Source organism: Bubalus bubalis, chromosome 3 (assembly GCF_019923935.1).
Source record: "Bubalus bubalis isolate 160015118507 breed Murrah chromosome 3, NDDB_SH_1, whole genome shotgun sequence".
Lineage (NCBI taxonomy): Eukaryota > Metazoa > Chordata > Mammalia > Artiodactyla > Bovidae > Bubalus > Bubalus bubalis.
In genome coordinates this window covers 163,076,461-163,148,549 of record NC_059159.1, presented here as the reverse complement: position 1 = coordinate 163,148,549, position 72,089 = coordinate 163,076,461, and the positions used below count along the sequence as shown (strand labels likewise).

At 40.6% G+C, this 72,089-nt stretch overlaps 1 protein-coding gene across 2 annotated transcripts; it reads right to left on the bottom strand.

Annotated features, from left to right (window-relative positions):
- Nucleotides 1-32,976: 32,976 nt before the first annotated feature.
- UGCG (UDP-glucose ceramide glucosyltransferase) lies at nt 32,977-71,717 on the bottom strand. 2 transcript variants are annotated; one of them, XM_006047020.4, is made up of 9 exons: nt 71,207-71,716; nt 53,255-53,396; nt 45,432-45,534; nt 44,630-44,731; nt 42,994-43,106; nt 39,489-39,667; nt 37,037-37,123; nt 36,345-36,534; nt 32,977-35,539 (listed from the first exon to the last, which is right to left on the bottom strand). In XM_006047020.4, the coding sequence occupies exons 1-9, from the start codon at nt 71,302-71,304 to the stop codon at nt 35,369-35,371; spliced, it is 1,185 nt and encodes a 394-aa protein (XP_006047082.1). In that variant the 5' UTR covers nt 71,305-71,716; the 3' UTR covers nt 32,977-35,368. The 2 variants fall into 2 exon arrangements, with proteins under 2 accessions (XP_006047082.1, XP_025138011.1); XM_025282226.3 differs by lacking the exon at nt 37,037-37,123 and having other exon boundaries at nt 71,207-71,717.
- Between the last annotated feature and the right edge of the window lie 372 nt (nt 71,718-72,089).

Here is a 72,089-nt window from a genome sequence, read left to right as displayed (position 1 = left end):
TGAGCCACCAGGGAAGCCTAAGTAAGACACTACTCCTCAGAAATGTTTCCTATGGAATGAACTTGCTCTGCGTAAGTGCAACTTTTGAGGCCCTCACTAAAAGGAAGTGAGGAAATGTCAAAGCCAACCTTGAATTCAGATCAAGAAGATACAGTCATGTGACATCTTAGACAGATTTGAGTTTGATCATTCTTTCAAAAGGAGACTTCCATGGGGTCGCTGTGTTTAAGACTCCACACTCCCAAAGCAGGGGTCCCAGGTTCAATCCCTGTTCAGGGAGCTAGATAGCACATGCGACAACGAAAGATCCCACATGTCTTGACTAAGACTCAGCGCAGCCAGATAAGTAAATGTTGAGGGCTTCCCAGGAGGCATAACTAGTAAAGAACATGCCTGCCAATGCAGGAGATGTAAGAGATGAGGGTTTGATCCCTGGCTTGGGAAGATCCCCTGGAAAAGGAAATCGCAACCCATTCCAGTATTCTTGCCTAGAGGATTCCATGGACAGAGGAGCCATACAGTCCAGCAGGTTGCACAGAATTGGACATGACTGAGCAGCTGTGCACAAGTACATTCTTTCAAATACCAGAAAAAAAATGATTAGCAGTGACTTTTCATAGATTAAAAGTAATTAGAAAGCCTTGTGAGTTCTTTGCCCACAGTCAAGCTGGGAATGATATTGAGATCCACCTCTGCTCTCCTGGATCTAGATCCCTGCTCTAGCCTAAGCCTCAGTGTCTCCACCTAAAATAGAGTGAAGGTCTCTTCATTTACCTGGTCTTGGCCTTAACAGAACTCATCTCAAGTCCTTCCTTCAAACAGCTTCCCTACTGTTGCCAGTTCAGTTCTCCCAGTGTAATTATATCTGTTCCCTGCTCAGAAACCTGAGCCAGCTCCATAATCACACTTCCTAGATTTGCCTTCATTTTCTTCTTTTCATGTGTCCTTCAGCCCTTTCAATGCAACTGGTACCTAGATGAATCAGGCAGAGTCATCAGTTGCAAGAGAAAGAAACTGTATCTGGATATTGGGCACTTTGTAGATTAATTGACAAGACCAGAGAACAAGTCACCGCTCTGCATTTCCAGGGACCCAAAACCGTGACTCAGAACTCAATTTATGAGAAAATCACCCAAGTTCTTCCCCTGAACACTAACCAAATACTGTGGGTTCTCTGCTGTCACTTCTATGTCAGAAATTCTATTTTATTGCAAACAAAACAGCAGCTAATATCTGTGGCATCTCTTAATCAAGAACTCAGCCTTGAGGGCTCTGAGAGTCAGATACTAGTTACTTTCAGTTCAGTTCAGTCACTCAGTCGTGTCCAACTCTTTGCGACCCAAAGAATCACAGCACGCCAGGGCCCCCGTCCATCACCAACTCCCGGAGTTTACTCAAACTGATGTCGTGTTGCCATCCAGCCATTTCATCCTCTGTCGTCCCCTTCTCCTCCTGCCCCCAATCCCTTTTCCAATGAGTCAACTCTTCGCATGAGGTGGCCAAAGTACTGGAGTTTCAGCTTTAGCATCTTTCCTTCCAAAGAAATCCCAGGGCTGATCTCCTTCAGAATGGACTGGTTGGATCTCCTTGTAGTCCAAGGGACTCTCAAGAGTCTTCTCCAACACCACAGTTCAAAAGCATCAATTCTTCGGTGCTCAGCTTTCTTCATAGTCCAACTCTCACATCCATACATGACTACTGGAAAAACTATAGCCTTGACTAGACGGACCTTTGTTGGCAAAGTAATGTCTCTGTTTTTCAATATTCTATCTAGGTTGGTCATAACTTTCCTTCCAAGGAGTAAGCATCTTTTAATTTCATGGCTGCAATCACCATCTGCAGTGATTTTGGAACCCCCAAAAATAAAGTCTGACACTGTTTCCACTGTTTCCCCATCTATTTCCCATGAAGTGATGCGACCAGATGCCATAATCTTCGTTTTCTGAATGTTGAGCCTTAAGCCAACTTTTTCACTCTCCACTTTCACTTTCATCAAGAGGCTTTTGAGTTCCTCTTCACTTTCTGCCATAAGGGTGGTGTCATCTGCATATCTGAGGTTATTGATATTTCTCCCGGCAATCTTGATTCCAGTTTGTGCTTCTTCCAGCCCAGGGTTTCTCATGTACTCTGAGTATAAGTTAAATAAGCAGGATGACAATATACAGCCTTGACATACTCCTTTTCCTATTTGGAACCAGTCTGTTGTTCCATGTCCAGTTCTAACTGTTGCTTCCTGGCCTACATATAGGTTTCTCAAGAGGCAGGTCAGGTGGTCTGGTATTCCCATCTCTTTCAGAATTGTCTACAGTTTATTGTGATCCACACAGTTAAAGGCTTTGGCATAGTCAATAAAGCAGAAATAGATGTTTTTCTGGAACTCTCTTGCTTTTTCCATGATCCAGCGGATGCTGGCAATTTGATCTCTGGTTCCTCTGCCTTTTCTAAAACCAGCTTGAACATCTGGAAGTTCACAGTTCACTTATTGCTGAAGCCTGACTTGGAGAATGTTGAGCATTACTTTACTAGCGTGTGAGAAGAGTGCAATTGTGTGGTAGTTTGAGCATTCTTTGGCATTGCCTTTCTTTAGGATTGGAATGAAAACTGACCTTTTCCAGACCTGTGGCCACTGCTGAGTTTTCCAAATTTGCTGGCATATTGAGTGCAGCACTTTCACAGCCTCATCTTTCAGGATTTGGAATAGCTCAACTGGAATTCCATCACCTTCCCTAGCTTTGTTCGTAGTGATGCTTTCTAAGACCCACTTGACTTCACATTCCAGGATGTCTGGCTCTAGGTGAGTGATCACACCATTGTGATTATCAGGGTCATGAAGCTCTTTTTTGTACAGTTCTTCTGTGTATTCTTGCCACCTCTTCTTAGTATCTTCTGCTTCTGTTAGGTCCATACCATTTCTGTCTTTTTTCGAGCCCATCTTTGCATGAAATGTTCCCTTGGTATCTCTAATTTTCTTGAAGAGATCTCTAGTCTTTCCCATTCTGTTGTTTTCCTCTATTTCTTTGCATTGATCACTGAGGAAGGCTTTCTTATCTCTCCTTGCTATTCTTTGGAACTCTGCATTCAGATGCTTATATCTTTCCTTTTCACCTTTGCTTTTCACTTCTCTTCTTTGCTTTTTGCTTCTCTTCTTTTCACAGCTATTTGTAAGGCCTCCTCAGACAGCCATTTTGCTTCTTTGCATTTCTTTTCCATGGGGATGGTCTTGATCCCTATCTCCTGTACAATGTCACGAACCTCTGTCCATAGTTCATCAGGCACTCTATCAGATCTAGTCCCTTAAATCTATTTCTCACTTCCACTGTATAATCATAAGGGATTTGATTTAGGTCATACCTGAATGGTTTAGTGGTTTTCCCTACTTTCTTCAATTTAAGTCTGAATTTGGCAATAAGGAGTTCATGGTCTGAGCCACAGTCAGCTCCTGGTCTTGTTTTTACTGACTGTATAGAGCTTCTCCATCTTTGGCTGCAAAGAATATAATCAATCTGATTTCGGTGTTGACCATCTGGTGATGTCCATGTGTAGAGTCTTCTCTTGTGTTGTTGGAAGAGGGTGTTTGCTATGACCAGTGCATTCTCTTGGCAAAAGTCTATTAGCCTTTGCCGTGCTTCATTCCGTACTCCAAGGCCAAATTTGCCTGTTACTCCAGGTGTTTCTTGACTTCCTACTTTTGCATTCCAGTCCCCTATAATGAAAAGGACATCTTTTTTGGGTGTTAGTTCTAAAAGGTCTTGTTACTTTGCTGAGAAAGAGAGAAAAAAAAAACCAAACATGCACTACTACATCCTTATATTGGGCACTTTGAAATCAATATCTCCATGGATAAGCCTACTTGGTAGAGTTTGGGTTATGTGTGTCCGACTTTTTGTGACTATACAGTCCATGGAATTCTCTAGGCCAGAATACTGGAGTGGGTAACCTTTCTCTTCTCCAGGGGATCTTCCCAGCTCAGGGATCGAACCCAGGTCTCCTGCATTGTAGGTGGATTCTTTACCAGCTGAGCTATCAAGGAAGCCCTCTTTATGCCACAGTTGCCAGAAAAGCTGCGGCAGAGGGCCTTTGGGGCTTTCATCTTAGGGGTAGGGAGTGGAACTTATAAGGTGTTTTTTATTCTTATTGATTAGTTGCTCAGTCTTGTCTGACTCTTTGTGACCCTTGGACTGTAGCCCTCCAGACTCCTCTGTCCATGGGATTTTCAGTGGAGAATACTGGAGTGGGTTGCCATGTCTTCCTTCTGGGGATATTCCTGACCCAGGGATCGAACCTGCGTCTCTTGCACGTTTCTCCTGCATTGCAGGAGGATTCTTTTACCCCTGAGTCACCAGACAAGCCCTATAAGGTAGTAAATTTCTAAAATATACCAAGGCTGCTCAAAAATTTACTGGGCAGCTACAAAACTTGACAAAATATCTACAGCATAGTCAATCCTTTGTTTGCCCACCATCAGCACAGACCATCTATTATTCTTAAGCTTACCAATAAAAACTTTCCTGCCAGAGATAATCCAACTACTCCTCAACTAAAAACAGGTATATACACTGTCCAGAAAAGGAGACAAGTCAAGGTCTCGTTAGTTAGTGCATGCAGTTTCAAGCCCAGGATTTATGGGTGATGTACATCCTTTTGCTAGCTCTATCTGTGTTCTGTCTCATATCCTATAACCTACAGACTACATTGTAAAGATAGCCGCAGCACCATACCCCTCCATATAAGTTAGTAAGAGAGGGGGAAAGAGGGGAAAGGTTAATTAGTTATGACACATCAAGGAAAAAATATAAGTACACGTTATAGCCTCCTCCCCACCACAGGCTTTCCAGGTGGCTCAGTTGGTAAAGAATTCTCCTCCAATGCAGGAGACTGCCTGCAGTGCAGGAGACCTGAGTTAGATCCTTGGGTGGGGAAGATCCCCCGGAGAAGGAAATGGCAACTCATTCCAGTATGCTTGCCTGGGAAATCCCATGGACAGAGGAGTCTGGCAGGCTACAGTCCATTGTGGCCCAAGAGATGGAAATGACTTTGCAACTAAACCACTACTGCCTCCCCACCAGAATTGGTCAAATGGTCAGAATTGATATTTATATGTCTTCTTTCCTCCGTCATCTACCCCAGGCTCCTTTGCCCTCAGTTAGCATATTGACTGATTGCTTCTATACTTGCTGTGGTGATCTAAATCTTTATTTGTGTGTATTTTGATTTCTGTGGTTTTTCACTCAAAACTGCAGCTTAAACGAGGCTGACTGGTTATTAAAAAAAAAACCCCAAAACTCTGTATGAGATCATAGGTATGTGTCAAGGAAGAGGTGGCAGTGAGACAGAGGCACATTGAGAATTTGAGCTATCTGCATCTGTAATTTGTTCGAGCCTTTGGGACATTTTGATGAGGTGTTCTTAAGTATGCTTGACTTTCTGACTTGGTGGGTCAGGTAACATCCAGTCCACAAGAGATGGTGCATGTTTCATGAATTCTTGCTATCCACTGACAGGAATCCTATCACTATGTAGCAATAACAAGCCCAGACTGCCTCTCAAAAGGAAGATAGTTACATGCCAAAAAGTACGTGGCTTTTCTTCGAAACCCAGGGGACTCCATTGCACTTCTTCACTGAGGTTTGCCACAGATGCCATACAGCATTTTGGACCTACAGATTTACATCAGACACCACTGGATCTACAGGAATCCTAAGTGTAAAGTGTTAAAAACTGTCAGGAAGCATTTAACAGGAGGCTTCCTGTGTGCTGTTTTGGATCTGTCAGGAATTCTGTTCCTTATTAATTCCTGAATATTCAGGAATTAAGAGGAGAGGCAAGCCTCTCCCGGGGGTTGAGGGATCCAGGCATTTCCTTCATTAGCTTTTCTATACGGTGGTAAGTACCCTCTTCCTTCTTGTGAACCATACGGTAAAAGTGATTGTTTACAACTCTCTCTCTCTCTCTTTAATATGGATCGCCTATGTTTTGTAAGTCTGGAATTTTAATCTTTATCTTTGCTGAGAATAACTACAGTATATATGCCCACACCATGTTGATTAAAACACCTTTGCTCCATCAGAGCTCTGGTCCCCGTGTCTTTCTCTCTCTCCCTCTTTCTCTTTTTCAGGCTGATCCCCTGGAGCTCAGAGGCTCTGAGTTCACTTTCCTGCCCGGGCTTCTAAGACCCTCTCAAGAAGGCTCTGCACCTTCACCCCATCGAGAGGGTGCCTGAGGCCTCCATGAACAGAGCAAGCCCCGTGCCAGGGGCTTTATTGGCTTTCTGCGTAAACCAAGGAATATCAACCTCTTTCTCTCTCCTTTACTTTCTTATCGGTCAACTCCAGACCACCAGGTTCTGGTCCATTAAAAGACCTCAACAAGTGGCACCAGAACAGGAGCTTGGTACTCGTAGGCAAATTCGGATGGAGTGACCTCAGGGCCTATTGAGGCTGGTAAGTTCTAAGACATGGGTAAAAAGGCTGGAAAGCCGCATCACTTTTCTACTTTACTTCATCACTTATTTAAAGTTCAGGGATCTAATGAAACGTATGCTGATTTTCTAGCTAGATTAGAAACTACTATTCCCCGTACTGTAATTGGAGAAGCCAAAAGGCAACTAGAGAAATTACTTGCTTATGAAAATGCAAATCAGGAATGTCAAAAAGCTATAGCTCCAATTCGTGAAACAGGGACTATTATTGATTATTTGAAGGGTTGTCGCAATCTAAGATTAGCAAATGCTAGATTAGCAAATGCTAGCTGAAACAATGGTTGCTGCCTTAAGAAAGGGAAATGAGGGATGCTTTACATATGGAAATAAGAACCATTTAAAAAGGGACTGCCCTAAGAAAGCTTAAAAAAAAAAAGAAGAAGAAAAAAAGAAAAATAAAAAACCTCCGAAAATCTGCCCTCGCTGCCGTAGAGAAATGCATTGGGCCAAAGATTGTAAGTCTAAATTTGACACTGAAGGAAAACCTATTCCAGGAAACTCCTAGCAGGGGACCCCCCAGGTCCCCTTCATCAAAAACCAGGGGCAAATTCCATCTTTTCCCTCAAATCCTCAACACCTGGCAGTGCTGCCATTGATATACCAGCTTTGTTTTTAGATATGAAGTTAATGAGCTCTATTTAAATTCAAATTCACATAAACTGAAAAATATTAAATATAATGTTTATTTAAATATGAATATAATTTAAATATAATTGTTTGCTAATCTAATTAAGACATGTCTTAAGTCATCAACATTATATAATACTTTTATTATGCCTAGATTTAAGGTAAACTAATTTGTCAACAAAACTTTTAGATAAACTCTATTAAAAATAATTATATTTTAATAGAATAATCTATTATTATAATCTAAAATAATCTCTTAAGATTGAGATAACTTAAATTTCTAGAGTTGTACTAAACTAAATAATAAAAGTTTATTAAATAGCTAGGTCATTTCCAAATAAAATAAGATTTTAAAACATTAATTACTAAACATTAACTTCCTCTTACAAAAAGTTTTTCTTACAGAAAAACTAAAGAGATTTTAAACTATTAATAAATATATTATACAATGTATAATATATTGATATATATAAATATATAGCTATACTAAATATATATACTATGGTATAATAAATATATTCATCAATCTATAAAATGCTAATATACAAGACACTTCATAGTTGCTAAAAAAAAAGGTAAGATATATGCTTTTAATTAAAAGATATAAGATGACAAACTCAGATATACATTCCACATTTTTCCTAGGGGCCACTGCTCATTTAACAAACAATACAATTATTAAAATAACTTGGAAGAATGACGAGCCCATTTGGACAGAGCAGTGGCCCCTCATGAAAGAGAAATTACAGGTGGCTAAGAAACTTATAAATACACAACTAGAGTTAAAGCATAGTGAAGAATCTTGTTCACCTTGGAACTCTCCTATTTTTGTTATAAAAAAGAAATCTAAAAAATGGCATCTCCTAACAGACCTTAGAAAAGTTAATGCATCTATGAAACCTATGGGTGCATTACAACCAGGAATCCCATCAAGTACCACTATTCCTCAAAATTGGCATATCTGGAATATTTTGGAGAAATTTCATTTCATTATCCTTCTGGTAAGCTGTGGAATTTCTTCAAAAATACTGAATTTATTATTTCTTGCATTATCAGCTCACAGCCTATACCACAGGCCGAGGTTTTTTATATAGATGGGACTAAAAACGCCAAAGCTTCATTCTGGTCTCTTAAGGAATATAAAGTCTTTTATACTAAATTTCATTCTGCTCAACAAAATGAATTATATGCTCTTATTTAAGTTATTTGCCTACATCCTTACCCCATTAATATAGTCTCTGGCTCTATATATTCTGTTTTTGTGTTAAAAAATATAGAAACCTCCACCATAAACTCCAATCAACCTATTATTCAACAACTCTTTTTCAAACTACAATCTGTTGTTAGAAACCGCAGTTCTCCCATTTATATTACACATACTCAAACACATTCTTGTCTTCTGGGCCCCATGACTTATGATAATGAACAAGCTGATAAACTGGTTTCCTTTGCTACTCCAGAGGAACAGCATGCTCTGTTGCATAACAATGCTGGCTCCCTACACCAGCTATGGAAAATCCCATACCGCCAGGCTAAAGAAATTATTAGTAATTGCTCTACTTGTAGACCCCTACATCTTCAACCCATCGCACAAGATATTAATCCTTGCGGCTTGCAACCTAATGAACTATGGCAAATGGATGTAACTCATTGCCCTGAACTTCCTCCATTTTCTTTCCTACACGTCTGTATAGACACAAATTCCTCTTTTATCTGGGCCATACGTCTTCGCGGCGAGGCTATACAACGTGTTATACCCTGCCTATATTTCTAGACACTTTAAACAATGTTTACAATATTTTTCTATTTAACATATTACAGGTATTCCTTATAACCCACAGACACAAGACATAGTCAAACAAACACATCACACACTAAAGTTACAAATAAAAAAAATTTAAAAAGGGGAAATACACAAGGTACACTACTGTCTTCCTTATCTAAAGCAGACTTTACTAGATTCCAACATAAGATATTTTCTAAATCTGTAACTATTGTTGTTGCTGCTGCTAAGTCGCTTCAGTCGTGTCTGACTCTGTGCGACCCCATAGACAGCAGCCCATTAGGCTCCTCCATCCCTGGGATTCTCCAGGCAAGAATACTGGAGTGGGTTGCCATTTCCTTCTCCAATGAATGAAAGTAAAAAGTGAAAGTGAAGTTGCTCAGTCATGTCCGACTCTTAGTGACCCCATGGACTGCAGCCTACCAGGCTCCTCCATCCAAGGATTTTCCAGGCAAGAGTACTGGAGTGGGGTGCCATTGCCTTCTCTGATAACTATTGTTAATACAGTTTTATTTGTTTTAAATTTTTTTTTAACCTCTTTGGAAGATTCGACCCAAGGGGGCCCCCGGCATTCAAAATGGAGATGAAACAACAAGAACCCCAGGAAGAAGAAATTCCAATACGGGCTATGTTCGCTATAAAGATCTTCAGAAAGCACCGCCCTCAGCGGCATCACCTTTATGATCTCCCCACTTGGGGACAAATAAAAACCCTTACTAATTGAGCTGAAAATTTGGTCTGTCAACAGGGATTGCCCAGGAGTCCTGAATACACTCTCCTGGCAATGCTGTCTTTTGGCCTGTACCTCCCCCTGCTCGAGCTCGACTAATACCCAACTCCCCTCTATTACAGGTGCTGGAATGGACAGAGAGAGGACCAATCATTTCAACTAATGACTCTATACACATGTCCCCTTCCTAGAATGTGAAGGAGCCATCACACCCTGGGGAGGAAGGAAAACTTATTAACATTTCTTTAGGCTATGAAGTCCTTCCATTGTGCCTGGGCCCAGAGAAATTATGCATAAACATGGAGAAGGCAATGGCAACCCACTCCAGTACTCTTGCCTGGAAAATCCCATGGATGGAGGGACCTGGTAGGCTGCAGTCCATGGGGTCGCTAGGAGTCGGATACGACTGAGTGACTTCACTTTTACTTTTCACTTTCATGCATTGGAGAAGGAAATGGCAACCCACTCCAGTCCTCTTGCCTGGAGAATCCCAGGGACAGGGAGCCTGGTGGGCTGCCATCTATGGGGTCGCACAGAGTCAGATACAACTGAAGCGACCTAGCAGCAGCAGCATCAACTGACAAACTTGGGCTTTTGTCCTGCCTCCAAAAGAAGAGTTTTGGACATTGCTTGGATTATTTACTACCCTTTCTTTGTCTGTAAACCATGTTTATACTACTGAGACTTTAGGGAAAGAGTTAGGGAAAGAAGAAAAAATAAAAAACAAAAAACATTGTACAAAGGGTTTACTTATAAAAACTTTACTTATATTCCTGTTCGTTGGGACAAATGTCAAACCAAATAAAAAAAATCAGTGTTTGTGGCTAATCATACAATTGTTGATTGGGGACCCCATGGTATGTGGTTATCTGACTGCTCAGATGATATTAACAACACTGTGTGTGATATGGAAGGTCACTGACACCACGATGGAACATTACTATGACAAAGGACTTCTTGAGTGGTTTGATGGTGGATTAGCCCCACCTCATCCTAGGATCGTCCTCAATAAACAGAGTGGGCCTGAACAATGGGACATTTGGAAACTTGCTGCGAACACCAGAAGACGGAAGAACTTAAAACTTGGACCAGGCATTTCATAGGGACCAGTCGTGGTCATAGTAACTATTTCTTTCGCTACAATCAGTCATATTTTATACAGGCCTGTGTCCCACTTCCTTTTGTTATAGCCATAGAATATTTACAATTTAATAAGACTTTTACATTCTGTAACTATTAATTGCAAACTATATACTTGTCTTAACCCCTCTATTTCTTTAAGCTACTCAGTTTTGTGTTGCTGCTGCTGCTAAGTCACTTCAGTTGTGTCCGACGCTGAGCGACCCCATGGACTGCAGCCTACCAGGCTCTTCCATCCACGGGATTTTCCAGGCAAGAGTACTGGAGTGGGGTGCCATTGCCTTCTCCGCAATTTTGTGTTACTCCTGTTCAATCCAATCATAGTGCTACAACTGGGAACAAATCAAATTTCATTTACAAAATATACATGATAATGCTTCTCTGAATGTACAATTACTAAAAAAAAAAAAAAAAAATCTTTAAAACTTTTTCTAAAAATCTGCCCTCTTCCCCTAATTTGGAAACTTTAGCTGAACAAAGTATCCGGGCTAGGCCCACAAAGATGGTTTCAAAGTATTACCCACAGTATCAGGTCTGGAACTGTAACTTTGGTGATTGTCTTGATAATTTATTTGTTGTTTACCGTCACCTTTCTATAAGGTTGGTTAATACTAACCGAACTCATTTGGTCAGGATCTTTTTTTTAACAAATATAATAAAATAGGGGGAATTGTCAAGAAACATTTAACAGGGGGCTTCCTGTGTGCTGTTTTGGATCTGTCAGAATTCTCTGTTCCTTGTTAATTCCTGAATATTCAGGAATTAAGAGGAGAGGCAAGCCTCTCCAGGGGGTTGAGGGATCCAGGCATTTCCTTCATTAGTTTTTCTATATGGTGATAAGTACCTTCTTCCTTCTTGTGAACCATACGGTAAAAGTGATTGTTTGCAACCCTCTCTCTCTCTTTAATGTGGATTGCCTATGTTTTGTAAGTCTGGAATTTTAATCTTTATCTTTGCTGAGAATAACTACAGTATATATGCCCACACCATGTTGATTAAAACACCTTTGCTCCATCAGAGCTCTGGTCCCCGTGTCTTGCTTTCTCTTTCTCTTTCTCTCTCTTTCTTTCTTTTTCAGGCTGATCCCCTGGAGTGCAGAGGCTCTCTGAGTTCATTTTCCTGCCCAGGCTTCTAAGACCCTCTAGAGAAGGCACTCTGTGCTTTCACCCCATCGAGAGGGTGCCTGAGGCCTCCGTGAACAGAGCAAGCCTCGTGCCAGGGGCTTTATTGGCTTTCCACATAAACCAAGGAATATCAGCCTCTCTCCTTTACTTTCTTATCGGTCGACTCCAGACCATTAGTTCCAGTACATTAAAAGACCTCAACAAAAAACAGCTGGGGAGTATTCTCTTTACTCTGAGTCTAGCTCAATCCCGAAAGCCTTTTGGGTCATGCAGTAAAAGGATATAGCATGTTTAAATGTAGAACATAGCACCTCTAAAATCTAAAGAAGTAATGTGTTTCTTTTTTTTTTTTAACTGAAGTATAGTGGTTCAGACGGTAAAGAATTTGCCTGCAATGCAGGAGACTCAGGTTCTGTCCCTGGGTGGGAAAGATCCCCTGGAGAAGGGAATGAGTACCCACTCCAGTACTCTTGCCTGGAAAACTTCATGGACAGAGAAGCCTGGCAGGTTATAGTCCATGGGATCTCAAAGTGTCTGACACGACTGAGCATGCACATTTATCTTTAGAGTTGATTGGTGTTTCAGGTGTACAGCAAAGTGAGTCAGTTATCTATTGGTCATCTCTTTTTTAGGTTCTTTTCTATTATAGGTTATTGCAAGACATTGAATATAGTTCCCTGTTCTGTAAGTCAGTCCTTTTTGTTTATCTAATTCTATATATAGTGTGTATCTGTTAATCCCAAGTTCCTAATTTATCCCTACACTACTGCCCTCCTGCCTGTACTTCTTTCTTAATAGTATAAGTTACAAGATACACTCAACTTTTCCTTTGAGAGTAATATTCCAATTTCTGAACTTTATGAGGAATTTATACTTTAATCAGGTGGCAGCCCCCTGACTTTTCAGTGGCTACATCTCTCACTTTTGGAGAAGGAAATGGAAACCCACTCTAGCATTCTTGCTAGAATCCCATGGACAGAGGAGCCTGACAGGCTACAGTCCATGGGATTGCAAAGAGTCAGACACGACTTGGTGACTAAGCAACAACAACTACAGACTCTCACTTTAGATACTAGTCAAAGTATCTAGAGCATCTGCTACACGCTGGCTTCCAAGTCTTGTTAGTTTGATGTCATCAACATAAGAAGCCAACATCATGTCATGTGAAATAGGGAGTAAGTCAAGCATGGACTAAATTGTGGCCCAGATGCAGAGTTGACATAATTCCAAGGCAAGACAGTGGAGATGGACAGCTCTTCCTGCCATGTGAAAACAAATTGCAACTAACACTTTCTTCCTGTTTGAATAGACGGAATAGTTACTACATCCAAAGTTGAAAGTGAAAGTCGCTCAGTCGTGTCTGACTCTTTGAGACCCCATGGACTGTCCATGGAATTCTCTAGGCCAGAATACTGGAGAGGGTGGCCTTTCCCTTCTCCAGGGGATCTTCCTAACCCAGGGATCGAACCCTGGTCTTCTGCATTGCAGGTGGATTCTTTACCAGCTGAGCCACAAGGGAAGCCCAAGAATACTGGAGTGGGTGGCTTATCCCGTCTCCAGGGGATCTTCCTGACCCAGGAATCAAACTGGGGTCTCCTGCATTGAAGGCAGATTCTTTACCAACTGAGCTATCAGGGAAGTCCCAAAGTTGCATACCAGATGTTAGGAACTGTACTGGTTTACTCTAGTAAAGAGGCCACATCTGGGACAGCAGGTGCAATTTGAGTCATTAGCTAATTAAGGTTTTAATAATCCTCTGTCACCAAGGTTATTTTGTAACAGTTGTGCTGCTGGAGAAGACTCTTGAGAGTCCCTTGGACAGCAAAGAGATCAAACCAGTCAATTGGAAATCAACCCTTAAGATTCACTGGAAGAACTGGGGCTGAAGCTGAAGCTCCAATACTTTGGCTAACTGATGTGAAGAGCCAACTCATTGGAAAAGACCCTGATGCTGGGAAAGATTGAGGGCAGAAGAAGAGGGCGACAGAGGATGAGAGGGTTGGGTGGCATCAATGACTCAATGGACATGAGTTTGAGCAAATTCTGGGAGATAGTGAAGGACAGGGAAGCCTGGTGTGCTGTAGTCCATGGGGCAAAGAGTTGGACACAACCGAGCGACTGAACAACAATAAGGGAAAGAATCTGAAAAAACTAGATATTTATGTATTCCCTGATAGCTCAGTCAGCAAAGAATCCGCCTGTGATGCAGGAGACCCTGGTTTGATTCCTGGGTCAGGAAGATCTGCTAGAGAAGGGATAGGCTACCCACTCCCGTATTCTTGGGCTTCCCTTGTGCCTCAGCTGGTAAAGAATCCATGTGCAATCCAGGAGACTTGGGTTCAATCCCTGGGTTGGGAAGATCCCCTGGAGAAGGGAAAAGCTACCCACTCCAGTATTCTGGCCTGGAGAATTCCATGGAATGTATAGTCCATGGGGTCACAGAGAGTTGGACATGACTGAGCGACTTGCACTTGCATAATTAAATCACTTTGCTGTACACCTGAAACTCACACATTTTAAATCAACTAGACTTCAATTTTAAACAAGTCACAATAAAAAATAATCCTCTGTATTTCTTCAAGATCTATCTGATAGTTGCATAGACAAAATAGATATGTTAAAAAGGATATAATAAAAACCATAATCCCCACAACTCTCAGTCCTTTTTTGATTTCATTGCACATGCATTTCTGAGACTCTTCCAGGAATAAGGCACTGTTTTGGGGTTATTCTTGCAGTGGGGAGGGGAAGCTCTGAAGCTGTGCTAACACATAGCTACTAGCCACATGAGCACTTGAAATGTGGTTAGTCTATAATGAAGTATTCTATAAGTGTAAAAAAAATATGCATCACATTTTGAAGACTTGTTGACGCCCTTTAATGGACCAGAACCTGGTCGTCTGGAGTCAACTGATAAGAAAGTAAAGGAGAGAGAAAGAGGCTGATAGTCCTTGGTTTACTCAGAAAGCCAATAAAGCCCCTGGCACAAGGCTTGCTCTGTTCACGGAGGCCTCAGGCGCCCTCTCGGTGGGGTGAAGGCACAGAGCGCCTTCTCGAGAGTGTCTTAGAAGCCTGGGCAGGAAAATGAACTCAGAGAGCCTCTGCGCTCCAGGGGATCAGCCTGAAAAAGAGAGAGAGAGAGAGAAAGCAAGACACGGGGACCAGAGCTCTGATGGAGCAAAGGTGTTTTATTCAACATTGTGTAGGTATTCATACTGTCTTACAAGATAGCTATTTTCAGCAGAGATAAAATCAAAACTTACAAGGAAACATGAGGTCATCCATATGAAAGACAGAGGGTTGTAAATAATCACTTTTACCGTATGGTTCACAAGAAGGAAGCATTCACCGTATAGAAAAACTAATGAAGGAAATGCCTGGATCCCTCAACCCCCGGGAGAGGCTTGCCTCTCCTCTTAATTTCTGAATATTCAGGAATTAATAAGGAACAGAGAATTCCTGACAGATACAAAACAGCACACAGGAAGCCTCCTGTTAAATGCTTCCTAACAAAGACTTAGTACAAAAACAGGTATATTAAGAAGTTTTGTATTAATTGTATATTGCAATGATAGTATTTTGGATATATCATGTGAAATAAAATATCCTATTAAAGTTAATGCCATGTCACTCGTTTCTTCTTGTCTTTTAAAAATATGGCCACTAGAAAAGTTAAAATTAGATTTATGTCTCACTTTATATATCCAGGTAGCAACTACTTGAAGGCTTCAATTGCTTTTCTTACCATAATAGCTTTCATGACAGAGGAAATTGGAAATTAGGCCAGTGATTGAATTTATCTATTCCAGCTACATGCATAACCTCAAGATGAGTTTGGGATCTTGTAGTGTCCATGGTAAAGCTTATTAAAACTAATGCATTTATAATTCAAACACCATAGCCTGCAATTGACTTGTAAGCCATAGTGACATTCTAGCTTACCTTTATTTCAAAGCCAAAGGTTGAGGTTTTTTTTCCCCTAAATGTGCATTTACCCTGATAAATAGCTGTCTCTTTGGAGAAGGGGAAGAGTAAGAGGCACAGTACAAACCTGTCACATTATCAGAGTCTTTTGTCAGGGGTATGCAACCTTCCTTTCATTTAAGGGGTTCAGAGTTTCTGAAATAAATCAGGCTTGGGGATTGAGGAAGGAAGTGGCGTTCTGTATAGTAGCAGCTCAAGTAAGGTCTCTTTCCAGCAGACTTTTTTCTTTCCCCAGGGGCTTGTGATGGTGGTGGTTCATAAATCAAGAAAAACCTTGTGGTTGGCTGTCTTTGTTTCACTTCTGGATCTTCTGTTTAGGTAATTGGATACCATAGTACTTTTTCCAGTTATGATAATTATCCATACCATGTCTCAGAGGGTTAAGTCTGATGCTTGGCCTTGCTTAAGTGTCCTGCCCTTTCCTTATTACCATTGTTGGAAATCAAAGAGATGATTTCAGGACAGCTAGTTCCTCCCATCTGCATTCCTGGCCTGTATGTGCTTTTCAAAGTTTCTAGCCCTTCTAAACTGATGTATTTTTGAATGGTACTGTGATATGAGCACAGATCAGATCAGATCAAATCAGTGGCTCAGTCGTGTCCGACTCTTTGCGACCCTGTAAATCGCAGCATGCCAGGCCTCCCTGTCCATCACCAACTCCCGGAGTTCACTCAGACTCACGTCCATCGAGTCAGTGATGCCATCCAGCCATCTCATCCTCAGTCGTCCCCTTCTCCTCTTGCCCCCAATCCCTCCCAGCATCAGAGTCTTTTCCAATGAGTCAACTCTTCGCATGAGGTGGCCAAAGTACTGGAGTTTCAGCTTTAGCATCATTCCTTCCAAAGAAATCCCAGGGCTGATCTCCTTCAGAATGGACTGGTTGTATCTCCTTGCAGTCCAAGGGACTCTCAAGAGTCTTCTCCAACACCACAGTTCAAAAGCATCAATTCTTCGGCACTCAGCCTTCTTCACAGTGCAACTCTCACATCCATACATGACCACAGGAAAAACCATAGCCTTGACTAGACGAACCTTTGTTGGCAAAGTAATGTCTCTGCTTTTGAATATGCTATCTAGGTTGGTCATAACTTTCCTTCCAAGGAGTAAGCGTCTTTTAATTTCATGGCTGCAGTTACCATCTGCAGTGATATGGGCACAGTGGGCTCCATATATGGGTTCAACATCCAGGGATACAGAGGGCCAACTGTGTACTATGCCATTTTATATAAGAAATTTGAGCATCTGTGGATTTTGGTATCACCAAGGCCTGAGGAGTGGGGATGAGGGTGTCCGGGAACCAGTTCCCTGCAGATCCTGAGGAATCGCTATATTCTTGATCTCTACTGGGAAGAAGACTGAATCACCTATGATAAATCCACTCCTAAATCCCTATCTTCCTACGTCTTTCTATTTGTTCCTCTCTATTAAACCCTGGAATTTCTGACTTCTTGGCTTATTTGATGTGGTCCATCTTTGAGTCAGTTCTCAGTCTGCCAGCTGAGAAAAACAATTAGATTCACTCCAGCTGCTGGAGCTATCTTTTCATCCAACATCTCTGGAAAGAATACCAGATCGAAAAATAGAGTCTAATCTTTATTTATGTCTTTCTTTCCTTAGCCAAGCCCTTAATCTCACATACATTCTCCAAGGTTTTGCTGATAAATTAGGAAAGACTTAAAGTCTTTTTATGTCTTAAACTTATTCCTGGTTCTGGGTCCCTGGGGACATGCTAGGCTATAATTCTCATTATAAGTCTGAAGTCAATCAGAGATGATAAGGATCTGGAGAGAATTGGCTCCCTCTTGCAAAGTAAATATCTATAGCAAGATAACTGTAGGTTCCCAGACAGGAGAGGAGGAGAAAGAGGAGGGGGAGGAGGGAGAAGGGAGGGGAAGGTATTAGGGGAAAGGAGGAACTGAATCTGCTGCCAAGAGAGGCTCAGTGGGGATTTGGGATACTCTGAGTCACATGAATTCCCCCAAGTCAGTTCTTGGCACCCGCTTCTTTCTGGTCAATGCCATAACTTTTGCAATAGACTTGATGAAGCTCTGAATTTAACTAAGGTTTGAATTTAATATGCTTCAGAATCAAACTTTGAATGTTAGGAAGCATCAGGGAATGCAAGCTGGCCATCACATGCCAGAATGTGAAGGAGACCAGACAGGAAGAGAAAGTCAGTAGCACTGAGAGCAGCCAGCCATACAATGGAAGCAACTAGAGAATGATGCCCTGGATTGCTCTGGTAAAGCTGGGGAGTCAGATGAAGTGGCTGTGATCCTGACATGGACTTTTCTTGGCTGTCAGCCTTCTGGGATCTTAGGGGGTCAGACCCTCTAAAGGCAGACTTGCGGGGACTTCCCTGGTGGTTCAATGGTTAAGAATCTGCTTTGCAATGCAGGGGACACAGGTTCAATCCCTGAATGGGGGACTAAGACCCCACGTGCTGTGGGTCTATGGAGCCCAAGCACCACTACGAAAGATACCACGTGACACAGGAAGACCAAATGAAGCCAAAGAAGTAAAATAAAGAGCAAAAAAAAAAGGGGGGGGGGGAGACTGGGTTTTTATGATACAAAAAAGCATTCTCATTGTAGAAAGTTAGCAGCTTATAAGTGATACATTCCCATCTGACCCGTACAAAAGGAAAAAAAGAAAAGCTTCTATCCACACTTGGGTCACAGGGCTGTATAGGGTTTCTGTAAATAAATAAAATTCCTCAATGGGATTAGAGAAGCAACTTCCCTGCTAGCTTCTCTGCCTTCAAGTTCATCCTGTCTACAAGCTCATTCATCTCCAGACAGCAGCCAGGGATATCTTTCAAACACATGAAACAGCTCCCCACTGCCTTCAGAAAAAAGCCCAAGCTCTTTAACCAGGCTCTCAAACCTCTGCACGCTCCACTCTGCTGACGTCTCCAGCGTCATCTCATTGTCCCCATCTCCATGCTTATCCCTATTCTCAACCCTATAGCTTTTCACTGAAAGATGACACACGTTCTTTTTTTCCTTAATTAATTAATTAATTTTGGGGTCTTTGTTGCTGTGTGCAGGCTTTCTCTAGCTGCAAAGAGATGGGGCTACTCTTCATTGTGGTGCATAGGTTTCTCATTGCAGTGACTTCTCTTGCTGTGGATCACAGACTCTATTAGGTCCACGGGTTTCAGTAATTGTGGTGCACTGGCTTAGTTTCCGGTTGACGTGTGGAATCTTCCCCGACCAGGGATCAAACCCATGTTCCCTACAGTGGCAGGCGGATGCTTATCCACTGTACAACCAGGGAAGTCCCTGATACAACTTCTTACAAGACTCTGGAGCTGATGGGGAGAAATGTTCTTCAAAAAGACACAGCCTTCTAATGAGGGTGGTTGCTGTCCAAAGGAAGATCATAATCACAAATTTTCTGCTAGGCTTTTTTATGACTAAAGGATAAATTGTTCCTTTTGTTCAGCTATCCTGGTGGACTTTGGATGGGCAGAGGTGAGTGTGGAGTTAAGTTTGAAATCTATAGTTAATTTGGCCTATGTAAAGACTGGGATGAAGATGGGAAGGGACAAAAAATGATGAAGAGCTCAGAAGGTAAAGAAAGGAGACAGCTAGATTAAAGAGAGAAAAGAGAGAGAGAGTGAGACTACTGCCAGTAAGAAATCCTCGGTGAAAGAACAAAGGGCTTTTCATGTCTAAGGAACAAGTTTAGGTTATTTTTTTGTCACTGTAGCCCCTCCTTCAAGACAAAAACCTCATCAAAGCTTGGAACAGCTTTTACTTCCCCAATTTCTTCTTTCACACTCCTACTGCAAGGTTTTGAGATAACTTAGAATTTTAGCTAAGGCTATTGAAATTTCTCCTAAAGTAGCTCTTATCTGATTAAAAAATTCTTTGTATTCCACATCATGCTAGCAATGTCCATTCAGATTATAACCAATACAAGGTTCATTAATCACCATCTTTTTTTTTTTTTTTTTTTGGTACTCTTTGTCATTTTCCATGCAGAGATTTTTGTTTGGGATTGTTTTCTTTGGAACTTTGTTAACTATTTTCCTCAGAGTACATGGGTGCAGACTTTCTAAGCCACTATGCATTTCCAAAATGCCTTCTTTTTGTCCTTATATAATAATATTTTGACTGGATATAAGATTTTCAGATCATAATCCATTATCCCCCCAATAGCCTATTGATATCATCCTTTTGTCTCTCAAGAGCTTCCAGTATTGTTGATAGTCCAATGACGTCCTCTGTCTCTCTTTTTTTTCCTTAATAATTTGCTCTTTCCAGTTGATCAGAGTTAAATTAATCCTTGAAGCTGAGCACTGGAGTGTGTCATTTCATTAAACACTAAACAATGTTTCATTTCATTGTTAAATCTAAACAATCAAGCCTTCTTGAAAAACAAATATTGTATATTAATGCATATATGTGCAATCTAGAAAAATGGAATTGTTGTGGTTCAGTTGCTAAGTCATGTCTGACTCTTTGTGACCCTATGGACTGTGGCATACCAGGCTTTCCTGTCCTTCATTGTCTCCCAGAGTTTGCTCAAGTTCATGTCCATTAAGTCTGTGATGCCATCCAAGCATCTCATTCTCTCTCGCCTGCTTCTCCTTTTGCCTTCAGCCTTTCCCAGCATCAGGGCCTTTTTCAGTGAGCTGGCTCTTGATATAGATCATCTTATGTGCAAAGCAGAAATAGAGACACAGACATAGAGAACAAACACATGGATATCAAGGGGGAAGAGGTGGTGGGATGAACTGGGAGGTTGGGATTGACATATATACCCTATTGATACTATGTATAAAACAGATAAATAATGAGAACATGCTGCATAGCACAAGGAACTCTACTCAATTCCCGGTAGTGACCTAAACGGGAAGGAAATCCACAAAAGAGGGAATATATGTAAACACATAGCTGATTCATTTTTCTGTACAACAGAAAGTAATACAAAATTGTAAAGCAACTGCTGCTACTGCTGCTGCTAAGACGCTTCAGTTGTGTCCGACTCTGTGCGACCCCATAGACGGCAGCCCACCAGGCTCCCCTGTCCCTGGGATTCTCCTGGCAAGGACACTGGAGTGGGTTGCCATTTCCTTCTCCAAAAAAGCAACTATATGCCAATAAAAATAAATCAATAAATAAAATCAAGTTTTCCTTTAATTTTCTTCTATCTTCTCCTTCTGGAACTCTTATTAGACTACTAAGTCTCCACCTGATTGGTCCTTTATGTCTTGTATCTGTGCATTTTTCTTAGTAGTTAGTATGCTTTACTTTCTTTTGTATTGGGTTATTGGGACAACCCCACCCCCCCCAACACCAAATACTAATTTAGTTTTCATAAGTTATGATTCTCTGTAACATCTACACTGAAGTTCTCAATTTGGCAATCATGCTGTTTAGTTGCATAATTTCATTTTTTTATGCTCTAATTCTATCTTCTTAAAAGTTCTTGTTATGATTCTTCCCTCATTATGTTCTAATTGAATTTTGCTTCTGTGTCACCCATGAATTTTGCCTCTACTTGTCCCCATCTCCTGGCCATTCAGTTTGGACTCTTTCCTAAAAATGACATGTTCCCTTTGTCTGTAATCTCTCTCGCTTGATAATTTGGCAACTCAGCAGTTGGAATCTCTCAAGCAGAGTGGATTGATTGCCACTGTAACATGGGCCAGCAGTACTGGGACAGGAAGTCGGAAGTCTTCAGTTGAGTAGGTTGTGGCTTGGGGTGAGATCATTGTTCTCACACACAAAAAGCTAGACCTGCTTTCTAGTCCTTGGTCTCAGTTTTCCCCAGAGGTGATCACAGCAGGGAAGAGAAGGTAAGGCAGACAGATCTGGATCCTTACCCCTAGATGTTAAATAAGGAACTTTTAGCTCTTTCTGATAGTTCTGGGCTTCCCTGATAGCTCTGTTGGTAAAGAAGCCGCCTGCAATGCAGGAGATCTGGGTTCGATCCCTTGGTTGGGAAAATCTTCTGGAGAAAGGAAAGGCTACCCACTCCAGTACTCTGGCCTGGAGAATTCCATGGACTGTTTAAGTCCATAGGGTTGCAAAGAATTGGGACACGACTGAGCGGCTTTCACTTTCACTTTCTTTCTAGCTTTCTCTGGAGGCTTCCCTGGTAGCTCAGCTGGTAAAGAATCTGCCTGAAATGCAGGAGACCCCAGTTCAATTCCGGGGTCAAGAAGATCCCCTGGAGAAGGGATGGGCTATCCACTTCAGAATTCTTGGGCTTCCTTGGTGGCTCAGACTGTAAAGAATCTGCCTGCAATGTGAGAGACCTAGGTTCAATCCCTGGGTTGGGAAGATTCCCCCAGGAGGAGGACATGGCAACCCACTCCAGTGTTCTTGCCTGGAGAATCCCATGGACAGAGAAGCCTGGTGGGCCACAGTCCATTTAGCAACTGAACAGCAACAATGGAGCTCCCATGCCCTCTCAGAGCCTACTGTTCTCCCCAGATCTCCACGTGCTCATCAACTAGGAAGGCCTTTGAGCTCTGTCCTTTTGACTTTTTATGGAGGCTTCAATAAAAAGACACTATTGATTACATCATCATCTATTGGTAACTGATTCAACTTCCAGCCTCTCTCCCTTTCCCCAGGTCATGGGGGTGGGCCTACAGGTGACAGCTCTCTCATCACAGGTTCTCCTGACAACCAGCCCCCAATTTAGAGGTGGTCCAAAAGTCACCTCATTCATATAACAAGACACTTTCATGACTCTCATCACTTAAGGAATGCTTTAGGAGCTCTGTGCCAGGGATGGGGATGAAGACTGAATATATGGTTTTCATTATCATATTCTTATTATAAATCACAATATCATGGCCACTTCACCTAGAGATCATTTGTCCTAATGATGTCCTAAGAGTGGAGTCTCAACCCTCCTGCGCCCAAGGCCACCACCTCGCTCCAATGTCCTTGACATCCTTAAAGCACATCCCTTGGTGATAGACCTCCACTGAAATGCTCCTCAAAATGTACTGGGAGGTGCCTGCATCAGAATCTCAGGAGACCTTATTGAGGCTGAGCATTCTCAACGTGTGGTTGGCATTTAAAATAAGTCTTACTCATATGACAGTTTGGGAACCATAGAAGCTATAAAGCCTTGCAGAAGAAAGCTCCTAGTTCTAGAAAGATCTCAGTTTCCCACACCCACTCCCACCCCATCCCCCCCAACCCCCGCCACACACACTGCTCTCAGTGCCCCAAGTCATAGAACACCTGGGAAACTGCCTTCGAATTACACAAAATCAGTTGTCTTTTTAAAGAATGATAGCTGGGAACATTCCAGTCAGATAAAATTCCTTGAGTGCTGCCCATCTCGGGGTGCATCTCATTTCACAGAGCATGTGCAACGCCCTACCATAAAAACCAGGTTCTCTCAGCTTTGTGGCTTCATGGATTATTCTCGCAAGAATGTAGGCTTATGTCCTGAGCTCTTGTAGCTGCTTGCCATGCTTTGCAGCTCAGTCCATTGGTATTAACATTCTGGACAGCACTATATAGGCTTACAATAGCACTGTTTATAATAATTCTAGTTAATCTGATAGATGTTTCTCCTTGAACACCAGAATATTGACTCTGAACCATCAAGTGCTGAGGGCGTATTGTATAGAGAAGATCATGCTACCCGCCTCCATTCGATTCGGAACCATTCTTTTCCTCAAGCCTTGAAGGAAAGAAGAGCTACTTTGTGGACTTGAGTAACCAAGTTTTCATTCTCACTTAGTGACCACAGTCTGGCGCTGGAGATCCTTATCATAGTAACACAATGCTTTTACTGAGAATGTGGCTTTGCATATGCATTATCTCTAATTTTCAGATCCATCTGAAAAGGAAGTAACACTGGTTTCCACTGGAGGCACAGAGAGGTACACGGAGCAAGTGGTGATGCTGGCAAGAGAACCCAAGAAGGCTGGCTCCACTGTCTGCATTCCTAGCTATTGAGTGATTAGCTATAGGCATAAGAGTCATGATCAAGACTTGCTTACCTGGATTTGTTCATTAATTCCTTCAATACCATGGACTTTGTGTCAGGTCCTAACCTAGGTTCTTAGGACAAAAGTTGGGTACTACTGACTCTCTCTGCCCATGACATTTCCAATCTAAGGATGAACACAAACAGCTAAACAGGCAATTAAAATAATGAATGTTAAGTGAGGGGTGAAGTTATAAAGCTACAGACATGGGGGCACATAACCCATAGTTACATAAATCTTGGAGGAGTTGGCTTCTGAGTAGAGTCCCAGGGTCAAGGTAGGGGTTAGTTAGAGGAATTGGGGGACCCAATTAGAGGAAGCAAAGCAGAATGAAGGCTCAGAGGAGGAAAGGGCACATGTCAGGGGAGCTGCAAGAAGTTTACTACCAGGAGAGTTTCTCTGAGTGGGTTAGGGCAAGTGGCAGGGGACGAGGTTGGAGGGGTTGCTGTTGTTTAGTCACTCAGTTGTATCCAGCTCTTTTGTGACCCCATGAACTATGGCCCACCAGGCTCCTCTGTCCATGGGATTTCCTGGGCAAGAATACTGGAGTAGGTTGTCATTTCCTCCTCCAAGGGATCTTCCCAACCCAGGGATCAAACCCAAGTCTCCTGCATTGTAGGAGAATTACTTATCAGTGAGACACAGGGGAAGCCCCTGGAGGGGTTGGCAGGGGCTTAAATGGCCTCTGAATGAGAAAAGCTGGGCTTTAACCCAAAGGTAACATGAAGCCATTCAAGTATTATAAGGGTAAGAGGGTCAACTTTTCTGTATATTAAGAGGATACTGGCGCCACAGGAAGGGCGGCCTCACATGTCACTCACCTCTCAGATCCCAGAGGCCCAAGTTCAATCAGCACAGGGGCTGCAAAGTTCCTGGACAGCAGCAAATTTGACCAGAGTTTGTAAAGAATTATGAAAATGCTATGCGCATCTCTATGATGTAAACCACTAAAACTGACTTTTTAAAATAATGTACAAAATATGAACTGACTATTATCAATGAAATAAACTCAAAATGCACTCAAGTGCCACATTCCTGAAGTTTTATGGGTAAATTGTTTTAAGCTTTCAAGCAACAGATAATTCCTAGCTAAATAAAAATTCTTTTCTGGAGCATAGGCTTTGTTTCCCCATCACTTCATGGAAATAGATGGGGAAACAATGGAAACAGTGACAGACTATTTTCTTGGGCTCCAAAATCACTGCAGATGGTGACTGAAGCCATGAAATTAAGACGATTGCTCCTTGGAAGAAAGCTATGACCAACCTAGACAGTGTATTAAAAAGCAGAGACATTATTTTGCTGACAAAAGCCCATCTAGTCAAAGCTATGGTTTTTCCAGTTGTCATGTATGCATGTGAGAGTTGGACCATAAAGAAAGCTAAGTGTGAAGAATTGATGATTTTGAACTGTGGTGTTGGAGAAGACTCTTGAGAGCCCCTTGGACTGCAAGGAGATCAAACCAATCAATCCTAAAGGAAATCAATCCTGAATATTCATTGGAATGACTGATGTTGAAGCTGAAGCTCCAATACTTTGGCCACCTGATGTTAAAGCAGACTCATTAGAAAAGACCCTGATGCTGGGAAAGATTGAAGGCAGGAGGAGAAGGGGATGACAGAGAATGAGATGGTTGGATGGCATCACTGACTCAATGGACATGAGTTTGAGTAAGCTCCAGGAGATAGTGAAGGACAGGGAAGCTTGGTGTGCTGCAGTTCAAGGGATCACAAAGAGTCAGATACGACTGAGGGACTGAATGACTGAACAACAAATTGACTTTGTAGTCAGCATAACCTCACTCTATAGCCTTGATAATATTTCATAAAATGTGCGTGTATGCTCAGTCACTCAGTCTTGTCGGACTCTTTGAGACCCCATGCACTGTAGCCCACCAGGCTCCTCTGTTCATGGGATTTCCCCAGCAAGAATACTGGGAATACAAGAATACAAGCAAGAATACATTTCCTCCTCCAGGGAATCTTCCTGATGCAGGGATCAAACCCATATCTCCTATGTCTCCTGCATTGGCAGGCAGATCCTTTGCCACCGTGCCACTTAGGAAGCCCATTTCATAAAATACCAGCAAATAAAGTTCAGAAATGTATTGAAAAACCAGTATGCCAAAGCTCTAAGTAAACTTTATTTTAGAAATGTGAATATATGTAGACTCTGAAAATAATGTTACTTCAGAGTCAAAAATGGTTTTCTTTTAAAAGAAGAAGAGAAATAGCATTTGGGAAAAATCAAACTTTGATCTGGACACCTGGAGAAGGCAATGGCAACCCACTCCAGTACTCTTTCCTGGAAAATCCCATGGGCAGAGGAGCCTGGTGGGCTGCAGTCCATGGGGTTGCTAAGAGTAGGACACGACTGAGCGATTTCACTTTCACTTTTCACTTTCATTCATTGGAGAAGGAAATGGCAACCCACTCCAGTACTCTTGCCTGGAGAATCCCAGTGACGGGGGAGCCTGGTGGGCTGCTGTCTATGGGGTTGCACAGAGTCAGACACGACTGAAGCGACTTAGCAGCAGCAGCAGCAGTGTCTGACAAATGGATAAACAAAATTTAGTATAGCCATACCATGGAATAGTATTCAGCCTCCAAGAGGAATGAGGTACTGATACATGCCACAGCACAACCTTGGAAACATTATGCTACATAAAACAAGTTAGAAACAAAAGGCTACATAGTATACGATTCCATCTGTGTGAAATCTCCAGGGTCAGCAAATTTGTGGGGATAGTAAGTAAGTAGATCAGTAGCTGCCAGGGCCCTGGCTGGAGGATGATAGAAAAGAGGAGTGATTAGTTACACATATGCTAATCAATTATTTCCATGCCTACCCCATCTTGCCTTGGGGAAATATCCTAAAGGCAAGATTTTAACAGTGTGTTCTGGTTGGCCTTGCAAATTCTTTTATATGGTTTAAGAGGTTAAAAAAAAAAAAAAGAGGTGTGCAATAAACAATAAGAAAGCCTTAAGACTCTCATGTAAATAAGACTAAGAAATGGAAGAGGGGCTTCCCTGGTGGCTCAGTGGTAAAGAATCCATATGCTAATGCAGGAGACATGAGTTCAATCCCTGGTCTGGGAAGATCCTACATATTGTGAAGCAACTAAGCTTGTGCACCACAATTATTGATCCTGTGCTCTAGTGCCCAGGAGCCGCAATTACTGAAGCCCAAGTGTCCCAGAGCCTGTACTCCACAACAAGAAAAACAACCACAACGAGAAGCCCTCACACCACAACTACAGGACAGCCCGTGCAGCAACAAAGACCCACACAGCCCAAAACAATAGAAATGGAAGAAACTTCAGTGGCTAAAAATCATACATACAAAAATACTCAACCTCAGTCAGTCATTTAAAAAATCTACAAGCAATGAGAATATTGCTTATACAAAATCTACAATATTTTCATCTGTCAAATTTAAAACAATTTACAAAAAGGCAATTCTGAGTTCTAGCCACCATGCCAAGTAATGAGCAGTTACAAACCTCCTCTCTTGAAACATTTCAGCAATATGTGTCAGAAAGAAACTGGAAAGAAATTATGCATTAACATTTTATTTTTATTTTTTATTTAAAAAATTGAGATATAATTCCCATACCATAAAGTTTGCCTTTTAAAGTGTGCCATTCAGAGATGTTGTGTGTGTGTGTGTGTGTTTTTAAGTATAGTCACAATGTTGTACGACTGATCACCACTATCTAATTGCAAAATATTTCCATCATTTCAAAAAGAAACCCTGTATCTGCTGGAGTCACTCCTCTTTCCTACCATCCTCCCGCCCCTGGCAGCTACTGATCTACTTCCTGTCCCCACAGATTTGCTGACACTGGACATTTTATACAGATGGAGTCATATACAATGTAGCCTTTTGTATCTAACTTGTTTTATGTAGCATAATGTTTCCAAGGTTGTGTTGTGGCATGTATCAGTACTTATTCCTTTTTGGGACTGAATACTATTCCATGGTATGGATATACTAAATTTTGTTTATCCATTTGTCAGGTGATGGACATTTGGGTTGTTGTCCACTTTTTGGTTATTATGAACAATGTTGCTATGAATATTCATGTTCAAGTTTTTTGTGGGCACATAGACTCCTTGTTTTCAATTCCCTTGGGTGTATATCTAGGAGAGCTTTTATTTACCTATGCATCCAAGTTCTTCTATAGTAAATGTGTACTATTTTTATAATTTGAAATGCAATACGTTACCTTAAAAAAACTAAAAACACAAGAACCAATAGGCTTATGGGGTAGTGGTGACGTGGTCACCTCTGATTCCTTCCAATAATCACTGGCTTCTCAAATTTAAAACCAAATAAAAACAAAAGAAGAAAACAGAACTCGACAATTCCAGAAGAGTGAAACAAAATTTTAGTGTTTTACTCACATGCAGAGAAATCCTTTTGTCAAGCAGAAGGTGGGGGGGGGGGGGGTGGGCAGGAAGGAAACAGCAAATACACTGCCAACACAAGCAGGTGAAAAGATGCTAAGTGATATTTGAACTAGCATTAAGGAGTTTCTCCTCCATTACCAATGAGAACCATTTGTGAAAGTACTGGAGGGAAGGGAAGGTGAGAGAGAAATGGACACAAAAATGACTAGAAGGACATGCCAAGTTCAGGCCATTAAAACGCTGGAAATAACTCAAGGACACAAAACTAAATGCCTGACCAAACATAACAGACAATAATGTGAGCACACAGCGCTCTGGAGAGGTCGTGGACTGAAAGCGAGTTGAGGGTTAAAGGGCAGAGGATCCTAAAGAGAAAATGAAGTTGGAGGGAGAGAGAGGAACTTTCAGACCACAGAAACAGCATGAGAAAAAGGAAGTACTGGCTCAATTTGAAGAACAGGGGGTGGAGTTGGAGTGGTGGCAGAGAAGGTGGGATGAAGTGAAAAAAGGAAGGACTCTTGAGTGATGCTGAGGAACATGGGGTCAGAAAGAGAAGCCAAAGTCAGTGAGAGGTTAAGCTCTAGGTTAATATAGAAACAGAGCAGGGAGTAAAACAAGGAGAAAAATAAAAAGCAAAATAAGAGCAAAATTAAAAGGTGCAGACTATGGGCAGATGGGCAGGGCTGGGAAGTCAAAAATGTTTGTTGAATGCTGATCATGGTATAGACAGTATCTGTACCGTCTCAAATTAAGTGAACCATCTCAAATAGTCACCGGGCTGGAAGACTGGAAGGGATGCTTCATTGCCTGTGTAAGGAATTCAAGTCAGAATTCTTTTTGGCCTAGGATTACTGGGACCTTGGATGAAAAATGCATCACTGTTGCAATTTCCAAGTATCTGTAGTCGAAACTTTCATTAATTCCTGGCACGCTCCTTAAGTCCTAATAATCTGATTTTGGTTCTTTTCACTCTTCTGAATGTGAGAAGCAGCCAGCCACTCATTTTTTGGGGGGTTTTGGCCCTGCTGTGCAGCTTGTGGAACCTTAGTTCCCCAACCCAACCACAGATTGAGCCCGGTCCCACAACAATGAAAGCAGAGTTCTAAACACTGGACAGCTAGAGAATTCCCAGAGCAGCCATTCTTAAAACTTTTTTTTGGCACAAGAGTCAGATGGTTACTCTCAGGGTCAGGAGCCATTTATAGCTCTATCAGAACACCTCTCCCTTTTCTCTTCCCCTGAAGAAAATACAATGTAAACCAAGACAGACCATCCATAAAGAAGCTAAATTCTCATGTTGTTGTTCAGTCGCTCAGTCATGTCTGCCTCTTTTCGACCCTGTGGACTGCAGCACACCAGGCTCCTCTGTCCTTCATTATCTCCTGGAGTTTGCTCAAACTCATGTCCACTGAGTTGGTGATGCCATCCAACCATTTCATCCTGTCACCCCCTTCTCCTGCTGCCTTCAATCTTTCCCAGCATCAGGGGTAATGAGTTGGCTCTTCACATCAGGTGGCCAATGTATTGGAGCTTCAGCGTCAGTCCTTCCAGTGAATATTCAGGGTTGATTTCCTTTAGGATTGACTGCTTTGATCTCCTTGTTGTTCTCACACGCTGACACTGCAGGAAGTACGTCTGCTCCTGAACTCACCAGCCTTCATTCCTTTTTGTCCACGACCTCACTATTTTCTTCTTGAAATCTAAGGCACCTGTGATATTCCTTGCACTACTTTTCTTCTTTGAAAGGAGAGAGGAACTAGCCATCACTGTATGTGTATATATACATATATACACATATATACATATATGTATATATATGGAGAAGGCAATGGCACCCCACTCCAGTACTCTTGCCTGGAAAATCCCATGGATGGAGGAGCCTGGTAGGCTGCAGTCCATGGGGTCGCTAAGAGTTGGACACGACTGAGCGACTTCACTTTCACTTTTCACTTTCATGCATTGGAGAAGGAATGGCAACCCACTCCAGTGTTCTTGCCTGGAGAATCCCAGGGATGGGGGAGCCTGGTGGGCTGTCGTCTATGGGGTTGCAGAGTCAGACATGACTGAAGTGACTTAGCAGTATATATATATATATTATTACCTCCCCATTTCACATCGTTAACAAACATAGGGTCAGAAAGATAACTGCCTCAAACTCCATAGCTACCAAAAGGCTGTCTGCCACATTGGCAACCTCTTTACCTGGGTGCTTTTCTCCCACTGAATGTCTAAATAGGTGACCAGGATCCTGTCCTTAGTTCTTGTTCGTTGACACTGTCTTTGGTTATTGTTTTCAGTGGTTCTCAGCTATCATCTCTATGGAAATGACCCCAAGTCTCCACTTCCAAACTCACTCCTTGCCATGCTTTGCAACCCCCTGGAATGTAGCCTGCCAGGCTCCTGTGTCCATGCAAATTTTCCCAGTAAGAATACTGGAGTGGGTTGCCATTTCCTACTCTAGGAGATCTTCCCGACCCAGGATCGACCCCGTGTCCCTTGCCCTGGCAAGCGGATTCTTTACCACTGTGCCACCTGGGAAGCCTCCACGCTCCACAGCAGCCCATCAATGGTCTGTGGAATTCTCTAACCTCCTGCCTGTGTTCCTTCCACTGGCCTGGTATTGGTCAGGTGTTGGAATATGACACAAGTCCCAGGGTTGATGCCAAGGGTAAGGAAACAGCAAAAACAAGGTCAAAATGGGAGCTGTGGAGGCAGCAGGGGAGGGCATTAACAGATACTTTCAGTCCTGGTATAAAGAAATGATTCCCTTATATTGTTTCATTACAAGTCCATGGTGTTAGCACAGCTGTCTTCATGACTAATAGACCAAACAACAAAGCACATGGAGCCACCCAGAGTCTCTGCCAATCTCTCCCGGGACAGGGCAGGGGTTGTGCAAAGTGTTTAGCACATTCTGGTTCTTAGGCAACTAGCTGCTTAAGAAACAAAGTTATATACGGGCTTCCCAGGTGGCACTAGTGGTAGAGAACCCACCTGCCAATGCAGTAGACATAAGAGACATGGGTTCCATCCCTGGGTCAGGAAGATCCCCTGGAGGACAGCATGGCAACGCATGGGATGCCTGGAGAATCCCATGGACAGAGGAGCCTGGCGGGCTACAGTTCATAGGGTCACAAAGAGTTGGACACGACTGAAGCAATTTAGCACACAGTTACATATTTTTATTTGTTTAAAAAAAATGTGGAGCTAGTGATTCTAAGCTATCTCACAGAGGTTCGTATTTTTAAGACAAATTACTCAAATGCAGTCCCTGCAGTTCTGCACAGATAATTGCCCACCATTTTGTAATGCTGGTCTCCCTTCCAACCAAAAGAAGTTTAGTCATAAACTATAACTTGAAAAGAATAAATAATCCAAACATTATACTCTAATAAACATGAGAGGGAAATGTCTAAACTATTTTCATGTACATGAACATAGTTCTGTAGTATGTAGTAATCTCATCTATCAAATGATACATGTAAAGCATTTAAACTAGCTTTATAATTATATTGTTTGGCAGGTTTGAGTTTGGTTCTCTAGAACAACTTAAGAGTTGCAATATGGATGGTTATTGAAATTAACAGATTTTTTTTTTTTTTTAATTTAAGGTTTATACAATGAGTTTTAAAGCTCTGTAGGCAGAACTTTAAACAACAGGATCTAGTAAAGGGACCTGAAAGACGCAGGTGGGGGCCACTCCCAGATCTGCCAACAACTGTATATCTAACCCCCTGTGATCATAGCTTTCATAGTGGACGTCTCAGCTTTTTACTCTAAAATAAGGGCAAGGGCTCTTCAAAGTTTGCCTAGCTATAAAAACTCTAAGACCTACACACAAATTTTGTTGATCATTTCTGAAACATTAGAAGTCTACTTTACAGACCAAGAGGAATGAGCTTGTTGACTGGGTCAAGGTGTTAGGTGTGGGGCCTCTGGCAGGTCACAGCCAAACCCCTTCTACAGTCTTTCTCCCTTGGGATTGGCTCTCCAGTTAAAAGCATTCTTCTCTGAGGGCTGGTGGTAAAACAGGCCTGGGGATGCCTCCAAGCTCGGGAGGAGCCTGGTCATGGATAGTGTGCGGGGTGGCACGTAGTCTATTTCTCTCTGAGGTCTCCAGCAGCAAAGCCACTCCATTCATTTGCCTGGATCTACCTCTCCTAGCCATTGGGTGGTAAGATCTCAAAGGCTGAGATCAGGTTGTAAGTGCAGGTGAGAAGAGACTCAAGGACCACCGAGTATTTTCTAAATGTTTTAATGGGCCAGGAATTCTCAAATCTGCCTGCAAAGAGCAAAGAGCAGTGCTCAGGCTTCACCCAGAATAATTAAACCAGACTTCAGAGGCAGGGCCCAGGCATCTGTAGTCTTTAAAAAAGATTCTTCAGGTGATTTTAACATTAGGCCAATACAGAAACCCTGACTGCCTGATAGCTCAGTTGGTAAAGAATCCACCTGCAATGCAGGAGATCCCAGTTCAATTCCTGGGTCGGGAAGATCCCCTGGAGAAGGGAAAGGCTACCCACTCCGGTATTCTGGCCTGGAGATTTCCATGGACTGTACAGTCCATGGGGTCACAAAGAGTTGGACACTTCTGAGCAACTTTCACTCTCTCTCATCTCATCTGTAGCACAGGTAAATTTTCTTTGAAAAATTCTGCTGTGAATGGTAGAACATGTTATTTATAAAAATATAAAAGACACGAGTCAAAAATACATTATTGCTAATGTTTTGATTGTATTCAAATTTTTTATTTTTTGAAAAACTTAAGACAGTGATTTTAAATAATAAACATAGTATATTATAGACACTTTTTTTTTAGACAGTTCATTAAATTTGGACTCCTACAGTTCTGCTATGATGCTTTCTTCAACATGTATATAATTTCTTATCATTTTATCATCACTTCAAACTTGCTAATAAACAAACAATCGCTCTGTCTGCTTAACTGAAACTTCATTGGAAGGAAATACTCCACTATCACATAAAAAACACATATACAGAACAGTCATTTTTTTAATATTTACAAACACAAGAAGTTTGTCCAGCCATTTTGGTTTTGCTGTTACACTGCCCATACTGAGATCAGCGAAAAACTAAGGAATAAGCAAGATTTCATTTCAGCAGTGCAAAAGATGGCATCAACCAAACTTCATTAAACAAAACCAACAAATCACAAACATGGTCAGCAAAATTCAGCTTGTATGACAATGACTTAAATAAACAGAGTGGGTCACAACTAGACTGGTTTGCACTGTGCAACTTTCCTCAGGGAACAATACTACCCCCCATTTCACAGAGAAAGGAATATGCATCAAAGCCTTTGTTCATGAAGAAAATGCCCTTCAAACAAATTCATCATAAGGCAAAAAAAAAAAAAAAAGAATGAAGCAGTTTGGCCCAGAGAAAGCTTGCATATAATGTGTACACACAGTATATACAGGTTTATCGATACACTGCAATTTAAACCATGTATATACGCATTACACAATTAAATGAAACTGGCTCAGTGAAGTGAAAAAGTATTCATATAAATATGTAGTTATTGCTAATAAGTGACACATTATGCTTTGACATGGAAACTGCAGGAAAAAAAGAGTTTGAAGCTGCCATATTGCCAGTGTCAGCCCCGTAGCAGGCATTCATACGGACAACATGCCATCCGTTCCTGAAGAAAAAGCAAAAAAATTCCACTACAATAAAAAAAAGAGAGAAAGGCTTATGCACTGTCCCTTACATTTTTGCTTTTTTTTTTTTAAACAAAACAAAACAAAAACAAGTCCAGTTCACCACAAGTTAAGCACGACCTGACAGCGAGTTTAGCGGCATGAAGGGGAGAAAGCAGCGAGACAGAGCATGCGTTTACAACTGGAACTGTTCTAGTCTATTTGTCATACAGACTGGAATACAAAAATCCAATTTAAATAAGACTAGACTAACAGGAATTAAAAAAAAAAAACACACACACACAGTAGACTTAGTTTGATACTGATTAATTTTAAGAGTAAAACTCATTCTGTCCCCTCTTAATACTCTACTGCAATTTATTTCTTGATGGCTAGAATATTTACTTAAAAAAGATATTAAATACCTGTATCATGAAATTACATTCTTTTTAACAATAAGACAGACTGTGTAAGAAAATAGCTCATGTGTGAAATGTGTCTGAAATGCATTTTTCCTCACAACTATCAAAACACCCACTCACGCTAAAACAAACCCCCCTCCCCCCACCCCCTGACACAAAGTTAAGGAAAGACGGGGTGGGTCAGGCGAGGAGCAGGGAAGGAAAGGGTCACCAGCACAGTGATTAACAATGGTTCAAGACAGAACCAACAAGAGTTGGTCAAAAAGATGCCTTCGAGACATGGCTACAATTAAAAACCAAACTCAACCACTTTTGGTTCATTGCGGTGAGACCGAAAAAATATTTCTCACAGATTCAATATAAATACTAGACTCCAGCTCTCTTGTTATTATTACTTTTAAAGTTTTTTTCCGTTTGTTTTTGCAAGGCCTAGCTATTGTATTACAATTTATATTTGCTCTGCAACGACTACAAGAGGTAGGCATGAAGCATGAAAAAGTTTCTCAGTTAGTACCTCGTTGTGGGCGCTTCACTGTGTAATACCTTTCACTTTAGACATGAAGAGGGATTACACCTTTTCGTCTCTTCTAACCACCCCAACAAAGCTGCTGCCATCTCACACGTGTTCTAAAGGAGTGTACTCACCAGGAAGAAACTTTCTCTACTGAAGGATACTGTCATAGTGTTTGTTGCAGAACATTCATTTATATATAGATTTATTTATATACTTTTAAAAAATAAATGACAACAACAAAAACTGAAGCCAGGTTCCTAGAACCAATTCTCTTGATTCTCTACTTCCACAAAATAAAATATAACCATTTGGCCAAGACTACAGATGTGTTGTTTTTTTTTTTTCTTCCTTTTTTTTTTCTTTTCACAGATGCAAGCGCCATGCAAAAATAAATTAAAGAACAGATACCAAAACATACATGTGATAAAACTACTGAAGGTAGATTTTTTAAAAGTATTTATATAAAGATAATTTATAATACTTCTCTTTTTTCCTTTATGTACAGTCACAAAGCTGTAGTTATACATCTAGAATTTCCTCAGCTGTGCCTCCACAGCGCAGTCTGTAGCGACCAGTTCTCCAGCTTATCGTTGGGTCCCATAATGCCGACAAAAAAATGTATATTGTCATGGATTCACGGATGAACCAGGCTACTGCATAATCAAGCTTTGAAAAACACAGTGTGCCGCCCTGGGAAGTAGAAATGTAAATAATTCACTGCCTGATTACAGACCCGGTTAACAAGTGAGGTACTTCCATTTAACTCTATTGAATACATCACATAAAATCAAGTTTGGGGCTTCCCTGGTGGCTCAGTGGTAAAGAATCTGCCTGCCAATGCAGGAGACGTGGGTTCGATTCCTGATTCCGGGAAGATCCCACATGCTGTGGAGCGATTAAGCCCGTGTGCTACAGCTACTGAGTCTGTGCTCTAGAGCCCGGGAACCACAATTGCTGAAGCCTGTATACCCTGAAACCCGTGTTCCACAGCAAGAGATGGTACTGCAATGAGAAACCCACACACCACAACTAGAGAACAGCTCCTGCTTGCCACAACTACAGAAAACCCCACGCAGCAAGACCCAGCACAGCCAAATAGAAAATAAATAAATAAAAACTATCTAAAAAACACCAATTTGTTTCTTTAGATAATGTAACAGTCATGTTATAGTGGTTAAGAAAAATGTTCATTAGGAATAGGAGCAGTATTAAAATAAACTGGTATCCTAACATATTTTAAGTTTGAAGACTTGTCAATTTGCTTTAACATCATTTTTTTTGGAGTCTTAATAAAAGTGACTGTATAACCAGCTGAAAGTTGAAAATCAAGTTCCATTTTGTGTCCACATTCCACTAAGGAAACCAATGCTTAATTTGATTTTAATCTTTACTGGGGGGCTAAAAAATGGCTCAGACATATTTTCAACTTTTTCTAAATCAAAACTATTTTAGTTCCACCAAATGACCTCCAACCTTTGCACACCTATCCACATACCTGGACACCCCTGAGTTGAATGTAGTCAAATATAAACCATGCCAGGCAATGACACATGAAAAATACCATAATATCCCATCTGAATACATGGTGGGCTGCCCATCCAATAATTAAACTGGCAACAAAGCATTCTGAAATTGGCTCGCAAATTATTGTAGCAGGAAGCATGTTAATTCGCAATTTGGTCCACCTTGGGGGGAAAAAAAAAAAAGGATTTTCTTTAAACAACAGCCTGATTACAAGACTAATCAATTTTTCTCAAAATGATCAACATTATATCCCATTAAAGGCCTTTTACATAAGCTTTACAGAGTATTTAATGAATCTCTTTTCTATTTTTATTTAGTGTTTCAAAGAAAAATGTCTATACATTTATTTGCATGGCCTATATTCTGATGAGTAAAGATCATAAAATTTCAGGGGTAAAAAAGTTAGAAAATAGAGGTCAGCATAAAAAACCCCAAAGTCTCAACATCTGTTTTTTGAAAGCTTACAATGGAAAGAAAATATACTGAGACATTAACTTTATTTTAATGAAGAAGTTAACTTCTCTTTTCTGGAAGAAAACAAAACCTGACTTTTTGTTGTTTTTTTTTTTTTTTTTTAAACCAAGTTAAGACCATGTAAAAATATACTCCCCATTCCCTTTTTCTTTTAATAAAGTATAAAAAGAAGAAACCCAGCTGACTTACCTGATCATTCTGGACTGAAATTGAGAAATTGAATATGAGCCAGAGTTTTGCATTGCAACTTGAGTGGACATTGCAAACCTCCAACCTCTGAAAATTAAGACAGTTATAAAATGAACTATGATCATGAACACATACGTGCAAGGATGACAGGTTATGTATTCATTACTGTAAAGAGTAAGCAGCTTTATTTACAGTAGCCAAGATATGGAAGCAACCTGTCAATCAACAGATGAATGGATAAAGAAGATGTAGTCCATACATACAATGGAATATTGCTTAGCCATGAAAAAGAATGAAATCCTGTCATTTACAACAATGTGGATGGACATAGAGGGTATTATGCTTAGTGAAATAAGTGAGACATAGAAAGATAAATATTCTGTTATCACTTATATGTGGAATTTAAAAAATAAATGAGTGGCTAAATAAAAAAGAGACTCACAGAGTTAGAGAACTACTGGTTACCAGTGGGGAGAGGGAAGGAGGGAGGGGCAAGATAGAGGAAAAGGATGAAGATATACAGACTACAATGTATAAAATAAATAGGCAACAAGGGTATATTGAATAGAACAGGGCAATACAGTCATAATTTTGCTATAACTTTAAATGGAGTATAATATATAAAAATACTGAATCACTATGTTGTACACCTAAAACTTTAAAATACTGTAAATCAGCTATTTTTTTTTTTTTTTAATTTTAAAGTAAGCAACTGCGAGTGTTTAGGGTGAGCCTCGTCCCAGGATGGCACCCTACATAGGGTGTATCATACTTAAACACATTTCAGTCATTACAGAAGCCCATGACAGTACCACCTAAGAACTAGAAGGAACTACAACCCCTCAGTTCAGTTTGATAAACTTAAAATACAGACATTCTGAAAGTACTAAATGGAGTGGGGCCTGTATTTAACAGTCTCTGAACACTATTAACCAAAAAAGGAGTAGTGGGGGATATGTATGTGAATATTTAAGAAGAAATATAAACCAAAAGTGGCATTCCATATCTCATGAGAAACAATACGAAACCATGGACCATACTAACACCACCAGAAGATAAGTTTGAAAACATACTTCAACTTTTAAGATCACACCTTCAGTAAATTATCACAGAAGGAAACAACTTCCTTTAAAAAAGCAAATGAGTGTCATTTTGTGGTAGAAAAGTGTGATTAAGCCAATCGTGAATCATTAGGTAGCTTCTTAGCAAAGTATCAAATAATCTACTGAGAAATTTCAAAATTTGAAATCTCATTCTTTAAATTTTCACCTATTGGCTTTATGACTGAACTGATACTTTTAATTCTTCTAAAACACATAAACATTTACATTCATAATAATGAAAATTTACAGTCACAGAGAAGCTTCAATTTAACCACTTCAAATCACATAAATTTTTTAAGAGTTTAAATGTATTCATTTTTTAAATTGAAGTACAGTTAATTTACAATTGTAGTTTTCAAGTGTACAGCAAAGTGATTTAGTATTTACTGGGTTGGTGTTCCCATAAAATCTTACTATATATATGTGTGCTATACAGTAGGTCCTTGTTTACTTGTTTTATAAATGATGGTGGTGGTTTAGTCACCAGGTCTTGTTCGATTCTTGTGGTTCCATTGACTGTAGCCCACCAGTGTTCTCTGTCCTTGGGATTTCCCAGGCAAGAATATAGGAATGGGTTGCCACTTCCTTCTCCAGTGGATCTTTCCTACCCGGGATCATACCTGCATTGCAGGCAGATTCTTTACCACTGAGCCACCAGGAAGTCCCTTATTTTACATACAGTAGTGTGTATATGTTAACCCCCAAACTCCTAATTTATCTCCTCCTCCTGTCCTCCACTATCCCCTTTGGTAAACATTAAGTTTGTTTTCTATGTCTGTGAGTTTGATATTTGTCTTTCTCTGTCTGACTTACTTCACTCAATATGATAACCTTTAGGTCCATCCATGTTGCTGCAAAAGACAGTATTTCATTCTTTTTTATGACTGAGTAATATTCCATTACATTCAGATCACATCTTCATCCATTCGTCTGTCGATAGGCCTGTGAGTTGCTTCCATGTCTTGACTATTGCAAATAGTGCTGCTATGAACACTGGGGTGAATGTATCTTCAGATTAAGACTTTTCTTCAGAAATATGCCCAGGAGTGAGACTGCAGGATCATATAATAACTCTATTTTTAGTTTTTTAAGTAAATTCCATACTGTTTTGAAACCAGATTAATTTGAAGAATGTAGAGAAATTAGAACATTTATTTGCTTCATTAGTGTGTACCTGAATAATTAGCAGGAATTACATTACATTAGTAGGAATACAAAGTATTAAACTATTCTGTACTTACTAGCAAAAAATAAAATAGTGCTTAATCCATGGGTTTAACAAACAGAAAAAGCCAACATAAGTTCGGAAATAAAAAATACAACAACCTAATTTAATTTAGTTTTCTTACCGGTCAGCTATTGCTTTGGCCATAAAGTAATCTTCAGCAATATACTGAGCAAAAGCTATAAGCCCTCCTGCTTGATCTAAAACATCCTTTCTCATTAAACAAGACATTCCTGTTACACATTTGAAACCAGTGACATTGGCAGAGATATAGGACCTTGGATGAGAGGTTCCAAAATACACCTGCCAAGACAAAACCGAAAACATACATGTACAATTAGAAGCTTATGTTAGAAGTATGATGTTTATAAATTTGTTTTCCTAATGAACTTAAGAATGATTGGGTGGACAGTCTATTATTCTTACATAAACTACCTGAATAAACAGTGGTATAAAATAATGTTTACATATAGCAAGCAGTCAGTAATTTCTAATTTGATTGACTACTCTTGTTGTTATCACTTTTACAAAGAAGTAGTATGTACTTCTTGGAGGGAAAAGTATTCTTTATTCTCAAATAAATACTGTCTTTCCTAAAACGCCAAGATTTAAAGATTTATTGAAGTCAAACAATTTGGATTTAAATAAGAGAGGTGAAAATATCACTTACTGATATACGATATTAATGTTTAATGTGTCCTCTTTTCATACTGTTCACATAAATATACACACATCTACATACATAGGCACGTGGCAATACACACACAACACTCACAGGTACATCAGCCAAAAGAACAATCCTATTTCTTAATTCCTCTTCCTGTATATTTTTGTAGTTAGCTGTTTCCTGCCCAAGTCACTAAGCTCAAATTCCCCATTTTTCAGTGTATTTTTCATAAACAGGATGGGCACTAATAGTCTGTCTCCCATTTTACTGCCCCTTTGATAATTTGCTTTGGAGTCATCAAAAATGCAAACTGCTAAACTAATGGTAGAATAAAATGGTCATCCAAACTTACCCAACTTACCAGATATAAAACCTATTTATTATTTATATCTTAAATATGTTGCCTTTTCTAATTAGTCATCTCTGTATCCTAGGGGGATTGGTTCTAGAAGACCTGGACCAAAAATCCACCAATACTTTTTGTGTATTATCTACACCTGTCAGATTACTTACCATACCTAATACAATGTAAATGCTATGTAAATAGTTGCTGGCTCAAGGCAAATTCACATTTTGCTTTTGTAATTTTTTTTTCAAATACTTTGAGGCTATAATCGGTTGAAGCCACAGATGTAGAACTCACAGATGTGGAGGGCAATAGCACCTCGAAATGGAGAGAAGTGATCTTTCTTAATGGCAGAAATCACATACATGACATGCTGCTGCTGCTGCTAAGTCACTTTAGTCGTGTCTGACTCTGTGCGACCCCATAGATGGTAGCCCACCAGGCTCCTCTGTCCCTGGGATTCTCCAGGCAAGAAGACTGGAGTGGGTTGCCATTTCCTTCTCCAATGCATGAAAGTGAAAAGTGAAAGTGAAGTCGCTCAGTCGTGTCCGACTCTTAGCGACCCCATGGAACTCAGCCTACCAGGCTCCTCTGTCCATGGGATTTTCCAGGCAACAGTACTGGAGTGGGGTGCCATTGCCTTCTCTGATACATGGCACAGAATAAGCTAATAATCACAGATGATTAAGAATGCAATTCTTCCTACCTAACCTATGCCCAGACTGGAATGAAGCCCTAATATTTGTGGGATAGAACTGAACCAAACTTCTAAAACTAAAAGCACCTATCTTAATGCCTTAAGCAGTTACTAAGTGAGGTTTTTGGAATGAGGTGGGACCGGGCACTGTGATGAAGGCTCCCATGATTTCTTTACAGACTGGAATAATTCCTCGGGCCTACCTCCATTCACTTTAAGTAACGGTGACTTTTAGGGATTAAACCTAAACTAAGGGAGTGAGTATATCTGGGAGATATCTATTATTGACATACATATCAAGTTGGATATTTCCAAAGCAAAAATATAACATGGAGCATAAGAATAAAAAGGATCTAATTTTAAAGTAACTACCTAGAGTTTCTTTACTCAACAAAAATTGTGGTATCTGGGCTTCCCCAGTGGCTCAGTGGTAAGCTCTGTTTGCAGTGCAGGAGATGCAGGAGACTCAGTTGGATCCCTGTGTCAGGAAGATCCCTGGGAGGAGGGCATGGTAAGTAACCCATTCCAGTATACTTGCCGGGAAAATCCCATGGACAGAGGAGCCTGGCAGGCTATAGTCCACGGGGTCACAAAAGAATGGGACAGAATGGAAGCAACTGAGCACGCATACATGTATGATTCACACTGCCAAAGGCTGAATGCAAGTTTCTACACTGTACTCTTTACCCTCAGATGACTGCAATTCAAAAGAATATAAATACAGATATGCTTCAAGTTGGTATATTTGGAGATTGAAACTGTATACCCTTCTGTTATAACATTAAGACAAGTCTTTTCTCCTAATGTTTAACAGTACAGGAGTGGTGAAGTATAGAATACACTTATATAACAAACTATGATCAAGCCAATAAAAATTACTTTTATAAAATAATATTAATGATATGGGGAACAGTTTATGAAGTAACTAAAATAAGATACAAGTTATTTTTTGTATAATCTCAACTTTGCTTTTTAGAAAGTACACAGAGAAAAAAAAGTCTTAATGCTAAAATAAACTAATTTTTAAAAATAGAAACTTCCTCTAACTGGTCGGGTTCTGGGAGTGGTTTGTGTTTTGATTTATTCTGCTTATTATACTTCCTCCTAACTTACAGTTTCCTACATGTAAGTCTGTATATTGTTAAAAGGTGTGGAGTAAAAATGGAAAACATGAGTTGTTCAGATAATTTTTAGAAATCTGTTGTAGAAGGAAGGTGGATTTTACAATGATTCATATGAACAATTTTCCTTTTTTTTGTATATACTGAAATACTTCATGATACTTAAGATGCATTCTTTGCAGACCGGATCTTTAAAAGAACTATATAACACATACTTTTATGTAAGTCAGTAATCCGTTACTGAACTCAAGAATTGAAAGTAAGGACCACAAGGAAAAAGAATATACTGTGCTAAGCTGGTAATAAGACCACGAGGTGTTTCCTGGGCACATCTGTTCCTTGCCAGGGCACAGGAAGTTCAGCTGGGAGGGATTCCGGGGCCCAAGTATTTCTTCACTAATGCAAACAGCTACTCTCAACTTGAGGCTGCCAGTACTCAGCAGGTTGTGTGTGTGCTAAGTCACTTCCGTCGTGTCCAACTCTTTGCGACCCTATAGACTGTAACCCGCCAGGCTCCTCTGTTCATGGGATTCTCCAAGCAAGAATACTGGAGCGGGTGGCCATGCCCTTCTCCAGGGGATCTTTCTGACCCAGGGATCGAACCTGCATCTCTTATGTCTCCTGCACTGGCAGTTGGGTTCTTTACCACCAGCGCCACCTGGGACGCTCACTCAGCAGGTTAAAGCAGACTTAATACAGTTAACTTCAGGCACCTCAGCCCACTCTCAGCATAGCCTCAAGCTTCTGGGAGATTAGGGATCTGATAACAAGCGTATTATCTATAAGCATCGTACTTACCTGTTCTAACGTAGCAGCAAAGCCCTGTCTGTCTGCTACATATGGCAGCCCGTGAACCAGCCCTACTTTTTCTGTCATTTGGTTAACCATGTCCGTGAGTGTGTCTGGAATCACTATGATGCAAAAGAAAAGGTACACAGGGAGAGGGGAAAAAATTTCCTTTTAGTAAAATGCCCATGAATGTAATATATTCTGTGAGTTACTAAACTCTTAATAAATGTTTTCTTTGAATATAGGTCTAATAAAAAGAATCTCAATCACTTTTCCTAGTAGAATAGAAAATTTCAAAAAGAGTAATATATGGTAGGGAATTTATTCTGGACCTTTGCAGGCTGTTGAATACCTAATATGTACCAGAGGTGGGATGTATCTTGAAAATGTTAGCAGTCCCTGTTTCTGAACCTCCAGACTGGAGTAATGGACAATGTGTCCTAGTGGAAAAGGTACAGGAGCAAAAGTCCAAGGACCTAGTGTTTATTCTGGCTCCTGCATCACAATCATAGGAAACGAGCCTCCTCTTTCTGAGAGTAGGACATGTTCTTTCTCTTAAAACTGCTCATTAGAACTGAATGAGAATATACCTGATGGAGGTTCGTATACTGAAAACATAACAAATATATGACAGTAAACAATTTAAGACAGCAAATGTGAAAAATGAACCTAATCTCTGACCAAGAACTGTTAGTCCTGTAATGATCTAATTAAGTCGAAGTGCCACATTTACTACTAATTTGCAAATTTTAGGCTGATAAAATTTAAATCATTGTCCCATTTTTAAAGAGCAAAAATCTCATATGATTTTACATGACTTCATTTTTATTTCCTTCAAGTGTTTAAGAACTCAATCTACTGTACAAAAGTGCATTTGGGCCTTATTTATACATGTCTGGGAAGTGCTTCTCAACTGCTGCCCTGCAGGTGACAGATGGCGTGTCCAGGGACAGTTCTGATCGTCACAACCAACAGAGACGTGCTACTGGCAGGGGCCAGGGATGCTGCTAAACATCTGCAGGACGGCCCTGACTACAGAGAAGTACCCAGCCCTGAGGCGCTGAGGTTGAGAAAACTGAGGTATTAGAATATAATGAAATCATACGGAACACTGAAATTATAAATGTTTTAAAAATGCAAAAATACATATTATAATTTCAATATATAAAAGGTGTCCTGCAGAAATCTGCTAAGTAAAAAGCCATGAATGTGTTCTAAAAATGCATGTAATTCCAGTAAAATATGTATCAATTAACTTCTGTCCCTTTGCATGAGATAGTATATTGCACATGCCACAAACAGATTAAAGTAAAAGATAAATATCACTTGAATAAGGGAAAACTTAGACCTATGAAAAAGCTCATTACACCACAGTTGTGGCATAATGTACCACAACTGTTTTTTTTTTTTAATGGTTGGAATTTTCTCTTCAAAATGAAAGCATTTTCATATGTGTAACATTCTAGTTTAGCATTAAAAAACTTCAAAATTTTAGTAAGTGTAACGACATACTACCATGAAATAATGATAAAATAACTTACTTTATTAGGTAAACAAATATGATTGATAAATGTATTTTCAGGTTGCTCTTGGAACTTTATTATTGAATCAATAATTTTATAAAATAAGTAAGAAAAAACCTTACCTCTTATTCCACTATCACAAATCCATATAAGATCATACTTTGCAACTTCATATCCTGGCATTAAATTATTAATCTTAGGATTAATGCCAACCTTTTTGCCACCTAAAATTTTAAAAGTATAGCAGTGAACAATTCATGCCATATTGAAAATATTTTCTATTATACATGTACTTAGTAGAGAGAAGTGAAAAGTACTTGCATATTTAATAATTAAAACAAATATACTTTAACATCATGCTTATTATTCATAATAACATATTTAGAAAAAAGTTATTCATTCTTAAAAAGAAAAGTACATCATTTATCTTTGAAAATTCATTAGTTTCAGTTTTCTAATTAAGAGCTTGTATTAACAGTAAACATTAATAAACATTTAATAGCAAGTATATCTCTAACGAGTATTTAGAATAAGTCTGTAGGTTTTGGGGAAAATATTCTTTTTGCAATATTACAAAAATGAATTCTACCACTCAATCTCAATTATAATCAATGAGATATAGAAAAAGCCACAGATTGAAATTATTAAAGAAAAAAAATAACTGATTCTCATGTGTGGCTGATGAGTAAAACATAATCTGGAATAATTTTGTTAATCCCTGATATGAAAAACAAAATTTGTATTTATAACTTGTCTTCTCTAAAGGATAGAAACACCTTTCACTATATCTAACAAATATGCATAAAGCAAACATGTTAATAACTTCAATGGTGCCTAGGACCCTAATATATAGTTTAATGCAAAGAAGATTACTGATACTTAATATATTAAAGCAAAACGGTTATTGTAAAATTTGTTACTTACCTATAAACAATCTAGCATCAACATTTGGATATTTCCCAAGAAGCTTCTTACACACATCAATGGCTGGATCATCATGGTCTTGGACACAGAGGAGTACTTCATACTAGTCAAAGAACATATTTTATGTAAATTAACCTCTTACAAAGATAATCACTTATTATTAGCATTTACTGGTGGATCAAAAAGCATTAAGAAAAGCAATTGTACACACAAAGTTTAGAAGTTAAGAGAGTATTCATAATGGATGCAAACACTTAAGGGATTATCAAGTGTTGCTTTAACTGAGAGCAACTTCTCCAGAAGGGGCCTGTTTGCCAGCCAAAGAGAGAATGAAGAGATTGGCAGGGCCCACAGCTGAAGCGTGGCTGGATTCCCAGCTTCTCCATGCCATCATCACTGAAAATTTACCAAATGCTCACAGGGTGGCCAGCAATGTAAAAGCAACACAGAAAGCCAGAGAAATGAACACACCCTTTGTTGTCTAGAAGCCTTGTCTCTGAACTTACTATTATTTCATCAAGGTGCTAAAAATTACATATCAAAGACCATTACGATACATTTAAAGGGCTTTCCCAAACTCTCTCAAGACAAAGTGAGATTAGACTTTCTGTTGAATAATAATTTTTTGAAGTAAAAGAGACTCTGACTTGATTAAAAATGCAGGGATCCCCAGGTGGCTCAGTGGTAAAGAATCTACCTGCCAAAGCAAGAGACACAGGGGACACGGGTACCATCCCTGATTCAGGAAGATCCTCTGGAGGAGGAAATGGTGACCCACTCCAGTATTCTTGCCTGGGAAATCCCCAAAACAGAGGCACCTGGGGGGTTTGCAGAGTTGGAAGCGACTGAAAGCGCACACGTGTGCACACACACACACTAGTACACACATATCCTCCTAAAGAGCATGCTTAGCCTTTTAACTATGAAAACACCCAGGATTTAATTTTGCTCAGAGCTATGTTTACTCTGACAGTAAATTACGGAAGTCATTCCTTAGCACTTGGCTGGCTGTGTCAAAATCATCCTGGGACAGTTTTTTTCCAAAAAGAGAATACTGGGCCCCATCCTTAAACTTTTGAATCAGAATCTCTGAGGTGATTCTGACACATAACCAGGTTTATAAAATCCTGAGCTCTAAGTTACGATTTTGTAAACTACTAAATTTTTTTAAAAGTGTTTGCTTTCACACATAAAGATGTTCCTGTATTAGTGTGTGGGCTATGTATTCTAAGCAGTAACTTTTTTCAAAAGTGGTGATAAATTCACACTGACTCTAAAGCAAATTTCCTAGCAAACTCTCTTTCTAAGATAGATTGAACATTTTTAAGCAGAGGAGGAAAGTTAATTATGTCCACGAAAAAAGATAACAAAGTTATATGATCTAAAAAATACAAAGGTGGCTCAGTGGTAAAGAATCCATTTGCGATGCAGGAGATGCAGGTTCAGCCCCTGGGTGGGTGAGATCCCTGGAGAAGGAAATGGTAACCCACTCCGGTATTCTTGCCTGGGAAATCCCATGGACAGGGGAGCCTGGTAGGCTACAGTCCATGGGGTCACAAAGAGTCTGATATGACTGAATGACTAGACAAACAACAACATACAAGGAAGAGGGTAATGGGAAGGCTTGTTTGCTTTAGTTCCATTGATAAGCATACACAAGCAAAAAGTGTGGAAAAAATGCATACAGTGCCTTGAGTGCCAGGAGCCAGAGAGAGGCACTCCACTCATGGCAAAGTTCATGAGGAAGGAGGCTCGGCATATGCAAAGGCGGGATCGAGCCTCAGGAGTCCCCCTGGATATTCTCGAGCATCTACCCCCAAAAAACCAGAGTCTGCCTACTTTATTGCTTTGTGCTCTCACCTCTGACTTTACTGGGGGCTGTCCCCCACCCACCGTCTTGCTCTCTCTAATAAAGAGTTAACTTACAGCTCCAATTAATAAAGTTCCTGGGCATTAGGAGTGTTTAAATCCAAACCCCTCAGATAGCTCTCTAACTCGCCTGACAAGCTTACCCGGACTCCTACAGCTATGCATATGATTGTTTACAGTCTCCCAGCCTCGAGAGGCAAGGGAAGCTTAAGATAGTCAAATAGCTTAGAGCCTCTCAGAGAGTTAGAAACTGTCAGAATAAAACTAGTCAAAGATTTCATTGATGAGCCAATACTTGCTGCCAAGTTTCCACATCCCCTGTATTGTATCCTTGAATCTGTATTAACATAGTTGGTATGTAGAAAAAATAAGTAGTGGCCTTGGTGCTAGCAACTTTAGACCCTTAAGGTAATAAATTCTTTCCTTTGTTGTAAACCCACTGCACCTCTGCCCTATAGGAATGCAATTTTATCTAACACCTTTGGAAGATGGCACCAAACCTTAAAATAATTACTCTTAGAGAAAATAAGTCTTATGGTTGACAAACCTTTGTCAAGAGTCATAAAATGTTAATAGGCCTTCTGGCCAGAAGATGATGTAAATCACCTAAACCATTTGCAGGAAAGAAACCCTAGTTTTTGATAAGGATCAAAGACTGCTGACTTTGCATCCCCTATTATCCTCTATGTGTAACTTAGGGTATAAAAACCCCTGTTGAAAATAAAGCTACGGGCCTTGCTCACCAAAGCTTGGTCTCCCCATGTCATTCTTTTTCTCAATTTCCAGCTGAGTCTCCATCTGGAGTGCGGAGGTCCTCTGTGACCATTTATTTGCCTGGGCTTCTAAGACCCACTTGAGAAGGTGTCTAAGGTGGGGCACCTTCCGCTATTCGAGAGGGTGCCTGCAGCCTCCGTGGTCAGAGCTAACCTGGTGTCACAGGTTATATTGATTTTCCACGTAAACCAAGCTACTCAGCCTCTTTTCTCCACTGAATTTTCCTACTGAGCTATCCTCATTCTATTACTCTTTATATCTTTGATGAATATTTAAATCAAGTCGCCAACGCCGTCTCCCCTTCGAATACCCTGGATCAGCCGGGGCTGGACCCTGGCACTTGAGTGCAATAATTAATTACTCTTCGCCTAATATACATTATCTCAGCAAAAAGTGGCAGCGTAGAATTTAATAGTTGAGCACTTAAGGACCAGGACGAAGGTAAATGAAAGTTTAGCTAACAAGGTAAGATTTTTTTTCAAGTGAAAAAAAAAAGTTTTCTTAATAATTTAAGTAAGGGGAAAGCAATGTACACTTTCCTCATACTTTCTATCTATAGTTATTACACATTCCATCCAATATCTACCTTCATGATGACTGACCAAAATTACCAACAGAGAGGTACTGAAATAACTAAGCAATTTTACAGCCACTGGTCTCCAGAAATCAGATAAAAATCTGAGAACAGGATGAGCACCATTCCTGCCATACCCTAAAATTTCTTCAAAGGTTGACTCTAAGTCCCATAATACGTCAGCCATCTTCCCAACCAAAATTTTTGCTTGAACCACCAAGAGGCAGTGACCTTAATGATGAAGATTAGAAAGGTTAAGTGGCTTCCCTGATGGCTCAGAAGGTAAAGAATCCACCTGCAATGCAGGTGACAAAGGAGATGCGAGTTCGATCCCTGGGTCAGGAAGATCCCTCAGAGGAGAAAATGGCAACCTACTCCAGTATTCTTGCCTGGGAAATTCCACGGACAGAGGAGCCTGGCGGGTTACAGTTCAAAAGGTCAAAAGAGTTGGACACGACTGAACACACATGCACACACGCAAGTGACTTTTCAAAGGGTGTAAATAACGATTCACTTTCCTACTACAGTGAGCCTCTCAGTCACACTTGCTCTAAAGAGTTCATTGTTTTTTCAAACATTGCATAGTTTTATGCTTTTAGAGTTTATGCTGTTTTACAGGTATAAGTGAATATAGTGAAAGAAAATGTTTACAAGTAATACAATTCCATAAAATATTATTAAAAATCTACTTTCAGCTATTTCCCCAGCAAAAAAAACCCCTGTAATATAGCACTAGATATCTACTTGATGGAAAGATAAGAGCTATACTAGGTTGCAGCAAAACTTTTTCAGAAGTATATAGTGTTAGTATAAGTAAGGGAGGTGTGTGTGTCTATCAGCCATTCAGGCAGGTCCAACTCTTTGCTACCCTATGGACTGCAGCCCACTAGGCTCCTCTGTCCTTGGAATTCTCCAGGCAAGAATACTGGAGTGAGTAGCTACTTCCTTCTCCAGGGAATCTTTCCGAAGTCAAATGCAAGATTTAGAATTTTTGTTTTTATTGATTATACATTTTAAACTTAACTTCAAATGAAAAATAAATACCACCTTTTTAGCCAAAAAATGAAATTCAATTTACATCATCTAAAAAATGTTCAGACTCTCATTAAATAACTTTTGCTTTGTTGTTTCTGATATCAAAACTTAAACCAAATTGGAGGTAGTATTTCAAGTTTTCTCTGAAGTGTTAGATTTTAACCAGGAACTTTCATTTTCAGCTCCGTGTTTGAGCTCTGGGTTTGACACAGCCCAAACATGTAATTTGCTAGGAATCTCTGTATTTGAATAGTTAAATCATGCCAACTACACTGCAACTGGTAAACACAAGATAGTAAGTTGGTTAAAAGTTTTCTTAACTGACACAAGAATAATTTTTCAGATATGTTTATACTATCAAAAGAACATAAATGCATGGTCAAAAATAAAGCATTTATTAAAAATATTATACTTTAAAAATATTTTAAGAAAACATTTATTTTATAAATCTTAAAGAAATACAAGGTATAGTAAATTCCACTATAAATGGCCACAGTAATAAATATGTAAAATCTAGAAATATTCCCAGAATATTGTAGATGAGGTTAGCCTCATCTTAGTAAAGCTTTCTATACAAATAGTGAAACTAAATTTCCCTTTTGCTTTTCAAACAGTGAAATGACTGAAAGGCTAAGTCCAAAAGAGGTAGAGACAATCTGTAAACTGCAATTTGGTCCTTTGATATTTAAGAATGAAATATCTGAAACTGCAATAATCATAAATGTTACTCCCATGAATAAATTTAGATGGATAAATGAATATTAGAAAAGTCTCCTCATTGAGTCAGTCCTGTAGATATTAGGACTAAAAACTCTGTACTGTAGTAAACCACATAAAATATTTTCTTAAAGTAGAAAAATATTTTAACACATATTAATCAATTATATTGCATATCAAGTAGGAATATCTTGAACCATTTATAAATAACTACACATGCTTAAAGAAAAATGTTATGATGATATTTAGATTACAGCAGAATATAATAAATTCTGTTACAGGATGGACTTAGACCACAAATGTCTAGAACAGTCTCTGCCACTGAGTAAATAATGAACTATTTTAATACATTTGTCCTAGGGTGATTTTTAAGTGAAAGATAGATGCTTCCTTTGAGTGTAGGGAAGATACCTTGTAAGAAAATTGTTCTGAATTCAAAGTTTTGACAAGTTATTATTACAACTTACTTACTTTCAAGAACTATATAGTTTATACAATTTTTCAAATTTATCTGGTAAAATTCTAGTCTTTCAGACTTAATAGTTTTAGTACATGTATTATACTGATCTTTCAATAATTGAACCTATTCTCAATCTTTTAAAATTCTTTATTGTCATCATTGACAATAAAGAATCCAAGTATGGTACCGGACTTTCAACACCGTAAACCCATTTCATATTTGCAAAAAAGAAAAGAAAATCACAATTACCATAACCTCAATCTGTTAATAACTCTGATTATTAATTTTAAAATTCTTCATATGGCCAGAATTTACTAAAGTAAAGCCATCAGGCCACTTGAGATACAGATTACTGCATCTTCCTGATATGTCTGAACTTCTCTCTAAATGCCTTCTTTTATACTGATGCCCAATAAGTAATCGATTTTGTGAAAAATGAGTTTATTTTTTATTATTATATTTTTCTAAGAAAAATTTCCCCCAGGAATAAATATCAATATAAGGTAGAGTTATAAGATATTTAAAACACAGATATCTTTTAGGGCACTTAGTATAATAACAGTCTCACCAAACTTTAAACCTAGAAATTCAGAACAAGTATCAGTAATAAACCTTTTTGCATATGTCTAAAACTAAACAAAATTTTAGAATTTCATGTTTTATATATAAGCTTGTGTGTGTGTGTGTGTGTGTGTGTGTATGCATGTGTGCTCAGTGGCTTCAGTTGTGTCCGACTCTTTGTGACCCCATGGACTGTAGCCCGCCAGGCTCTTCTGTCCATGGCATTCTCCAGGCAAGTATACTAGACTGGGTTGCCATGCCCTCCTCCAGGGGATCTTCCCCACCCAGGAATCGAACCTGCATTTCTTGCCTCTCCTACATTGTCAAGTGGGTTTTTTATCACTAGCACCACCTGGGAAGCCACATATATATTTCCAAATGGCCTATAAGGTTCCACATCAAATTAACAGAGAAAAAGAGTTATATCTAGAACAAAAATATTTCTGTACTTTTGGAAAACAATGTTTACATTTGACAAATAGAGAATATTAAGTCTGCTGGGCTTGGCAGTTACACAAATGTTCATTTCATGACTACATGCCTCCTTGATGACACAAACGACTCATGCTTCACACTCAGATTTGTGCAATTTCAGTGGTTTAATTTGTCTCTTGTAGAATATGTGCCACTGCACTTGGTCTTTTAAAAGCAAATAAAATGCTGTGAGATCAACATTTTCCTTTAGAGTGCAGGTACTCTGCACTTTTGCTCTGTTTTCTAAATGTTCTACTTACACAACAATTCTTTTATAATTAGAAAATAAAATTGTGAACTAAAAAAGAATTAAAAAAATCTCTTGCATATAATATTAAGCATTTTTGTAATGTGTCCAAACAACTTTCTCCTTAACCACATAAATGCCTTAATGACATAACTAAGTGGAAAAGAACTAAGTGACAAAAATCTAAGTGAAAAACTCGAGCTCTGGAGATAACTCCAAATTGTATCTAAAAAAACCCAAAAACCTCATTCAGAAGAATAAATTGATTACTGATTCATCCCACATGTTCATAATTAATGGATACATATGTTCCTGGGGTTATTCTAAGAAACTCTTTAAACCCACAGCTAACTTCGTAAACTATTTAAATGTCATGACTATTATCTTACAAGAGTGGCAACATAAAAATTTCGTAACTAAGTTTCAAGAGCGGTTGAATACAGAAAGGGGAAAGGGTTGGATGATAGTTAAAAAATTGAAATGTGAGATTAAGTTTCACAAGGATAAATGCATATCCTTTTTCATTTTCACTGCAATTCTCATGACGTAAGATTTTTACACTCAAACTACTAGGCACTTAACAATGCCTGAGTTTCAGGAGCTTTACTCAGGGATTTCTAATTCTTCACATCAGGGGGATTCCCTGTGGCTCAGATGGTAAAGAATCTGCCTGCAATGCAGGAGACTCAGGTTTGATCCTTGGGTTGGGAAGGTCTCCTGGAGAAGGGAATAGCAACCCACCCCAGCATTCTTGCCTGGAGAATTCCATGGACAGAGGAGCCCGATGGGCTACAGCCCATGGGGTCACAAAGAGTCGGACAAAATTGAGCAACTCACACTTTCACTTTCAATTCAGATCGACATACGGGTAGTTAGAAAAGGAATTAATACCCCTTCCTCAATCCCACTTCTGTCCTGTGACAACTACTACTTTTATTACTATTACCACTACTATTAATACTGCTAAAGCATAAATTTGATGAAGCCAACACCATTGTACATTTTTAATAACTTCACCTGATACCATGTCAAAATTCCTCTGTGTTTACTATACATTAAAAAAAAAAAAGGTATGGTTCAGTCCATTCCTATGAGCACAACACTGCACTTACCTTGGGATAATCCAATTCAAAGAATGTTTCCAAGTTGTTGATGAGGTTAGGATCTACCCCTTTCAGCGGTTTCAGAAGAGACACCCCGGGCAGCTTGCTATATGGCTGTTTGTCTGTCGCCTTCTTGTTGAGGTGTAATCGGCTAAAAAGCAAATGACACATATATTAACATACATTTCTAGAGAATATCTTAGTGCCAAATCTATATAAAGTATGCATCAAGCTACCAATAAATTACTGAATTCTAAATTAAAAAAAAAATCAATTGGCAGCTTTTTAAAGGGGTCTCTGGAAATGAAAGAAAGTATCAATAGAACAAGGTAAGGTTCCAGTGAGGAAAACCTGAAGGAAGCAGAGTGAATGTCCCAATGAAGGCTAGAGCTTAAGACTGTTGCTTTTTGCCGTATTCTCAGATGCCAGAACTATGCCAGCCCTGGAGCAAGCACTCAATAAACACTCGATGAAGGAATGAATGACAGTGTTATTAGCCCACACATTAACTGCCTTTCCTCCCAAATCACCATCAAGGTGGCCAAAGAACTATAAAAAGAGCAGAAGGAAAAATCCCTATCTTCACCAGAAAAATATGGACGTGTAACCAGAAAAATTTGAGAAATTTCTGTAACAGCCCACACAACAACTAATTGGAAGAACTACCAAGCCAGCCTCCATGGCAAACAAGGAGATGGGATACCTAGCAGAACCCCCAGTGTTCACAAGCTCAGAATGGCAGTGATGGAATGGAGGGAAGCTGAAGGTAAGGCGGGGGGAAACCTCAATGATGAGGGAAACGTCTATTAAGACACTGAAAGATAAACCAGTGCCACTGATTCCCAGATAAGCTGACCAAGGTTCTCAGAGCTGCTCCAGCCCAAAGGGTGGCGCAGCACAGCACTCCTAAGAGGGAAGCTTTGCTAATTAGGGAAGAGAGACTGTGTCCCAGTTCAGGTCAGGTGTGTGTCACAATAAAGAGTGTTTCAGCAGAGTGCTGAAGTTTCTAAAGGAAGTCACCAAAGGTGTCTTCCCTCCTTCTCCTATGCAAGTCTCCAAGCACTCAACAGTAATTAGACCCTGGAACAATCACAGGGCCATCTGCAGGGTATGTTAAGACACATTCTTCCACATTTTAACATCTCTGAAATCAACGGCATCTTACAATCGCTGGCAGCCAGATGGCAGTCCAGACTTAGCAGCATGGAAACCATCCCTTCTGGAAGATCAAGAAGATGCCCATATCAATGCATCTTAGGTTAGATGAAATATACTATTCATCTATGGGTGATTTCTGGAAGTTCACTAGTACCAACAGTCTATAGCAGTTAGTCACAGGCTCACTCCCCCAATTAAGGCAGAGATGTGCTGCAGCAAATATCTCACGTTTCAGATAAGACCATAATGTATCTTTGTGGAAAGAAAAGCAGGCTACTACCTACAATGGAAAAAAATAAAGCAACACAAAAAATTTTAAAGAGCAGCGTGGTCTTGGTTTCTGATCCACAATGCCGAATGCCAGAAAGTAACGAGAACCATCCACAGCAGTGATGCTCTGCGTGGCAGCAGTCCACAAGTTGCTTTATACTGGCTGGTGATGAAATGGAGAGAAAGTATTTAGAAACTTTTCTAGCAGTTTGACATTGCCATGCCATCCAAGCATATGATCAGTCATTTATTTTTACTGTAGTTTACCAAAGTGTCAGTCCATGACAGATTGGAAAACTTGAAAAGAACTGATCCTTTGCCACAGACCAGTTTGGCAAATATTGATCTATAGAGTTCAGCCAGAGGGCTGGATGATCTAAAATTTATATAACCACAAATATGATCACTATTCCGTTGCTAACAAAATAGTAGACTAGATGTCTGGAGAAACCCACCCTGTAGAGAATATCTAGATGGCCAGGGGGGAAAGTTTATGTTTAATTGGTTGAAACAGTAATATATCCACATGGTTCAAATCACTAAAAATATTAAGACGTTCATATAAAGAAGTCTCCCTGTCATCTCTGTTCCCCATCAGTCTTGCTCCCATCACTACCTCCACAGCATTATTAGTTTCTTATCTTTTCAGAGATTTTTCAAAAATACATACTAAGCCAAAACATACACAGATGAAATTCTTATATAGTATTTATAATTTTCTCTACGCTTTCTTAAAACAAGAACCCTAAAAACATGTTTTAGGGGCTTCCCAGGTGGTGCTAGTGGTAAAGAAGCCCCCTGCCAATGCAGGAGATGTAAGAGATGCCAGTTAGATCCCTGGGTCAGGAAGATCCCCTGGAGGAGGGCATGGCAACCCACTCCAGTATTCTTGCCTGGAAAACCCCATGTCAGGCTAGGTATGGTCCATAGCGTCGCAGAGTCAGGCACGGCTGAAGCAACTTAGCATGACTTAGCACACATGCAAAAGCATGTTTTTAGATATCCTGTTATGATAAAAAAGAAAACGTCTCAGGTCAGAAATGAAGAGAAACCTCTGAGTAAATGAGTGCTGGATACAATACTTACACCGGGACCACCTGCTGGTCTCTAGTTACCTAGAGATGACGACAAGCCCGAAACAGGAATGACTGAAATCTGTTCCAAGAATCTTGTAGAAATATGGAATCTTTGAAAGGCAAAGTAGAAAACTCCTGGCCCACAGAGGAAAGATGGGGATGCTGCCTAAATTGGATTCAGTCCAAAATAAAATGGAATAAAAACAAAAAGTCTTTCTGAAAAACACCTAACTATGCAGGTCTTGGGACCCAGAACCCAGAACACAAACTGCAGGTGTTGCTTGAACAAAACCCAAGAGATGGAATGAGAGACCATCATATGTGACCATGAATACATGAAAAGAACCACATAACATCTAGAAATGAAAATGGTGGTCACTGACACCAAAAACTCAATAGACAGGTCATGTAGAAGTTGCACATATACAGTTCAAAAAAAAACTGGAGAACTGGAATCAGATTTGAAATTATCCAGATTACCGCATAGAGAGAATAAGAGGCCAAGAAACTGAAATCAAGAAAGGGTTTGAGACATGGATGATAGAGTAAGAAGTCTAAAATCCCAGTAGCTGTTATCTATTAATTCTACTGTATGATCATTGAAAGTAAAAGTAAAGTTGCTCAGTCGTGCTGACTCTTTGCGACCCCATGCACTGTAGCCCACCATGCTCCTCGGTCCAAGGGATTTTCCAGGCAAGAGTACTGGAGTGGGTTGCCATTTCCTTCTCCAGAGGATCTTCCCAACCCAGGGATTGAACCTGGGTCTCCCGCATTATAGGTAGACACTTAACCGTCTGAGCCACCAGGAAAGTATGATCATTAAGTGCTATTAAACTAACAAAACCTCCATATAAGGTGATGGCAAATTACAGAGAAACCTAGCCCACTAACACTGCATTTGGGGAGGCTTTAGATTAAAAACAACAATAATTTAAACTGCTAAATAGTCTAGTGTTGACTCTATTTTTCCCTTTTTCCTCTTTGTCTTCATTAAGACATCTTACTAATGCTAATATATTTACATAATGCTAATATAGATATACCTCCTATCCTTTCATATCAAGAATGCTGCATTTTATCAAAGATAGACTGACCTGCCAAACCACCATGAAGCTTTCTCTAGGTTTATGGTGAAGTGAATTGCTGATAAGTACCATGTCTGAAATATCTACTTAAGATTATTATAAGTCCAACTATATTACAGGGCCTTTAAAAAATTCTAATTTGTGCCTCCTCCCAATATCTATGTATGTATCTAGCCCTCTCCCTCCCTTCTTCCCTCCTTACAATTTTCTTTCTACACCCCAAGGGATCATCTTGCCGTATGCCAGCTAGGATACCAGACTACTACTCTGGAGAGCACTGTTTTGACTTAGGTAATTCAACACACATGCAATCACATAGCTCTGCTGTGCGCACAGTGGTGCTCTGTGACTTCTAAGCATTCCCTTACTGAATAATCTCTTTTGACTCCAGGCATTATCCTATGCACTGGTGATATAACATGATGAGAAAAGAAGTGTTAGTCGCTGAGTTGTGTCCGACTCTTTGAGACCCCATAGACTGTAGCCCACCAGGCTCCTCTGTCCATGGAGTTCTCCAGGCAAGAACACTGGAGTGGGTAGCCATTCCCTTCTCCAGGGGATCTTCCTGACCCAGGGATCAAACCCAGGTATCCTGCACTGCAGGCAGATTCTTAACCCTCTGATCCACCAGGAAAGCCCAAGGCACACTCCATACTGTCAAGGAACTGGGATTTAATGGGGGCGGTGCCCACATACAGACGCCTCTTCTACTCACAGAAATGATGCTGATGGGTACCTTGGCCTTGGCCATGGCCGGTGTGTTGGAAGCCAATCTGTGCTTTTCAAATTACAAACAACAGCCCATTTACCTGGAGTCTCAAAAGTGGCCTGAATGGTGGAATCCCCCAAGGGGGCCAGTTTCACGAGTGGCTTTGACAGAGCCCTGCAAGGTTTCCTGGTTTCAAAGCAGTTTTTAAGGATCTCAGGTCAGGGTTTCTGCGTTACCTAGATGGCATGAATGTGAGCTTACAGCCCCCATACCCTGCACAAGATTTCCTGTGGGTGGCGGTTTCCACCCTTAGCCTGGTCAAGTGATTTGCTTCCTTCCAGGATCCTGGGATCCTTTTTCAGTTTCAGCTGTCATCCTGGGAATCCATTTCTACCTTCCCCTCATGCATTTGGCTTGCAACCTTGATGCTTTTGTAGGGGAGGCAGGGAGTACTTTTTTTTTTGCTACATAACACATAAAGTTACATGAAAGTACACAGCTCACTGAATTTTCTCAAAGTGAAACACCCATGGAAACAGTAGCCAGATCAAGAAACAGAGTCCTACCAGAACCCCAGAAACCTGTGCGTGTCCCCTTCTACTAACTACCCTCTCCTCAAGGTAACCACTATTCTGACTTCAAGTACCAGAGACTAATTTTGCTGGCTTCAAAATCTATCTAAATGGAGTCCTGTAGGATGCACTCTTTTGAATCTGGCACCTGAAGACACTATAGTAGGCTGTTAAGTCTCCAGGGTCCAACAAAACAATGATATATAGTGTGTTCTCAAAATTTTTCAATTTTATGTTTTAATTGAAGTATAGTTGATTTACAGTGTTGTACCAATCTCTGCTTTATAGCAAAGTGACTCAGTTATAGACAAATTGACATTCTATGCATTTTTTTAAGTTAAATAAATGAAGAGTGAAAAGTGGTTGGCTAAATACAGTTGGAAGAAAGTCTAGAGAGAAAAACATGCGAGCCATCCACAGTTTAGTATGCTCTCCTAGGTGGGGCATGCCATTAGCAGTTGGTTGCATATCAATATAATTAATATTTACATAACTGGTAATGCATGAAGAAGACCAAGAGTGGAAAGAGCCAGGAAGAAAGTGAAGCCACAGAAGGGTTTGTTAGGCTAGGCTGTTTTCTTTTTGAATGGGTTCAAGAAAGAATAACATTGAACGCTGCCGAGAGGACAAGGTAAGAACTGAAATGTCACTAGAATGTGTGAACACTGGTGACCTCAGAGTCCTCTGGGCAAGGGGCAGATCAATAAAAATGGCTGAGAAGCAAATGAATGAGAGGTGAGTGGTGATAACAGTGAATAAACACTAGTTTCTCCTGAAATCTGACAGTGAAAAAAGGCCAAAGTTAGTAACCAGGTGGAGGAGAGTTTTTCAGTTTAATTTTTACTTATTTTTAATTTTTAAAACTTGAGTATAAACGGTTAGCGGAAAGAGCTAGTCAAAAGGTAAACAGAGAGGAAATAAAAGCTAAGGAATGGCCTGAGAAGATCCACAGTGTGAAGCAGGAGTCAAGGTGATGTAGTAAGGATGAGGGGTAAGATGATGAAGATTTAGAAGAGGTGCTGCCAGTCACGGGTGTCAGAGCTAAAAATGGAAGCAAAGTATTGTCAGATGCCAGCACCAGCTCCGGGGTGAGATCTGAGCCCATGAATATGTAGTAGTTCAGTCCATTTGACTGCATGATTATATCCCTTTTCAGGATTCTGAAAATGGAGAAGCTATAAATTGAGATAGATTCAGGATAACTGGGCAGACTGATCCAAGGGAAGGCAAGGGCAAGATGAGGAAGTGAACTGTAGTGGAGAATTCAGTGAAGCCAAGTAGCACAAGGGTGAACAGCCTAGGGCAACTGTTCTCAGCCTTGACTGTAGAAGAAAATCACCTGGGGGTGTGTGTGTGTATATATGTAAGCTTGAGCTGAGGCCCAGGCAGCAGTATGTGTTTTTTGTTTTTTTAAATCTTCCCCAGTGACTCCAATGTACAAAGTTGAGACCCATGGGCCTAGGAAGTCTGATTACTGTAAGAACAGAAGATGGCAGAGATGGAAACTCAGAAAGATCAGCTATTACAGGACAGATGAAAAACAAGAAGGCTCCAAGGAGCCGTACAAGTTGGGGAAGGGTTGGAAAAGAGAGAAAGAATGGGGCTGTCTCCATAGTGATCTAAATGTTGCTAGTTATCAAAAACTTAAGATTCAGAGCAACTGGAGAAATTTCCATACAGACATTCTATCCCAATGGATTACTTCCAGGGTTACTTTTTAGGTTACCACCCGCAGTATATACAGCATATTGGTTTAAGTAGTGAGCGCATGTGTACTTAATCCTGTCTGACTCTTTGCGACCCTGTGGACTGTAGCCCACTAGGCTCCTCCCTCCATGGAATTTTCCAGGCAAGAATACTGGAGTGGTGGCCATTCCCTTCTCCAGGGGATCTTCCCCTGACCCACAGATCAAACCCGCATCTCCTGCATTGGCAGGCAGATTCTTTGCCACTGAGTCCACTAGGCAGGTCACAGTGAAGTTTAAGAGCCGTGGCTGGAGGGAGGCTGTCTAGATTTCTGTACCAGCTTCACAGCTAACTAACTGTGTATCCCTGGGCAAGGCATTTCTTTATCTCAAGTTGCTCTTGTTTTTTAAAGTGTGGATAAGAGTACTCACTTATTTCATAAAGCAGTTGTGAGAAATAGATGAGATTAAGCCACAAAGTAAACATTGAGTGATAGCTATTACTAGCAATTTTTCAAAAAGAACATTTTTCCACTAAATGTAACTCCTCTGAAATTTCATAGTTCTGATTAGAGATTTTGAGAGATCAAACACTGATGCAATGTATATAACCAAAAAGGAAGGACTGGAAATTCATATACTTAAAAGTTATTTCATATATGTTTAAGGAATAATCCATTATGTTGATTTTTCTTTTTAAAGATAAAGTCAACTCTTATGTACTAAGGAAAATTAAAAGGTAGGGGGCGGGGGCTTCCCTGGCACCTCAGTGGTAAAAAATCCACCTGCCAATGTAGGAGACATGGGTTTGATCCCTGATCTGGGAAGATCCCATATGCTACAGAGCAACTAAGTCCATGCATGCACCACAACTATTGAGCCTATGCTCTAGAGCCTGGAAGCCGCAACTACTGAGTCCAGGAGCCACAACTCCTGAAGCCCGAGCACTCTAGAGCCCATGCTCTGCAACAAGAGAGACCACCACCACAAGAAGCCCAGACACCGCAACTGGAGGGCAGCCCTGACTCGTGACAACTAGAGAAAACCCTGTGTAGGAATGAAGACCTGGCACAGCTAAAAATAAATTAATGATTTTTTTTAAAGTGTAAAAATATTTTTTTAAATGCAAAAAAAAAAAAAAAAAAAAAAAGACTAAAGGGGGAAAGTAAAGTTGCTCAGTCGTGTCTGACTCTTTGCGACCTCATGGACTGTAGCCTACCAGGCTCCTCAGTCCATGGAATTTTCCAAGCAAGAGTACTGGAGTGGGTTGCCATTTCCTTCTCCAGGGGATCTTCCCAACCCAGGGATCGAACCTGGGTCTCCCACACTGCAGGCAGACGCTTTACCATCTGAGCCACCAGGGAATCACTAAAAGGGGGAAAGGGAATCATTAAAAGTCTCAAATCATGGTTAAAACAGAATAAATCAAAACATGGGATAAAACATTTAGTGCAAAGTATTAATATATACCATATTTAAGTTAAAGTTATATTCAAGGTTAAAATTACACTCAAAATTTAGGAACGAATTTAAAGTTCTATGGGTATAATCCAAAAGTGTAGAAACAATGCAAGTGTGAGATTGAGAGACTTTACGTGACACAAATTATTATTGCCTAAAAATGACCTGTTACTGTTTTCTTAGCTGAGCTCCCCTTTAAGACTATTAAAAGGGTTCCCAGCTGGGCAGAGGTGCTGGCTTCTTGAAATTTCTCCACGCTCAGAGCCTGGCTCAGAATTTGGATTCTACAGTCACAAGAATCCCCCTTCCCTTGGCTCTGCTGGATGAAGAGACTGCCACCCTCAGAACTGAGAGGCAGAGGCATGATAATTTTTCCACAGTGCAGCAGGTACAAGGCACAAAGTGCCTGCTGCTGCTGCTGCTGCGTCGCGTCAGTCGTGTCCGACTCGGTGCGACCCCATAGACGGCAGCCCACCAGGCTCCCCCGTCCCTGGGATTCTCCAGGCAAGAACACTGGAGTGGGTTGCCATTTCCTTCTCCAATGCATGAAAGTGAAAAGTGAAAGTGAAGTCGCTCAGTCGTGTCTGACTCTAGCGACCCCATGGACTGCAGCCCACCAGGCTCCTCCGTCCATGGGATTTTCCAGGCAAGAGTACTGGAGTGGGGGTGCCATTGCCTTCTCCGATATAATCCAATCAATACCGCCTTCTATCATGGAGATATTTTGAGGCATTCCAAAGGAGTCTATTCTGTTTGGCTGGCCATTCAATCACTACACCTAACACAGTCCCCAAAACAAAGACGACAATGCAGCCTTCCTCCTGGGGAGAAAACGCCCCTCCCCACAGCTTCTAATACCTGGAAAGTTCTCATCAGTGTCAGCAGATCCTAGGCACCAGATCCAGAGTCTGGGATTTTAATACTAGTCTTAAGTTATCTTGAAACAGAGCGAGTTTCAAGAGAAACTCTCTCCTAACACCCCTCCTAACTCCCCTCCTAACACCTGTCCATTTAATTGTTAGAGATCTGATTTTATTACATTTTCAGGAACACATTAAGAAAGAGAAAGGGATAGACCATGTATATGCTAGTCAATGGTTTGAATGGCTTCGTTTTTGAAGAACAAAATAATCTTGAAACTAAGGGAGCCACTGGGGAAGACAGGAAAGTATGGTAAATTTTCAATATGTGTCATTTTCCCAAGGCATTATTTCTAAGTGACATTTTAAATTGAGAGCTGGAGTCACTCCTCCGTCAAAAAGAAAAAAAAAATTGAATTCATGTAATTAAGGCCTGTCACTGTCAAGGTCAGGGAGTGGGGTACTCACAGCAAGCTGCTGCAGGGCAGCAGCTGCAAGGCCAAGGAACAGAAGGGCAGATACCATCTGGGGTGCCTCTCAGAGTACCAGTTACTTCAGTCTAAAAGGTCAGGGGAGATGAATCACAGGCAGAGAGAGGCCCGCAGGGTCTTGCTTTCTCTTGTGAGCTAAAAGGACATCTCTGCAGAGAACACTTCAAAGAACTCCAACGGATTGTAAGGAGTATTCGGGAACATTCTTCTGGACTTTATGGATGGTTTGGCTTGATGAATCTTAATCACCTCTCTGCAACAAGACTTGTGAACTGATGGGATAGCCGTGCTTTTCTTTGCTGATTTTCATTCCCTAACATCTCAGTCTCTAAAATTGTTACTGTCCTTTCCATCATTTTAGCTTACTGTTTTATCCTTTGAATCTTTTAGTCCCCTTTCGGCCCCTCCTCAACAGTTTGTTTAATGGTTGGTATCATTTAAAAATAATTTATTTTATGGTTTTGTATTCAAATTGAGTTTTGAGCAGGAGAGGGGCCTGGAATGAAGGGAGACTTCTGGGAGAGAGGGTGGGCTGTGCTCATCCCCTATTATCAGCCTCTGGCTGCTGCTTCCTATGGATTTCCCAGGCAAGAATACTGGAGTGGGTTGCCATTTCCTCCTCCAGGGGATCTTCTCCACCCAGGGACAGAACCTGCGTCTCCTGTGCAGCAACCTTAAGACAGCGCTACACCAGAAGTGAGGCACAAGAATTTCCCTCAAAGCTTCTAAGGGGGGAGACAGATTCCTTGAGGGCAAAGTTCACCTTGCTTAACAGCCCCAGACTGTGCTGTTTTTATAGCTCTGCTGTGCAAATCAGTTGAAGCGATTTATCTGACACTGAGAATTTTCTCCTTTGCTCCATGCCATCAAGCTTGTTAATATTTCATGTAAAATTAAGTTGATTGCTTGATCAGCAGATCCCATACTTCATATAGTCCATCCCAGCAATTCCAAATGATAAAAGGCTTCTTTTGTTGCTGTTTTTAGCTATGAATGTGCTCTAGAAGGTTGTTACCATGTCTATGATCAGTAAGTGTCATGATTAATGTTACCTCCATATAGCATTTATCTTCAAAAATGGTACTGCAGCAAAATGGGCTTCATTAGCAAAGCACACCACATCACAAAACACACCTTCTGGTGCAACATTAATTCTGCAGACAGAAGATCCCCCAGAGAACACAGAACAACCCATCAGTGAGTTACCTTTATAGGAAAACACAAACTATTTCCATTGGACAACAGACTTGTACACTACAGAACACAAAAGATTCCCTCACCGGAAAAAACGAGGAGACCTTTGTTAATTTTGTTCCCTCTCCCTCCCGCCCAAAACAACCCACTAACCCAGTAACGTATTTTGCTAACAGAAACAAGTAGCTTTGCATTTCCCGAAGGGTAGATCCAAGTGTACAGATTATTGAAGGCATGACAGGTATTCCCTTTGGAAAACCCTGGGGGGATATTCAGATCTAACAAGTAATTTGTAGGTGAACATGTGATTGGGCTTCCCTGGTGACTCAGATGGTAAAGAATCAGCCTGTAATGCAAGAGACCTGGGTTTGATCCCTGGGTTGAGAGGATCTCCTGGAGAAGAGAATGGCAACCCACTCTGTTCTTCTTGCTTGGGGAATCCCATGGACAGAGGGGACTGATGCGCTACAGTCCATGGGGTCCCAAAGAGTTGGATACGACTGAGCAAAATCAGGATCATGTGACTGATATGGCACTGTTTCTATTTTAACCCACAATCAGAAATAGTGAGACAAAGATTCCATTTGGTCCAACTCATTTCATGAAAAGCCATGGCCACTGAATCCGTCCCTAGTTCTGTCCATCTACCTGAAATCACAATGGCCAAATAACACTAAGTTAATGAGTGATCAAAAATCCCACCATTACTACTGGGAAAAAAAAATCAAAGATTATTCATTTGACATGCAATGATCAGCTGCTGAGTAGCACTGAAGATACAATAGTAAATAAGACACCTCCCCACTCCCCAAAGTTTATAATCTTAAGTGGGGAAAGAGACAACAGAACACACAGTTTTTTAGACGGGTAAATTCAAGGTACTATGGAAGGACATAAGAGGGGGTGCCTAACCCAGTAAGGAGCTAAAGCTGAACGAGGAGGAGTTAGTAAAACAAAAAGGAAGGGAGGGAAGGAAGAAGGGAGAGAAACAGAAAAAAGGAAAGAAAGAGAATTATAAAAAATTACATTGCACATTCAGATGAATGCCAGTAATTCAATGTGGCTGGAGAAACAGGCACAGGAGATGGCTCACCTCCTCAAGAATTACGTCTTGTTAAGGAGTTTGAATTTTAACCTTAAGGCAGTGGGGAACCTTGGTAAGATTTTAAGCACATGATCCAAGATTGCTGCTCCAGAAAGATTAGGCTACAATAAGAAATACAAAGTAGATAAAGAGCAGCAGCTACTGCTGCTGCTAAGTTGCTTCGGTCGTGTCCGACTCTGTGCGACCCCACAGACAGCAGCCCACCAGGCTCCCCCGTCCCTGGGATTCTCCAGGCAAGAACACTGGAGTGGGTTGCCATTTCTTTCTCCAATGCGTGAAAGTGAAAAGTTAAAGGGAAGTCGCTCAGTCGTGTCCGACTCTTCGCGACCCCATGGACTGCAGCCTACCAGGCTCCTCCGTCCATGGGGTTTTCCAGGCAAGAGTACTGGAGTGGGGTGCCATTGCCTTCTCCGATAAACAGCAGAGCATTAGGTAAAAATACCAGCAAGTACAGATAGTTCAATAATCTAGGGTAGAGATAATATATACTGAACTAATGATGTAGGTAGGAAAAGGGAGGAATGATGAATTAAGAGAACCGCCACTAAATAGTAAATTTCCATTTTGCTTTTTTTTTAATGTCCATTTTGCTTTTTAAAGCTATCACAAAATCATCCAATTCCATATCTCCCCAAGGCTCAGGTTCAAGGGGCTGAACTACCTGATTCATGCACCCAAAAGTGGTTTGGGCAACAATGGCCCTGACTGAGCAAAATCTGTTCAAAGTCCAACTGCATCGTCAGGACTAAACCCAGAAAATAGGCTCCTCTCGATTTACACTCTACTAAGGCTCAGAACACCATATATTTAAGTCCAAATTAAAAAAAAAAAAAATCATATTATCTAACAATAATATCTGAAATGCTAAAATTTACATTAAAAACATAATTACTTTCTGACAGGCAGTTTAGCACAGTTATCCTGATACAGTGAGTACTTAAACTCTACTCAAAAACTGTGCAGCAGGTTTAAAAGTTGTTATACTAGAAAAATTAGGAAAGGCAGAATTAACTTGAGAAAAAAAAAATCTTCAAGAAAAGAACGTTTAGTAGAGGGCAGTTAATATTGGATGGATACAAGAAGTATTGCCACTGTACCATGGCACCTCCAGTCAATTAAACTAAACATTAGGGTACCACACATTAAGGGGAAAAAATGATTAAGTCCAAGGAGCAAGAAGGATGGGGAGATGAGAGGAGAAAAAAGCAAGGTATCTTGCTTAGAAACTCTTATCTAGCAGAATGGTTCCTAATAGCTAAAGAGGGAAGAAAAAACATTGGTTCCAGACTTTTGTATGAATTAGCCACTGTCCTCCAGCTATCAAACCACATGAGCTCTCAACAAAAGAGAAAAAATTCCATAAAAAATCACTTAACTAACTATGCCTACAGAGGATATAATCATTAGTTTCTTTTTTTTTTTTTAAAGGAAACAATCTTCAAAATAAGAATTTTGAATTCTTGAATTTCAGATGCTCTAATCTAAATGTTTTCTTTAACCTTATAAGGGGAATTCCCTGGTGGTCCAGCGCCTTTACTGTCATGGGCCTGGGGTTCAATCCCTAGGCAGGAAACTAAGATCCCACAAGTTATGTGTGTGTTGTGGGGGTGGACGGGGGGAGTGGGAGTGCGTGCAGAGACATTTTAGGCAAAATTCCACAAATGTCTGCCATCTAAAATATGTTGTGAAATGATGAGGCATCCGTCAAGTCAATATTAATTCTGGAAAGGAGCAAAGCAGTAGGTAAAGATACCAGTGAGCAGAGAACATTTCAAAATATTGAAAATAATGGTTCTCTAGTTATAAACCACTTCAATTTTTAAAACTGTAAGCTTATACAATTTATAAGATATTTATGAAATCAGAGCAAAAAATGTCATTGAACAATTGTTCACTGTATTAATTATATTCCGCTCCATTTTAAAAATACAGGCCAATACTTAGCTTTTTAATCTCATTTTAAGAAGCTACAATACAATAGAACATTGGATCCAAATTAACTAGATACCATTATACACTGTATTTAATTGTAAAAAAATAACCATGGGTTTTTTTTTTTTTTTTAATGTTCTATTGTTTTGTTTTTTAGCAATTTCACTGCAATGTTTGTATTACTTAAATATTTTTAAACATTAGTAGCTCACAGATTATGCTCCTTAATCTGACAACCAGATACGGAATCATATAAGGTTTGATAATAGGCTCTATTTCCACCAGTTTCAGGCACAAGGTTTTAGGAGGGGCATTGATTAAATCTGGCTATTTTAATTTATTTATACTTTACCATATTCAAAAAGGATTTGAGAGGATACAGATACATGTTCAGGAAATATATTCTTCAATAAAGTGCTTAGCATAAAATTTTAACCAAAATATCACTGCCAATATTCTTTAGCCTTGCTTGTCAAAATGTTAAGAATATCAAAATGTTGAGATTATCAAACCTGCAAATTTACTAAATACAGGAGAAAGAGGAGAGGACAAACCCTTAGTGCTCTGCTTGAAAACAACTCAAACTGGGAAGCATCTTCACTTCAGTAAGAAAGGAATCAAATCAAACAGTAAATAATTTTGAAGGTGGGATGAGATGAAAGGAACTTAATTTTTTAAAAGGCAGCATATTATTTATACATGAATTAAGCTGTTGATTATTTACTTCATGTTCTTTTACCTATTTCAGAAAAATATTCTGAAGATTCCGACCAATCTGTTATAAACTAATTGCATTTTCTTTGTTCTATTTTCATTTGACTTTTCTGGATCCTGCTACTGTCAATATAAAAGGTAACTTTGAGGAGCATTAAAAAAGAAATACAAAGACTCTACTGTATCATAATTAAAGTTTGTGCTATTCTCAAAAACTGAAAGAGTTTTAAACAAAAAGGTATTTAAATTTTTTTTTCAGTCTATTATTAAAAACAAAATAACTTAAAATAATTCTGGAGTTGTCACAGTCTAAGAGTATAAATACTCTCAGATGGTTACTTGAAGTATTAAGCTACTTTGCTGCTGCTGCTGCTGCTAAGTCACATCAGTCGTGTCCGACTCTGTGCGACCCCAGAGACGGCAGCCCACCAGGCTCCCCCGTCCCTGGGATTCTCCAGGCAAGAACACTGGAGTGGGTTGCCATTTCCTTCTCCGATGCATGAAAGTGAAAAGTGAAAGTGAAGTCGCGCAGTTGTGTCCGACTCTTCGCGACCCCATGGACTGCAGCCTACCAGGTTCCTCCATCCATGGGATTTTCCAGGCAAGAGTACTGGAGTGGGGTGCCAAGTGTGACTTTTAGGTAGTGCAGTGGTAAAGAATCTGCCTGTCAATGCAGGAGACGCAAGAGACACGGGTTCGATCCCTGGGTCAGGAAGTTCCCTTCGAGTAGGAACTGGCAACCCACTCCAGTATTCTCATCTGGAAAATTCCATGGACAGAGGAGCCTGGTGGGCTACGGTCCACAACTGTCACAAACAGTCGGACAGGACTGAGCATGCACAAATACACACACACATCACAGAGGTAAGGTGTTCCATCATACTCCTATGTTGAAAGAAGGCAACTTTCTTCAAATTGGGCTGTGAATTTAACAATTCCAATTTAAATACAAGATTACTTAGAGTCTGGAGGGAAAAAGGTTCTAAAGTTCAAGTAAAAATGTACAAAAAGTCATAAAAATTTACAAAAGAATAAGGAGGGGCCAGCCTCTAAGTTACACTGTAATTAAGGTAATAATACTTCACTAAAACAGTGGATACTGGTACACTTTATAAGGGGTAAAGTGTTAAAAAATAAAGAAAACTCAAAATACTAAAAGAGATATTATATAATAGTTAGGGGAAATGGAAAAGATAAAAAATTTTACCAGTTGGGGCAGGGGTGGGGGCGCGGAGGGCAAGACAAGACGACCTAAAACACACAGGCACACACACTTTTCTACATGTGAAATATATGTACAAAGTTGAAAGACAAAAAACAAGTTGGGCAAAAACTGTAGCATATCACAGAACAATCTTCCTATGAAAAAGATTAGCACAGCAATAGATTGCACAAGCAAAAGATTTATTAATATGAAATTTACAACTAGCTGTAACTGGCATTAAATAGATGAAAAACATTTGATGAAACCAGTAATTAAAGGAATGAAGACAAAAATCAAAGAACAGTAAAAACCCTAATACTTAGTAAGGGGAAATGGTGACCATCATACAATGTTACCAGCACTATGAATAGATACAACATTTCTATAGGGTAATATGTATCCAAGTTTAAAATGTGCACCCCTTCTGGTCCAATAATTCCTCTTTCAAAATGTAAACTAAGGAGCTGCTGTGGCTGCAGCTAAGTCGCCTCAGTCGTGTCCGACTCTGTGCAACCCCATAGATGGCAGCCCACCAGGCTCCCCCGTCCCTGGGATTCTCCAGGCAAGAACACTGGAGTGGGTTGCTGATCATCTCTTAAAGATGGTAGCCATTCATCACAGTGTTCTTTGTAATCGTGACAAACTGAAAATAGCCTAAATGCCGACCAATAATAGTAATGAACACAGATTAGTGCCTCATAAATAAAAATGTCATGCATCTATTAAAAGCGATGGAGAGATCATACATTTACTGACGAAAAAATTACTCATGACATTTTACATGGAAGCTCCATGAGAGCAGGGGCCTTGGATATATTGTTCTTCAATCTTATTTCCAGCACCTAGAACAGTGCCTTGTACAAAAGAGCTTCCTAGAAAGTATTTATTAAATAGATGAATTTTAAAGCTGGTTACAGAACAACCATGGTGTGGTCCCTTCCTCGTTCCTTCCGGACCTCCCTCTCTTCCTTTCCCTCCCCCTACAGAAATATAACTGGAAGGATAGTACAAAAGGTTGACAGGCAATGGAGTTTTGGTGTCTCTGTTTAACTTTGTTCTTTCTTCTCTGTAGTCTAATTCTCTATACAGTAAGCCTGTTTTATTTCTATGATCAGATAAAGTAACAAAACTGCTTTTTAAGAACTCATATATTTAAAATGAAGTCTAGAATGTTCACTGCCTACAGCTCACAAACTCCAAAACCTAAAATCAACAGTCTCCAAGAAGCATTTTTCATTCATCTTCAAAGAAATACCAGCATGCCTTTACAATGTATCAGTAGCATCTTTCTCCACTACCAGGAAATGCCACACTACACTAATAAAATGCAGCATTTCTAAAAGGAAGAAGTACACTTTTTTTGCAGTGAAAAGGGAAAGAAAAACTGTAAGCAATTAATTTCTTAAAGTCCTCCCCTCTCTACCAACATATACTCTATTCTAAATGGTGGTAAAGATCACTATGCACAATCTTTTTTTTTTTTTTTCCTTCCAGCTAAAAGTCTAGTGAATCCAAGAGTAATGGGCTGTGTCAATTCTTTCATTTCCTTACAAAGACTTTTTCCATTTTAAAGACATTCAAACAATTGAAATATCAAAAGTAGCTACACACCCTATGTCATACTCATCCCATTACCCGATTTTATTTTATTTCATAGTCTTTATCACTATCTGAAATAACCTTATTCGGATTTTAATTATGTCTCTCCCTTCTGGAATGTAAGCTCTATGAGGACAGGAATTCCGTCGTGCTTACTACTGTGTCTTCAGTGAATGGTATCTATGAAAAGGTATGTGCCTGGGGGCGGGGGACCCAATCTAAACAAGACAAAATATAAGGAATTGGGGGGGGGGGGGAGCCACACTGAAATGTACAAGCTGACATGACTTAAGGTTACAACACCAGTTCAGAGGTTTGGTGGACGTTTTTCAAGATGGACAGGTGCTTCACATCTATCTAAGGGCAGAAAGCTCATCCAGGAAGAAGAAAATCCACAGGGAGGTCTCCAGGTGGCAGCGTGCAGCTCCCAGAAGAGTGGAAACGATCATCATAATAGAAATGTGGCCCAGGTCGAGAGAGGGGAAAAAAACCCACAATACACCATACATCTTGGCCCAGATGAAAAACCACACGAATCCATAGCACATTAGCACATCAAACCAAGCAAGCAACCTTCCGCCCTACACATAAAAAGAGTACAGTCTCTTTCCCCTGGCTGTGAAGTCGCCTGCCGCCCAGCCACCCCCTCACCGGTGACTTCTCTCTTCCAATGAGCCCCCCGGCCCAGCTGAGCCAAGGCTACAGAGACTGGGAGGAAGAGTCTGAAAATTGGCTGTCTCCACCCCTATCCAAGCCCAATCTCCTCCAAAGCGAAATTCCTCCTACCCTCGCCTGTCCCCGAGGCCTGGACCCCTCCACGGGCTCCTCCAGCTGCCCCTCACTCACGTGTAGATGATGGCCATGAAATGCATCAGCCACAGCACCAAGAAGAGGACGAACCCGAAGACGGCCATTCCCTCCAGGGCCAGGTCCAGCAGCGCCATCCCCCGGCCCGGCCCGCTCCGGCCGCCGCAGCGGACAGCGCTCCCGCAGGAGGAGGACTGGGTGGGCGCCCGGCGCGGGGGCGCAGAAGAGGAGAGAAAGGTGGGGAGAGGAAGGGGCGGAGGGGGTGGGGGCGGAAGGGGCGGGCAGGGCCTGCGCGCCCCCGCCCGCGCGCGCTCCCTCGCGCGCTGGCCCGGGCGCGCTCGCGGATGTAGGCGCTGCAGTGGCCGGACTCAGTGGTCAGGTCGGCCGTGGCCCCGCGCTCCCGCTCGCCTCTCCACCCCCTCGCGGCCGCCTGCTGGACCCCGCGCGCCTGCGCCGCCGCCTCCGTCGCCGCCCCGCCGCCTTCCCGCAGCCTCGGCGCCGGGCTCCGGGCAGCGCAGCTCCGCGCCCTGCTCTGCCGCCGCAGCTCCGCGCACTAATCGAAACCACCGCCTGGCGCCCCGACTCCCCGGCGCACCCCGCCCCGCCCCGGCCCTCCGAAACCGCGGTCCCGCCCTCCGAGGGGCGGTGCGCGCCGCTCCTCTCCGCCCACCCTGCCGCCCTCGCGCTGGTGGCGTCACTGTCGTGAGCGCGCCCCTGGGAGGGTTAATCTGGGTGTTCCTCTCGAGGCTCCGGCCGCCGCCCACCTCTCGGTGACCGGCGAATGCGACCCGGGCAGCCAGCTCTGCACCCCTGGGCCCGCCTCTGTCGGCGGAGCGCGATCCTGTGTCCAGCTCGGAGGACACTTTCCCTTTGTCCGGCTCTGGTGTGCCAGGGCGTCATAGGAAAAGACCCGCGGTTCCAG

Bases quoted from the DNA above. Each gene is read 5' to 3' on its own strand.
- UGCG (XM_006047020.4), bottom strand. From the start codon at position 71,304: ATGGCGCTGCTGGACCTGGCCCTGGAGGGAATGGCCGTCTTCGGGTTC. The intron at 45,535-53,254 runs GTAAGTGCAGTG...TTCTTTGACTAG, and splicing joins TTGAATTGGATTATCCCAAG to TATGAAGTACTCCTCTGTGT. The intron at 35,540-36,344 runs GTATGTGGATAG...TCTACTTCCCAG, and splicing joins TTCAACTCAGGGGTGTCCAG to GGCGGCACACTGTGTTTTTC.